The 72,089-nt window shown below is 37.1% G+C and overlaps 2 protein-coding genes across 2 annotated transcripts in view; one reads left to right on the top strand and one right to left on the bottom strand.

Moving 5' to 3' along the window:
- Positions 1–8,022, bottom strand: part of XIAP (X-linked inhibitor of apoptosis) — a 17,571-nt gene extending 9,549 nt beyond the window's left edge. The window contains exon 1 of the mRNA XM_057425217.1: positions 7,907–8,022. The gene's annotated coding sequence lies outside the window, so the exon portion shown is untranslated. The remainder of the gene's footprint in view (positions 1–7,906) is intronic.
- A 12,780-nt stretch (positions 8,023–20,802) lies between these two features.
- THOC2 (THO complex subunit 2) lies at positions 20,803–71,045 on the top strand. The gene is made up of 39 exons (XM_057425218.1): positions 20,803–20,963; positions 27,794–27,852; positions 30,072–30,163; positions 31,312–31,363; positions 32,865–32,935; positions 33,648–33,769; positions 34,475–34,608; positions 36,259–36,425; positions 37,027–37,119; positions 39,496–39,651; positions 41,447–41,619; positions 41,767–41,962; positions 44,309–44,350; positions 45,537–45,667; positions 45,756–45,857; positions 46,484–46,568; positions 47,767–47,860; positions 48,347–48,427; positions 48,703–48,799; positions 50,679–50,796; positions 51,563–51,742; positions 52,302–52,466; positions 53,122–53,397; positions 53,834–53,975; positions 55,750–55,907; positions 56,545–56,673; positions 57,173–57,304; positions 57,387–57,571; positions 58,279–58,463; positions 58,751–58,853; positions 59,226–59,662; positions 60,536–60,594; positions 62,115–62,150; positions 65,752–65,889; positions 66,248–66,317; positions 66,392–66,549; positions 67,197–67,273; positions 67,371–67,418; positions 70,193–71,045. The coding sequence occupies exons 1-38, from the start codon at positions 20,902–20,904 to the stop codon at positions 67,396–67,398; spliced, it is 4,785 nt and encodes a 1,594-aa protein (XP_057281201.1). The 5' UTR covers positions 20,803–20,901; the 3' UTR covers positions 67,399–67,418; positions 70,193–71,045.
- Positions 71,046–72,089: the final 1,044 nt, after the last annotated feature.

Here is a 72,089-nt window from a genome sequence, read left to right as displayed (position 1 = left end):
TTTTCTTTCTGAGTTCAGAAACAGTGAAAAAACAATTCAACCTATTTACATTTTTCTATAGTAACTTTTTTTTTTTAGTTTAAAATCAGAACAGATCTTCCACATCCCTCTTTGACCTGTTGCATACAAAATAACTGCGGCAAATCAGAGATTATCTACTCAGTCGCTTTAATTTGCCCTCCCTGTCCTTAGTGAAATTAGGGGTAAAGCCTGACAGATCTCAAGAACTTATTACACAGACAAAGATCACCCTTGGTTTGTGCTTTTTGGTTCCTTATGCCATATGGGGTGACCCCATATCACAGTGATGACTATGATATATGAATTTAAAAAACAGTTAGGAGACAGAATTATGCCTCCACTTCTAATGAACTACCTACCTGCATGTTCTAAGCACCATTTAAGTGCTCAGTTATCAGAACTCATCTTAAAATCTGCCATTCTTAAAAAGAAAAGAAGTCTGATACTGCTGTATCACATGCATAGAGAATAAAAAATAGACTAATACATACCAGGGGCATACATATATATATATATATATATATATATATACACACACACATAAATAAAAACTTAATTATAACATGAATCCACTACAGTAATGAATGCATTACAGTAATATTCTTTCTCAGTTTCATTGATTACTTCTAATTAACTGTGAATGCCAGGCAAAAATATTCTAACAGAACTACCTAAAACTCAGTGTCTGTACTACCCTCAACTGCAATGAAAATCGTAGGATAATGCCTTTCAGCCAGGTAGGACAGCAGTAGTTGAAGCAGATAAAAACCCAAATATCCCCATGTCCTGCACTGGAAGTTTTAAAAATTGAGGAAAATATAATTGGAAATAAGCATTAGGATAAAACTAAAATTAAAATCTTTAAGGTCCCTTCCAACCCAAGCGGTTCTATGATTCTGTGATAATGCATTCATCACTCACACACAGATTAGCAACTTTATTCCTTCAAACAGTTTTTTCTACAGTGCTGTGAATATTTCAATACTCCTTCTATTAACATGGTGAATGAAAAATAAATTAGGCCCTCAACATAGTGATAATCAAAATATTTGCCACATTTGGATTTTCTGGACGTAAGCAACCTATCTCCATCCTCACAATCAAAACAGCACGAAAAGCACATGCCAGAAGGGCAGTAAGTGCTGACAGACGGTCCAACTACCACTGATCAATGCTTTAATATGAAGTAACTGCTTAAAACTATCAATCACATTATTTATTCTTCATATTTTGGAGCAGAGAATTTTAACCATGATGGTAGAAGCCTCTCAAAACCACGTCTAAACACAGCAATGACAGCAGCAGAACAAACCCCTCACTGGTATCCACTAGCTTTAACAAAGCTCCGTCCACATGACAGCCCCTCTAAACATAGTTGGTTTACACCTCAGTATCATTTTATCTGAGAGAAAGAGACATTAGCATAGTTATTAAGCATTAAGGGAATTCCTCACCTGTGCAAGTACTGTTTTAAATACGTTAGTACTATAAATGCGACATCAATTATTTGTATTTCAAACTGTTAAGATCAACCGTTCAAAGAGTAAAATTAAAACTAACTTAGGAATAGCATTTCCACATAGGTATTTTAACATTTAACAGGTATTTAACTCCGGTTAGTTGGATGAACAACATCCTGCACCATAACAGCACTCAGACAAACATTAACTGCAGGAGAAAATTAACCAAAGGTAAATTTTTGAATGATTTATGGCTGAGAAACATAAACTCGTAAAAAGCAACCAACTACGACACGTACACAAGACTCTACAATACATACCAGCAGCAAACCCAAGCGCAGAGAGTATACTTTATGTATTCAGAAGTTAATTAAGCCTTCCTGCATTGATTTAATTAATCATGTATGAATTAAAAGTAGAAGGTCCAGAAATGTTAAAGTTCATCTTCACTTACAAAACCCAGGAGACTTTTTTTTTTAACCATTACTGAAGCATTAAATACCTTCTTATATATGCAGTGAGTAAACAAAGCCTGTTTTAGCCTGAAAGACTTCCAGAGTCTGAGCCAAGTTTAATCCTGCTTTTAAACATCTGAGGGTATTTCTCACAAGACACCTCCCACAACCAAGCTAAAGTGCAAATTTACTTAGTCTATTGATTGGGTTTCAGAAGAAAAAGACAAGAAATTATAGCAAAAAATGTTAACTCAAAATGCAAAATTGTACACTGGTTTTGCAAGACAAACACGTTCAGTTCAGCTTTAAAATATCAGCAGGTATGATTTTATGCAGAAATATGACATCATCACATTAACTAGATCTGAAATGCTTTAAAGGAAAAGCATAGAACCCGCTTTTCTCTTTCAAAGTATGTTTTATTAGAGATGATTATTTCCATCCTTAACCCTGAAGCAGATTTTAAGGAGTTATTTTTAATTCTTCCACGCAACAGGCACGGCAGTAACCTCCAAATCAAAAATGTACTTGCACAACCTCGTATTTCTGACCAAAGAGTACATAATCATGAAGCTTCTACTGCTTGACATGCTGACTACAGAGCAATGTTAGTGTTTATCGTAGGCTGAATTTTGAAATGTGAGTAGTGCACCAAGTAAGTATCAAACAGGACATACTGTACCAGCTGACACACACATTATGCACGTCACTTTTGCGCTGGCTCAGCTGCAATTAGATCAAGGAAGGTGTGTGCTGCTAACTGAAAGTGTACTTAAAAAGAATATAACCACAAGAAACACAGAATTTATTTGAACAGTGTTCACAAACCTCAGCATATTTATCTAATTATCAGTAGCCATTTAAAAAAAATCCTGCTTAGAGGTTTGGGAGTTAGGGGGGAGGTTGTAAAGAAGGTCTATATTTACACAATGACTCCTGATTCAGTGCCAAAGTTTACATAAATTCATCTCAGCTTCATTCACCTGTTTTTCAAACGGTCCTACTTAGCTTTCCATCAGGGTTTACCATCACAGAAGTCTGCTCAAGGTTACAGTAGGCTATTAGATCCTCCTAAAAGTCACATAGACTTTTACACTTTTCATGTTAGAAATAAATACAACCACGCCAATCAAAATATACCATTTTGAGAACTATTTTCATATTTTATTTTTTTTCAGGAAGAAGTCATACAGGCATGGAATACAGCAATAAACAAGGAGAAGAGATTAATGGAAGTGTTCTCAGTAGACAAGAGTGGGACAAATATGGATCTGCCAAGGGCAAAGAAAAAGAATCAGTTTTGTGAACTTGCAAGATAAATGTATTCATTTATCAGAACTTTAGCTGTATGTGTGAGAAAGAAGGAGTAAATACCAGCTGCTATAGCTGGCATGCTGACAGGACCATGTACGTGGTCCTACAGAGATGTCCAAAGTCAATCATAAAACATAATCAATTAGAGCCTTAATGAATATATAGATCAGTGTTAACCAAAGCAATTGAAGAGAAGGGCTAAAGGTCCGGAGAACACCATTTTAGCTGTACCACAGCCTGCCAGGTGTTTAGTACAAAGCAAAGTGTGGAAAGAGATGTTGGCGTTTTTAATTTGGATTCAGGAAAACCTATCTAAAGCAAATGCCTGGTTCTGACAGCTGCTGCCACTGAAATAGACTGCCTACAGATGACAGTACCTAAAAATAAGGTGCTGGGAGGGAACCAACCCCCCAGAAAATACCACCAAAACCTCCTCCAAAACCAACACACAAAAAAAGCTACCAAATCTCAGACACTGAGAACAAGATGGAAAGAGAGACTAAAGGTAAAAGTAGACATTAGGAGAAACAACACCAAGAGCACAAGACTCCAAATAACCCCCACCAAAACAAAACTATAAAAAAGGAAGGAGCAATCCTGGCGGTCTTAAGTTTCTCTGGCAGTTCCAGTAGGACAAATGTTTTATTTATGGCGTAACTTGGAATATAATGAAATATTTGTCATGAAAGACACTGTACTCCTGTAAATCGTTCAGAAGTCTGTGCATGATTTAGCTACCAATTTTTAATTACAAGGTCGCTTGAACTGTGCCACTTAAGCCTATTGAGATTCTCTAAGTATTCTTTCAGGCAAATCAGAAGGAAAGAATAATTTTTGTATTTATGGCTTCCCCCCACCTGTTTAGAAAATCAGGCTATTAGTTTTTCCATACATTTGCCATATCCCCTTCCAATAATTTGCTGAATTATTCTACTGTTACCCTCTTATAACAGGCCTCTTACATAACTCACTGCAGGAATACATTTGAAATTAGGTACAACACTACCATGGGGGAGGGCGATCAGTTTCCCAAAAGAGTCTTCATTTTCTCTTATGCACTTACATGTTAAGCATACAATTCAAGTGATACAAAAAAAAAAAAAAAAAAATCAATGCTTTTTTATAATTCTTTAACTTTAGAACATTTAATTCATTAATTGCTGTATTATTAACAGCAATTTGATTTAGCTTCAAGCTCTTCCTCAAGAACCTGAGACTAAACTTCCAGAACTCTTCCCTTTAACTGAAAACAGCTTGAAAGTTACATTTAACACAACGTGAAGCATACTTCTATCCATGAAAGTCTACCAATATGTTTGGGGGCTATGCAATCTATGCAGTTCCTACCCGCCTGAAAGCACAAATTACAAGCTACTTTCATCAACTATGACACAAATGAGCTAAACAAAGTAAGTAAATAAAGTTTAATTCTGTGGTTATAAAATGTCTCACTATAGACATGTAATCCCTAAAAGCTGAGTTATTGCTCTTTTGGTTAAGAAACAAAAAATTATCCGGACAGTGGGGATACATTAAGTAAAATAGCCAGTAGTAAAAAATGCATAGCAAAACCTGCAGTACTCTGGGATGCATCTCCTTTGCTAAGCATGAACTCTGCTCCAGCTTTTAGTGTTACACCCTTTTACGATTAATTTAAGCCTGTAATTGAAGAAAAAAGTGGGAAAAGAGGGCATCTTTCACCAAGGAGACATGAGTATATGGAATTTTGGGTACAGCAACATAATTAATGTCACAGCAAAACTGCTGAATCTTCAGGATTCTAAAGAAAACCTGTAGAATCACAGAGGTGCAGAGAGCCCATCACCTCCTGCCTCACCCACTGTCAATGGCATTCATTTCCACCCAGCTAAAGCTCCTGACCACGCAGTGCCACTTAGTTTACTATTCACATTCACTTAACTGCAGCTTGATGCACAAGCAGCATCACAATACTTTCCGCTGTCACTAGCAAGAATGTTTTGCCATTAAACAATGAGGTTTGTATATATGTATTTACACATATACGCACACAACTCATCTTGTAAACTTGGAAATCTCCCTTATCTATCTACATTGTAATTTTCTCAGGAAATCTGAATGACTTGGGCATTTATTCTAATATTGTACCCAAAGTGAAACATGAAAGCTGCACCTATTGAAAACACCCTGCTTGCTTTTCTATTTAACAAGCAGCTTCCCAAAACATAAAAGGGGAAGGACAGCAAACTGCAAGGTAAATGCAGCTTCATTCTGCCTTTTATGTGATAGAGTGCCATTCAATTCAAGCTTTGCAGCATTAAGCAACACCTGCTTCAGCCTTAACATACTTTCAACCTTCACACACATCTACTTGTTTTTCATGTTCAAAAACCTTGTTATTTCTGGGCTTTGACTTCCAAACATCATGTTCAAAATATTTTGGCTTAGACAGACCCCATGGTATGAAAAACAAAAAACAGCAAAGGACTGTAAGCTGTTAACTCCTGAAATAAACAAAAAAACAAATGCAACAGGTACTTACAATAGTTTTTCCCTAAGAATTTAGTATCCAATCAGACCAAGTTCAGTAAAGATTAATCAAAGCAGATACTAGTTTCATCTCTATTTCCCACCAATCCTTAGAACAAATCCCAGCATTTACATTCTTGTTGGTAGAAAAAGCAAAGGTTAAAAATCCTCTTTTTCACATAACTTTCAGCATTGTTTATGAAGGCAGAATGCCAAAATTGGGATTAAAAGAAACATTTAATTCTGACCCTTGGCCAAGAAATCCAAATGAAAGTACATTCTAAAGCTGAAGAGCTTAAAGGTCAGGGAATTCCTGAAATTCAGATGTTTTACTGAAACTAGCAAGGGAGAATAAGACTGGGGAAACTCCAGCAGATCCCAAGAGGGCGAAACAAAATCCTGTAGTTAAAAACTAGAGGGCAGCAAAAAGGAGGACTAACTGCAGACAGAATAAGATCCAATGATCCAGCTTTCTCTTCTCTCTCCCAGGAAATTCTGCATCTGGTTATTAATAGGATTTTCTGAAACTCTCCAGCTCCCTGCAGCCGTCTCACCCACCCTGGGAGGATGGCAGCAGACACAGCACAACTATCACAGGTACACAGAGGCCTGAAATGAAATCCATCTTCATACTTCAAAAACTAAGATATGAACACACATATTCTTCCTGTTCTGGTAACAAATGCAAGTCTGCCTCATATCAGTTGGAGCAGTCAAAAAATTCCACAAGCAAACAACCACCCTCAGCAGAACTCTTTCACTTTTGCTTATGGTTACAAACGGCAAGGTCAGAGGAGGTAGAGAACAATCATTAACTTGTTCCTTCGCCTTCTTGGCCAATGCTGTAGGTACCAAGTTTTCTATGGCAAGAAGTAGCTGGGTGTTTAAAGGGCTGCAAAGAAAACTGTAAAGCCATCAAGTAGATAGAAAAATGAAGCACTTAAGAAAATGAAAAACATCCAAGTAAAAGCTTAAGCAACAAATCCATCACAGAAAACCCTGATTTCTTAGAAGGAATACTTCACTGTCGTCTTCTCTGTTATGCGCCGATATATTTCTTGACAAACAAACAGCAGACTGAGTTAATATATATTCTACTGCCCTCTGTTAAGGTACTAAATTTTCAAGAAGTATTTGACACAAAAGTTGTTTTTCCCCCCAGTTGTTTGCTTTTTCTTCTAAATTGGTCTGTTGTGAGATCTTGCAGTTTCTAACTGTTCTTTTAAGAAACAAACTCTTCCTTAGCTATATGAAGCACTAAAATCACAGTGTTAAGATTGTAGCAATGAAGGGACAATGAAAGCAGTTCTGCAAAAGTACCTGAAAACAGTTCCGAGAACCAATTTATACTTTTTAGCAAACACAGGTCAATGACAATTGAACAGGACAGATATTATCAAGACTATAAATACTTCTTGCATGCATTTATAGGGCTTCCATCAGGAAGACAAGCATCAGAAAGGGTACTGCAGAAACACCAACTGTTAAAAGAGAAATACATCAGCGTAAGTACATAGCCATTCTGCACAAGAGAACTGCTTGAACTGAACTTTGAATTACAGCTGAAGAAATAAATCTGAGTGAAGTTATTCCTGCAGAATTCTTAATAACTCCTGAATTCTTACCGCAGAAAACCTGAGCAAAACTGCATTTTCATGAACAAGAAGCAGAAAGGGCATTCTAGAAAGTGAAGGATGTAGGCAAGGAAAAAGCAAGCAAGCATGGGCGAGAGGAAACGACAGTACTCAAATACACCAAAAGAAACAAAGACGACCACGAAACCGCGTACGAGCACAGCAAATCAACCTCTGACTTGGGAAAGGGCACACCGCACCCAACGCTGCGCTCGCAGCGACCCGGGCAGGGGGCGCGCCGGCTCCCACGGCAACGCCTCCCCCGCCTGGTGACACCCCGCACCTGGGAGAGGCTAAGGCCGGGGCAGCGGCGCGCCGGGGATCCCAGCACCATCCGGAGCAGGAGCAGGAGGGCCCCGGGCACCGCGGAGGGACCGAGGGCCCTGCCCAGCGCGGGGAGCCGCACCGAGCTGCGCGGGGCAGCGGGAGCCGCCCGAGCGGACAGCCGGGGATCCCGTCCCGCCCGCCGTTCCGAGGTACCGACCGCCACGGCCGCGCTCGCCTGACAACTCACCGCGCCACGTCCCGTCCCGTCCCGTCCCGTCCCGTCCTGCCGGCACCGGCCGCGGGAGCCGCTCGGAACCGGCGCACGCCGAGAAGATGGCGGCTCCCGGCAGCCTCCCCGGCCCCGCTAGGAGGCGAGCAGAGAGCAGCGCCCCCTGGCGGTGTGGGGGGCTCCGCGGCGGGTCCCGCTCGCGGGTGGAAAGCGGCGATCGGTGGCAGCAGCCGGGAAGTGCAGGGCGGCAGGAGCCATCCCGCGGTCCGCAGCCTCAGCCCTGGGACATTGCCTCGAAGGCCTCAGCTCGCAACGAGCCCTTCTTCTTCCTCACCATGACCCCCTGTTTCACACCATCTTCTTCAACCGGGTCTGGTCTGCAGCGTGCCAATCCCAGCGCTCTCCTGACTCTCACCCGTTGTCCCCGCAATTACGGCCTGTAAAGACTTAACAGGTGTTAAAACACGGGGCTGCGCAACGGGAAGGGAGCTCCTGGTGGCCTGGTCATGGGGGGTCTGCGGCTACGGGGCCCTGCAAAGTCACACAGACACTGCCACTGGCTATGGGACAGGACCATAGAATCATAGAATCCCAGACTGCTTTGGGTTGGAAGGGATCTTACAGTTCATCCAGTTCCAACCCCTGCCACGGGCAGGGACACCTTCCACTAGACCAGGTTGCTCCAAGCCCCATCCAACCTGGCCTTGAACACTGCCAGGGATGGGGCAGCCACAGCTTCTCTGGGCACCCTGTGCCAGTGCCTCAGCACCCTCATAGTAAATAATTTCTTATTAATACCTAATCTCAGTCTCCCCTCTGTCAATTTAAAGCCATTCCCCCTTGTCCACACTTGTACGTAATAAAGGTCCATACTAATAAAGTTGTAAGTTTGACCTAAATAAGGTGTGGTTCTTAAGAACAGCCATGGCTGAAAGATTGTGTGACAATGCTGGGGTTTATTCTGAAATTTATAGACTTCTCCTAACCAGCTGCATACAAGAATTGAGAAATCATCCACCAGACGTCAATCTTTTAAGTGCAGAAGATGTGTGATGCCTACCAGCTATGCTTCTCAGTACAGCTTGGGCTGTACTATACTTGTTTCTCAGCCTTTGCTCGTAAGTCATAGGGAATTAAAGCAAAGCAGCTAGTGCTACTTATTAACAGGTTTGCCAGCACTGGCCTTTTTTGGGTTTTGTTCAGATTGTGTTCTCACTAGCTGTTACAGATCTCATGTATTTGGACTAGGATTTTCCCAATCAGACAGAAACCTTGGCTACTTTCTTTGGTAGTTGTAGCCAAAATCATCTGATCATTTTCAAGACTAAGGTGGCTGTTATGCAACATTAAATGATCCATTAACCTTTTGATCTGTTTTTAGAAACTCAGGTGCCCCCCTGATTGACCCAACAAATTTTCATGTAGCCAACATACTTGGCTTTATGCAGGGGACCTGCTTCCTGCTACCCTCTAGAAAAGTCAGCTCCTTGCAGTAATGTTCTGACACTTTGGTGATTTTCCCATTGTGCATATGATTAGTAATGAAATTTTTCCAATTATACCTCTCTGAAGACTTGTGGCACGTAGTCTGGGACAATTTCAGGAGAATAAGTCTTTATAATGTGCCACAATGTTTGTAGATTCCAGGGCTTAGACTGAAAGCCCTTTCGGATAAGGATTGTTTCTCATTTTCTGTTGTCCAGCATCTACTAAGACCCCCAATTTGATCAAAAGCGTCTCTAGTTATTTTAAGTAACTATAGTAGCTTCCATTACTACAAGCAATGAAACAGTAACAAACTCCCTTTGGTCAATTTGAAAAAATTAATACTGAATATTCAGTGATCAACAACAATACTCAATAATTTAAGATGCAAATCCACCTGCTCTTCGTTCAAAATAGAATGACTTACAACCAACAACGTAACATTAACCGATGCAGCCTAATGGTGAGCTGAGCCTGTGAGAAATAAACAAAAGATTTGCCTGAACTAAAGAAAAAATAGCTCAAAAGGTCTCAAACTTTTGCAATACATTGAAACTAACGAAAAACTATCAGAAAAGATATTACTAAAGATAGGTTCTTGTTAATATTTATCATTTGATACTGCAAAGATGTGATTACGCACATTATTAACTTCAGGCAAAGTCACTTACTTGTAATTCAACTGAAGTTCTAATATTTACACTTGTTCTACAAAATAAATAAAATATATATATTTTACAGTGACTCTTAAAATTAACTGTATCTTTAGACTTGTTTCCATGCTTCTGGCATCTGACGTGGTTATGACAGCCCTCATTCCTTCGTGAGAATAAATAACTTTTCTAGCCCCTCAGTGGCAACACGTGGACCAGTTTCTCAAGGGTTTGGCACTTCTCTAAATTTGGAAATTTCAGGGTATCTGTATAGGGTAGAACCAAGAAATGGAGTAATTTCTGAACAAGAAAACGGCACTGAAAATGCAGACCATTTTTCAGGGAAATGCTAGAAAAATATTACTTAAGTATTTCAGGGATGTTCTTTAATGTGAACAGAGATGGCCTCCAGAAATGTGCCATGGAAACAAATCCCTTTAGACACACAAACTGTCTGAAATTTTACATAAATAGTCTAAATCTCTCTGTCTGTTCTGCAATGCATGCACATACCATTTTTCACTTGTATCCTCTACTTCCTTAAAAGAAAAAAAAATGTAAAGCTTGAGTATTACAGACAATATTTGTGCAAACCAGACAGAATTTCGTTGCCTAAAAATGCCAAGATCGTAACTGTACTATCTGAGAAATAGCTCTACTGCAGTAGGGGAAGTCACATCAATCTATACTCATTTAACATTAGTCCAGAATAAGATCATTTACTTAAGGATCTTTGGCAGAATAATATACAGTAAGAGGTTTGTACCTTAACACTGCAATATAATAAATGAATATTTAATCTTCTAAATCCTTGTCATGCCACATTATTAATACATTCATTAGCAATTCTTTTCACAAAGGTTCTTGCTCTGTTGAGGTTTTGATACTTTTCCAAATGAAGAAGATTTTTTGTAGAGGTCACAGGGTGTTTTTACAGTGACCCACTTACACATTTTGATGTCCAAATCCAAAACTTTGTTAAAACATTTCCAAACAGCTCTAGCACCAATACCTAGAAAAGCTAGAAGACAGGAAAACAGAAAAGAAAACCATCAGCAGTAAGGACAGTAATGCTCAGAAACCCTTTCTTTTCTAAGCAAGATAGTTCTTTGTTTTTTATTGAGTTTAACTGACTGAAAGTTCAGTTTGAATAAAGTTCTGAATCAGTCACTGGAACTGTAAGCTAAAGAGTACAAGCAATACCTTTGTGGATGTCTACAGAGTGAATGTAGACAAATGTTTGTATTTGCTGTATTCCCTCTTTCATTTGAAATGGAATGAACAAAATTGTCGAGTAGTCTGTATTAAAGCTGGTTGGAGGCCAAGGGACAAGGTGCACAAATCAAAATAAGAGGTTCTGAGTGGTTATAAGCAAAAGCTTTTCAACCATGAGGACAGTCAAGCAGTTCCCATCCTTGGAGGGCTTCATGACCAGAAACTGGATAAAGCCCCAGGTGACTTGATCAGACATTATGGCTGACCCTGTGTGAGGCTGGATTATATTATCTCCTAAGATCCTATGAGTCTATGATTCAAAACCATACAAATCATATAAAACTGAAAAAAAAAATCGTAAAAAAAATGCAATCTCTTTGAAATATTCTTTACACAATCCTGTTACAAATTTCAGTCAGTTTCAAGCTGTTTGAGACAAATAAACATAAACTGGATTTAGCAAACAGTTCTTTGACACAAATGGTTTAGTCAATAATGGGTCATAAGTCACAGAGGTCCATACAGGAAACTGTTTGTTGATATATTCCCTAAGAAATTAATGTCACTTCTTATTTCCTACTAATCTCATTGACTCATTAATCAGTCCATTACTATCAGGATAATGAACAGAGTGAAAAAAAATCTATGCAATCCAGAGCTGGGATTTCAGAGGTGCAGCAGAAAAAAGAAAATCAAATGCAGAGAAACAACGAAACAGTGCCTAATTAAGGATAATTTAGGTTAACCCTAGTTATGGATAATTTTTTCATGAATATGACGATGGAACACAGAAACCTGTAAGTAACAGATACCTGAAAGCTGTGTTTTTCCCTTGAGTAACAGCCATTGTTCTTGCTACCACTGAAAGAAGAGATGCATTTTGATGGGAATAGGAAAGCCTTGCACTTATAAGCTGGTCCACAGAAAATCAAACCTGATTCTGTCTCCCAAAAGAGTATGACACTCATTCCCTTTATCCACTATTACAGCACATTCTTAGCTTCCTTTCATTGCAAGCAGGTGATAAACATCATTCTCATTATATTTTAGTGAAGATAGTGGAAAAGTCTGAAGGGTAGTCAGAGATAATCAGATGTATCATCATTATACAGAAACAGGAAAAGTTGAAAAAAAAACATAATGAGCCTTTTCAATTTCAGCAATGAAATCTTAGGCAGGACAAACTTTCCTATAACTCCTAAACCCATTGCTGCTCAGACAATGCAATAAAATACCTTCTCATTAAAGTTTAAATCATCAAATTATGGTGGCAGTACTGAACACCGTAATATATGGCCTGTGGAAAAGTTAGCATTTAAGCATGTAAAAACCCAGTCTTATTTTGATGTCTTGTATATTCCTAGCTGAAACTACTGCTAAGTTCATTGAATGTGGTGCCAAATCAGGGACAAACACAGTGTTTACTTTCTTTCACAACTCACTGAGCAGATAAATGTCAAATGAAGAGGAAAATGGTAAACATGCAACTAGTGATTTATTTTCTGTTTGAACTGATTAATGCAAGAAATAATTATCTAGAGCTGGGACTCTGGACTTTGCAAGCATGTGGTATATGACCACAGAAAAGGTTTTCTATTTATAATTCCTTCGTGCTGGAATATTAATCCTGGTACACAGGTACTAAGTAAGTCAGTGATATAACAAGTAGAAAAATGCCCAATTCAAGGCAATGCTTGCCTATTCCTTAGGCAGAGGAGTGAAGAGGAATGCTATAATTAACAAACATGTCTCTTTTAAGTGATAACTTTGGTCATACATTTTCCCCACATCCCACTGGGATGTCTGGGAATTATACATGGGGAAACTCAAGATGATCATCCCTATCTAAGCTGGCAAACTTTTCTGTCATTCTTAAATGCTTTATATGGCTGCTTAAGTAGAAGATTAAAAAATATATTCTTCATGTGACAAAGGGCAGGTGTATTTAATCAAGTATATTCTGACTTTGGACTCAGAATCAAAGTACCGGAAGGAGAAGCAGCAGCAGAAGAGAGAACAATGGACAAAGTGCCACCAGACTGCTTTCCAGGTTAGGATCAAGAATGAGGAATCAGGACGGACAGTTTCAGAAACAGCTTCTTTGACTCCTAACAGTCTGCAAACCCCAAGTTTAGGGGGGGTTCAGGTCTTCTCCGACATGATTATCACTAGCCACAGACCCACTTTCATTTAAACATACCTAGTATCTGGGCTACACCACCAAAACAAGGGTGTGGACCATGCTGATAAGAGTTTGACTTACCAAATTTCAGTTTTACTTTCAATGTCAATGTGCTACCACCCTAAGCTCTCACAATAAACCAGCATGAGGTATCTACGGTGTTCAAGCCTTTTTTCTCACATATGCCACTGGGTAAGTGCCAGGGAACTGTAGTAACAGCCACACCAATCAGCCCCAGCAACCTGCAGTTAACACACACTGCCCCCACTGATCAGTGGTAACTGTTGTTTGGAAACTTTGCCCCTCTATGCTTCCTGCATCATCAGCACCCAGCCAACCCTCTGCAGATACTCCAGTTATCTGGAGCTTCTCTGGACACGTCCCAGAGGAGAAAAGCAGGAACACAAACCATAAGCACATGCAGAGCTGCTTGAACACCAGTATGTGTTGCCTGGCTCTCCTGACAGAGTTGCTACTTCAGACCCTTTGTATGAGTGACTGCAGGCTAAATATGGGCTAAAGTTAGCAAAGGGGTTTTGTCAGCAGAGTGCAGTAAATCAAATCCCATTTTCTGTGGAATGTATGTAATCCAAGAGGTGTAATGATACAGGCCCATCCCAAAGAATAACCAGCTATTAGACAACAGAGTTGAGGAGCTGTGAGTTCAGGAATACCTGCTCTACAAAGTTATACTCTGCCTTTCTTCATTAGCAGACACAGGTAATGCTGCAAGATTCTGCACTGCATTGCCAGTGATACTGTCACTGCTCAGCTTACAAAACGTGCAAAATTCCTAGTTTTTTCCATATTTGCACACTGTACATAAAGCACAGTGTGTTCTGCCACAGCTACTGATCTTAATTAATCTGGTACATTTTATAGGTCAAGATGATGACATGACGCTGAGATTAGCTATGAAAAAAACCCAAAAGTTGTAAGATCTTTTTGACAGTCACTATCTGAGAATGTTTTTTCTTCCAGTTGCCCAGCTGAATAGAAACAGCTGGTACTAGCTAATGTTTACTATTCTTACTTGCCTAAACAGCATTTACAAAATGGAAAACATCTGGAAAATATGGAAGCATGCCTTTTGTGTACCCTTTTTCCTCTTCATGAGAGTTTAGGAAATGTCCCAGACAAAGAACACGAACAGTCACCAAACAATGATTAAAAAGAACCTTAAAAAATCAGGAATTTAGAGTAATTAATTCCTACATGGATGTGATATAGCAGCCAAGTAGTAAAGCACACTTTATTCCAAACAGACATGCTTAAATGTCTATGCAAGAACAGTAAAGCATTCAGCTGCCTACCCCTCAGAGCAGATGACAAAGTTGTGCCTTGTCACACAAATTCATGGAGTGGGTTAATGTAGAGGAAATGAGCTGTTGGACATTTTCTTTCTGTTGCCTCTGTACATTTCCAGCTCTTCTGATTGGTGTCTGAAGTATTTATTTATAAAACCAAGAATAAATTTTTTTTTTTTTATAACATGAATTTAACACTGACTTTTTTTTCCCTAGCTATGTATTTGCTGGATAATATACTACACCCTTGAAAACCTTGTATTTGCCATTAAACTAAATAACTTCCTGCTGTTACCCAGCTGTTACTATAGTGCCTAACACAGGCATTTTCTTTAATGTAGCTGGGACAAAACAGATTGCACCTTTATTCAGGCAGGAAGCACAGCAGGGGTCACAGGACACAGTAGGCAATATTGTGCCTTTGCATTCATCACCATTTTTCCTTCTTTTCAGAATTTTATTCTATCCCAACATTTAGAAAGGTAAATGTCAACCTCTAGAACTAATGGAAGCAAAAAGCCATCCTAGCTTATAACAAGGGTCTCTTGACTAATTTATAGGAATCTTAGGATGCCCCTGACACTTTTTCTAGCACACAAAGGCCTCATCAAAAAGAAACTATAAAGTTCTATAAAGAACAAACTATAATGGCTGTTTTATAGAACTAAAATACAGATCTTGCTTTTTAACCTAGGCATCGCAATTCAGCTAACACCAGGTAGCAGTCAGAAAGATGTCTGCCACATAATCAAGACAAAATTAAATACTATTTCATCAGGAGTGAAGAGTACTCTGTGGCAATAATATATTAATCTGAAGATGAATTGGTACATACTTATTTTCAAAATAGTTTGCTTGCCTGTATTAACTTCATAAATGTATGACTATGTTTTAGAGGTTATGTATGATACGTCTTTATTAAGTAGAGTATATTTCAATAAATCCTATCACAAAATGTTTTCTATAGTGCTATAGAAATATTGTGGAAACAGACTCTTCTCAGAGTAAACACAGTTTAGGTTGCAGCAAGGAAAATTCCAGTTTGACCCAAAGGAAAAATGCTCCAGTGCTCAAACACTGGAACAGTAAAATCACCTCCTTGAATGTATTCCTGAGTCTGTGAGATAAGGTGCTGAGCAACCTGGCTGAATTTTTTAGGCCCTGCCTCAAGCAGAGCTTTGGATCAGATGGTCACCAAAAGTCCCTTCTAGCCTAAAAGTATTCTATGATTCTGTGACTGTAAAAAACGTAAAAAATACAAATGACTGATGCAAATATATGTAGTTTTATATGTAATAGCTAATAGAAAAAGTGTAATACCTTAATTATCTGCAAGAGAATTTTTTAAATATATCTGAAATGCATTTTGGCCAAGCACTGAATAACTTAAGTCCTTCATAAAGATTTATATCTCTTTCCCTGCTCTTTATCTCTCTTACACTGAGCCAGTAAAGTTGGAAAAATGACAAGCAAATTGAGTTTAGAACAAATATATCTCTAAAAAATATATCTATATATTTTATTCATAGTTATATTTTTATATATGCTTTTTATTCCTTTTTTGATATGCTGTAGTTCGAAATATAAAATTGGAACTATGTAGTCCTTCATTTGGTGGTAATTTCTGAGAAAAGGCTTTACTTCATGTGGACTTCCAAGAAAACCGCTTCCCTACCTATGCTTATTTAGTATTCTTAATTATTGTTACTAAAAACCTGAAAAGAATAACATGGAACAAAGAATTGCGGTGTGTTCAAAAGTGTAAATAATCCTGAGCTACAAATCAATATATATAAGTATAAAAAATACAGCATATTAGGACATGACCTTGCAAACTTTACTCATGTCTAGGCTGTGCAAGTCTTGGCAGGTAAAATTACTCACCACATAAATGTTCTTAAGAATAGGCTCTAAATGGATTGTAAATAACTTACAAAGTACCTTCCACACAAAAGAATTGCAGCATATCAGCGCCCACAGCTAATGCCTTGCATTTAATGGAAAAGTTGTAGCATTCATCACAAATTTGCTATATGATTTACTTAGTATAAATGAAATGTATAGACAACAAGTAATGCTGACTTGGTAAAATTGACAATGATTGACTGTACCTTAATTCCAGGCCTAATTATTTCATAATTATTTAAGTATTTAATAAGCCATTTAATTAATAGCCCAACCCTTACAATAAAAAATACTCTTACTGAGTCACTGTTGAAGGCTCTCTAAAATTCCTTTCAGTGACATTCACTTTGTGAAGATCACAAACCATCCTTTAATAAAACTTCGAGTGTGCATATTCTAACATTCAAATACCTAAATATATTTGTAGGCTTAAAGTTGCAGGTGAGAGCCTGTGAGATAAACATACTGAGACTGGGTAGTGTGTTGCTAACTAAAATGTGACTATTATGGAATACTACTTCTTTATTAGGGCTACAGGACACCCTACTCTTGTCACAGACCCAGACCACAGGCATTTGCTACAAAAATCCAGATTTTGAAACAATAAAAATTGGCATTGCACTGTATTGGCATGGTATGAATTCAACATTTGAAAACAAAACATAGAGGATCTTTAAAAAAGATTTCATAGCTCTGTCCAAGAGAGAAGGAAGACAGCATTTTTAGTGAAATTGCTGTCAATGAGGGATCTGATTCTGCATTTGCATTTGCAGAATCAGTCAGTATTTTGCAAGAAGGTGCAACACTGAACATTTGTCTCTTTTCTACAAGTCATCCGCTTTAAAACCAAATTCAGTGATGTAAGCCCATATTTCAGTTTACAATACATTAATTTGTCTCTGTTAGGTTGTCCCATTGTTGAATAACAAATCCAAGTAAAAGAGAAGTTGGGAGGTGCAATTTATAGTTATGACACTGCAGTCATGCCGTTTGCATTCACATATGAAGACACAGTGTGTTGCAATGGAAAGAAACTTGTTATACTGACCTGAAATGTGTTGTCCTGCACTTAAAACTCCTAAGCAATGGCCTTTGTATTGAAGTGATTATCTTCTAGCAAGAGGCATAGCAAGGAAAAGTACATGTTTCTCCCAGACTTGATAGCTATTATTTCATAATTATTTAAGTATTTAATAAGCCATTTAATTAATAGCCCAACCCTATTTTGCTATTTTTAGGCTGTGCTCAATTAGATTTTCAGATTGTTTCTGTCACATATATTTTGACATTGTACATATTAGCTCCCTTTATCTTCAGCTTGTTCCCGTCTGTTAGCAATATACTTCATACAAGAAGTGGTTTAGTTTCCTGGAGTAAACGTGGAACTAACCTTCTGGTCCTCCAATGAACTTTAATCTACTGTATTTCTCCATGAGTGTCTTATCTTCCTCATCATGAAGGCAAAATTTCACACATGCATATTCCCACTTGCCTACATAAATCTTTGATCCTAACATTTTGTTACATTCTTGCTTTTTTTTTTATGCACCCCTTGGCTTATCTTCTAAATACACATGTATTGTACTCTCTTGTAATACTTTCTTGTGATATTCCTTAGGCTTGCAGTTCTGTGCTTCTTATCATTCACACGTCTCTTAAATATATTCATTTCATGAAACTTTAAAGAATAACCAATCATAAATATATTAGGCACTTTAAAACTGAGCTTGTTATCACAGTGCGTACTATATGCCTGAAATGTAGTTTGTGCCTCATTTAAAAATCTAAGTACTGGAGACAGAGAATCTACCTCCTTTATTACTTGCTTTACTGCAGAGTTTAGGGGCTGTAATGGGTCCCTCTGTAGTAGGTGCTGTACATACAGATCAAGAACAGCATTCTGTAAAGTACAGGGCTTGCAGAGGGGCTGGCTGTGAGTAATAATTCAAACAACACTACAACACTATTCCCTTTCTCAGCAGGTATATGGATTTGCTGAAATTCTACAAACTTTGTGATGAGGGCTATTTTGAAAGTAGAACAACACTTCTACACAAAGGGCTTGGAAGCTGTATATTCCCATTAAAGGTGGAGAATATGGCATGCTCCAGAGAAACCATAGCAGCGTGAACACTGAAACAGGCACAGTGCAATTAAGCCTCATATTTTTTTACTTTTTTATTTCAAATTCCTAATTTTCTTCAGTTTCATCCTATTTGTAAAATGATTTACACTTCAATAGAGGAGGAAGCATGTGCATGACTGAGAAGGCAGATGAAATACTTTGGATGGGCAAGAGGAATTTCTAGAAAGACTAGAACATGTGCTGCTTGACCAAATCAAGTATTTCTTAACCCATATATCCTGATTAGCAGCTAAAGGAAATTAAAAGCAGCTAGGAGAGACTCACAGAGATGAATAACATGCAGTAAAACAGGCACATGTATTAGGGATGATAATCAGAAGAAGACATCCATATAGTTGTTTGCCATAAATGTTTATATCCATATTCAAGAGAATTTACCATCTGCAAAAATATCAAGCTTCAAACATCAGTGTATCATTGATACACTGAATTGCTGTTGGAGGCTGCAATACAATAAATAATGTGATATAATCAAAGAAAGGTTTACTTGCAGTTTTAGGTTTCTTATTTAATAAAAAATCACCTCACTGAGATGTTACATTAGTGTGACCATGTTAAAATTGACCAAGAAAGGCTAACATATAATTAGAGACAGTTTAGATTTGTCACAATAATTATCACTAACACATTTTTTTAGCTAATTTTAGTAAAAAAAAACCTTACTGAATTTACTAAATGTACTAATTTAATGAATTTAGCAGACAATTTATTAAAATAATACTAGCATGTCTGGTTTACTTTTCAAAGTAATATGTAAATTTCAATTGAGAAACTAAATTTATTTATTGGTAAAAATGCTGAGATAAAAGATGAAGAAAATCTGCTTTTTGTTTTGAAAGATCAAACCACTCTGCCTTGCACAGGGTTCACAACGGGTGCTGAGGTGGTTCATCATCACAGACGGGTCTCAGAATGTTAAAGTACTAGAGTTGTATATTTTGTACGTCCAGTTACTTACAACGGAACGTATGTGTCACCCCCTCGCCCTGCACCACTTCGCTTAACGCTTTCCAAATATGCAGAACTTGGATAACAAAATAACCCTGAAGGCCTAGTGAGGGCCAGGGGAGTTTAAGGGGCAAGATGTTCTGCAAATCACACCATTGCCTTTACTTCTTTTAAATTCCTATCTTTAAGTTGTGGTTTCGTGTATTAGCTCTGTTGGTCAGTTACTGCAACACTTGTGCTGCTCACACACCCGCATGAAGCTACGTGCTGCTTCCATGCTGCCATGCTTTGGGTCCCTATGAATTAGAGGACGTTGCTTATGCGGGAAGGCAACATCCGAACGAGTTGGTGTGTTTTCAGCTTTGTGTTATTCAAAGGCAGTGGATGAACAGAGGACGCACAGAGATCACAGCTTGTGATCCCGGCCAACTCAGACCTACACAGAGGCTCTTCAGCTGCAGGGTTCATGCAGCTCACATTTTTGGGGTGCTTTTTAGGGAACAGTGATGCAAAGTGACACATAGTTTTGGAGAAAGCACAGAGCTTTATCCCTATTATAAAATCCGGTTTTAGTTTTTAAAAGCTCTTGCTGCTTTCAAACAACAGCGATGGAATCTGGATCACAAGCTCAGGGGTCAAACAGTAATGGGTTGGTTTTTAACTGTTAACTGTCAATGAGCGTCCTTCTAATGGACTGAAATAAAACCCATGCTTCGTGTCACATATGCGTTAAACACATCTAAACACACTCAAGCTCCCTCAGCGTATTTCCTGAACCGTTTTTACAGGTGTAGAAACCTCTGCTCACAGCGTTTTTATCTACCTGAAGGGAGCTGCCTGACGTGACTGGGGAGGTTCCCCCGACCTCAGCAGCTTCATCCGCAGGTCGGGCTGCCCCCATCCGCGGCTCCCGGTGCCCCGAGGGGCTCCGCGGGACGTCGCACGACCAGAGCCGCTACCCGGGTGCTAACCGAGGCGGGCCCGCGCTGCTTAGGCGGGCTGTCCGCACGGCGGGCTTTAGACGGTTCCGAGGCGCATGCGCGGTGGAACGTCGCCCGTCGTCTCCCAGGGTACGGCGCGTTCGCGTCCCGTCGTGCCTCGCGAGCTGTTGCGTCCCCTCTGACCCGGGCTCACGGCTCCACCATCCGGGCTCTCGGCGCCACACGGGGAAGATGGCGGCGCTGCTCCCTGCCGAGTGGATAAAGAACTGGGAGAAAGGGGGCAAGAACGAGTTGTGAGTGTGGGGCCGTAGTGCGGGAGGGGTGATGGGGCTCCGCAGGCCGCTGACCTGCGGGAGCAAGGGGGAGCCTGGGCCTTCACTGGCCGAGGGAGGCTGGTGGGGGGGGGCGGCGAAGAGGTAGGATCGGGCGGGGAGGTCGTTGCCTGGGGCTGCGTCCTTGCTGTCGGGGCTGAGGGTCGAAACCCGGGTCGGGCGGAAGTCTTAGGCCCTCTCTTATACGGCTCGGCCTTCTTTGTCGGTTGCTAACGACCTCCGCCGAAGCTCGTCCCCCGTAGCTGGGCCTGCTGTCCTGGCGCCCGTTGATTGCGCCCCGATCGTCCCTTCCCGGCTCTGGGTCAGGTTTATCGGGCGTTGGACTCCTCTTTAGCTACCCACCCGGGGTAACATGGAGCGTGACTTGTTTTTATTTCGCTAGCTCCGCGATTCAGGCCTTTCTAGCAGAGGTCCCAGCCCCCGTTCTCACTTTTATACTTATTGTGTGAGTACTAGCACGTTATTCTTTCATTCTGGCAAGGTAGGATCCTAGTCGTACCTGTTTGCCCTGGAAGGTAATCTTTGTGCACTGAGGGGTCTGGTTATAGCTTCACAAATCAATCCAGGTGTGCTAAAAGCTTTCCCTTTTGGGGCCTTCTGTGTATCTGTTTTAAGCACTTTTAACTTAGCAGGTTCATTAACTGTGGTGTGTTTCAGTAGTACCTCTGTTCAGGGAGTTGTTCCATTCCATGTTCCTTTGTTGTAGTTAAAAACCCTACAGTTTCAAATATGGGTGGTTGGGGAATCATTTTGAGAAATGCTTCTTGGTGCTCATATTTTCTTATTTTATTTTGTTCACCTGTTTTAAAAGGTTGTGCAGCTGTGGTAGTGATCTTCCCTCTACATGAAGAAAGAAAGAGGTAGTGAGTAGAGAAGAGGCTGTAGAGGCTCCGTGCACAAAACACAGTTCTTCCCAGAACTTCCATTTTGTAGTGAAGGAGCCCCCCTTTACAGACATGCCCTTTTTGACTTTTCAGTTGTGCTAGAACCATTACATTAACATGTAAGGTTAACGTGTTTTAATGTGATACAAGGCCGATGAAAATCTCTTTTGTATCTGCGTTTGCAACAATAATAGAAGTGTTCAGGAGCCATCCTCCAAACCATGCTGAGGTTTGCATTGCTTTTTTTTAATCTCCTATTTAAGATTTCATGACAGTAACTGAATTTGCATCTGGCATGGCAATATTTATTCAATAAAAGACTTTTTATTGAATGTGAGTATTTAGGAATTTCTGTGTCAATAACAAATGAGGAAACATACAAATGTATACGGATACCTTACAGAAGTGCACAAATAACTATAATAAAACAGATTGTCTTATACATAACTTTATATACATGTAGATGCACGACTAGCTTTTCTGTAATGCCCATTAAGAAATTTTTAACTGAATTAGTCACATATGATTATGGTTTTTGTAACTTGCGCTGTTATGACCACTGAGATTGCATGGTGTATGCACGAGAACAGAAATATCATAGTTGATCATATAATGGCAGCTGCATAGTTTGCATTGAATTCTTGCGACTTTTAACTGTGTAACAGGCAAGTTACATTAGCTTTTGACCATGCTAGTATTTTACGTTTCTCCCCTCCTCTTAGAGCAGTTCTTAACTGTAATGGGAAGAAAGTTTTAATCTGCTGTGGGACCAGTAAAACAAAGCAGTAGGCTAAATTCCTGTGTCTGTGGCATTTATACTTCAATGGGAATACTGCTTAAATGCAGTTCCAAGCATGATTTGAAGTAGCTTGCAAAAGAGGCCATACATTTTAGAAGAAATGTGATTGTGCCTGGATAACAGTTGTCGGATTTTGCAGTGGTAACTTTAGAAGCATCTGGAATATGTACAGACTTCCTTCCTAGATGCAAAGCAGTGTATCTGCAGCCTAAATCTAGAGAACTTTGTAGGAAACTATTTTTTTGGGATAAATCTTCAGTGCATAGCTTTGTGTTTCTTTTTCCAAGATTTTCTGTCTGCTGTTTTACTGGTGGAAAGTAAAATTGCGATGCTCTCTTTACAAAAGGAAACTCATGAAATATTTGTAAATGTTACTTAAACTAAGAGTTGTACAATTGTAATTTTATTTTTTATTTTTCTTGAATTATTCATCTAATATAGATAGGCCCAGGATAATAAATTGTCTAGGCCACAACTGCGGTGTTTAGGGCTTGTGGTCCAAAGGTGGGACAATGTGTTAATTGGTAAATAAGTTAGAAAAGTTGTGAGGGAAAGGATACTGCGAAAGGACAAAACTGACATTTCTAGCAAATACAGAATTTACAGAAGTTTTACTCTATGTAAGCCTGGTTTGCTAAAGCCCCTGCATGAAGTCAGAGAACATACGCTCTTGTGTGGAGGGGGTTGTTTTGTTTTTAAACAAAGCAGTGGGCTTCTTCACAGGGAGACAAATACCAACTTTGTTGAAAAGTGAGGATTACAGGAAAAAAAAAAAACAAACCTCATAATTAGCAGAAAAAAAAGATTACGTCTTGCAGGGAAAAAAAAGGAAAAGATTTCCTGGAGTATGAAATGGCTTATGTGATCTCACTAGATCAGCCAGAGGTAGTATTTTAGCAGTTTCTAGTCACTTAAAATGCAGTTTTATGTTTTGGGGGAATGTGAAACTGTTTTGAAAGAAGTAAATGGTTTGATTTTATTTGGCAGTTCAGTCTCTACTGTGATTAATAATGGATGTTTAAGATGATCCCTGCATATTGGGGGTTTTTTTTGAGTGCTATGGTAGTGGTCTGCTTATGCTTGAAAGCAAACAGGATTTATAATGTTGCTGTAGTCAGTGGGAGATGTTGTTACTTGTGGGGGGAGAGGAGAAAAAGTTTGCTAGGATTTTTTAAAAGAAATCCAGTAAGGAAGTTGGTTTTAAATCTTTTACTGTGAAAAATAATGAACTTTATTTTTGCTGATATGGTCCGTTTGTTATGATATAACAGTAATATCCAAAACCCAGAAGGTAAGAATTTTGTACATGTCTTAAGGGTGTCATAATATTAATAAGGCAGCATCATTGAGCTTGGGTAACAGTGAGCATTGACTTAGTAGAAATTGTTCAGAGACCTTGTTAAAACTGTACATGCTGTGATTTTAATTAATTCAGCTACTGATGTGCAGTAATATCTAATACAAATACATAAATGTACATCATATTGTAGTTTCAAGTGTCCTTAGCTGCCAAAACTATAAATTGGTCAAGATGTGGTCATTTCTCATTTTTTATGTTTTCAGACCCATCTCTGTCTAAACACAATTTATTAAATTATGTGCATTTATTTTGCTACTGCAAAATATTGTGGTACCATGATATCACAGTAAAGATATTGTGTAGAGATTGTTGGAATCTGTGTGACTGCTTATTGTGCTAATCAGTCTAGACTCCTTTTATACCTATTTGCATGTACATATGCTGTCCTCTGTTGTGAAATTATGTTGTTATATATAGGGTCTTCCACAATAAGATGCTAGCCTATGACTGCAGCCCATATAGACATTTCTAGTATGCTCACAATGCCAAGCACTTACCGTTTGACTGATACCTTGTTCTGTGGTAGATTTAACATTGAGAACTCTTTAGTGGGGAAGTAGGACTAATAATGTTCTTTGCTGGCAGTTGATGTGGTATGTTATGCTTCAAAATAAACTGAAAAAGTTTAATATTCTGTGAATGTGAGTTTTTGGGACTCGATCTTTCAAGCAGTCTCTGCATGCTACTTTACTTGTACAAGGAATGTCACGGTGTTGAGTTAAAGGCCTGAGAGTCAGGAAATTAGAGTTTAGTTGTACTTTTGCCATCCTGGCTGCTAAATGAAATTGATTTGTACTTCACCTCAAGTAGGGAACTACACACGGTTGAATTATGCATATAGTTAAATGTTTGCAGGCACATGCCCTTTGTGATAATTACTGGCATATGCTATGTGTGTGGGAGTGTAATGGAGGATATAGGATATTGTGTATGAACAAGTAGGGTTAGGTTCAGTTGTTGGCTCTTTCTTGCAAAAACGTTGCTTCAGAATTTGTTATTGAAGCAAATCTCTCCTGTCTTAGTCCAAAAAAAATTAATTTTGAAACTTTGGTTGTCAGAAAGTATTCTCTATTTTTTTAATAATTATTTTTTTCTAGGTTATCATATTTTTTTTGAGTTGTATTTTACATGTATTACACACTTTATCTTTGGATGAAGTGATACAGGTTTTACTAGAGAAGGAGAGGACTCTGTCTGAAGCTTGCAGCAACAAACTCTACAAGATTAATGAAAGTTTCAAATGGGGTGACTGGGTCTGTTGAATTGAAAAGCGGACCTGATAAATTTCCATTGTTCTGGGTGCCACTTAAGGGGGAAAATATTGGTGTGGCTTTCTTTGTGAATTGATTAATCTTCCAAATACTGACATTTTTATTCTTGTGAACATGCAAGTATTATGACTTTAATTTATGATGTGTTTAATTAAGACTAGATGAAGTAATCTCATAGCTTGTTGGTACTCTAAGGGAGGACTTCTGCCTTGTCTTCATTCACCAGGGCGCTCTCTGCTCTGGTGCTTATCTGGCCTCCTGGTAAGCTTGCTTCAACGTGTGAAGTTGGTAGAACACTTGTTTTTGACCAGGTTTGTCAGTTTAGCTGATTTAATTGACATAAGGGTTAGAACAGGTCAGCCAAGAAGGGAAGAAGTGTTGGTGAATGTGTCCCGTTTCTGCAGCAAGAAGCCATTAATTAAATCAGCTCAGCTGTGCTGCCTGACAGCACCTTCAGAAAGGGTCATCCTCCTTTGGAGACAGCATACCTGTGTGAAAGAATCTAAGGAGAATTACTAATTTAGATCCAAAGAGTTATAGCAGCATCCTCTTTTTTTAATACCAATATTTTTCCATGTAGACTTCCACAAAATTAATATTTTGACCTCTCCCCCCACCCCCCTTTTTAATAATTCGGGGGGGGGGGGGGGGGGCTGTTAAGTACACATGCAAAGCAAGTTGTTTTTAGACTGATCTTAAATAGGGTTTCTTGTTACATTTATCAGCCAAATGTATGTCTTAAAGGTACGTGAAGTTGATAGTATTACTTTAGTATTGCTGGAAAGGGAATTGGAAGAGGTTAAAACTTATTTTGTATTAGGATGTAGTTAAGTGAACACTTCAGCTCAAGCAGACAGGGTTGTTACTCATGTAATCTAGCTAATGATAGCACGTCATGGTGCAGGGGTCAAAGCGTGCATCTGAGTAGATAAATTTTTGGAATCAGATATTTCACGTGACTGTTATTTGTATACAGACCTTGGAAATGAGTGCTTACAGGGTAACATCGTTATAGAGAAGTAATAATTAATATTTAATAAAATCTGACTTGGTTCAAACTGATGTGCTCTTTGGGGACAGTGGGGGGAAAAAATCAATTGCTTCTTTAAAATACTGTTCATGAAAAAGAAAACAGATTACCTATTTCCCTATTTTGCTGTCTCTTTTCTGGTTATTGCCAAACATGTTGTGTTTTCTTCAATAGCATTTAGAGCATCTTAGCCCTTCAGTTGCTTTTTGCTGAGCTTGCACGTTTCTGCTGATTCCACTATATGTGAAACTGCCCGTTTTCCAGTTGTCATTGTAGGGTGCTTATACCTTGTATTTGCTAATTATAATCCTTTGATTACTGGAACAGTCCTGCTGGAGAGGTAATAATATCTGGATAGGATGCAAATAGAATGAGTAATAGATTGCTACAGAATCTTTTCCTACTGCTTATTTTTCATGGTAAACCTTACTTGAGAGCATGCTTCAAAATCACTTCCACAGGAAATTGTAGTCTTGCCATCTTATGTAAATACAGTGCAGCTTTGAGAACTGTCTTCAGTTTCTACACAAATCTTTCTTGATGAAAAAGATATGGAACTTTTGGTTGAAGATTTTCAAATATGAAGAAAATTCTTAAGATATTCTTTGGTATTAGTTATAAATCTAGGTAAATTGCTGCTTTTTTAATATACTGTTGCTTTTAAATGTGAAGCTGCTTTTGAGTCTTCATTGGGGTGACAGTAACGGCAGAGGAGAGGGGAGAATCCTTATAACTTGGAAGTATGTCTTTCTAAGCTGTCAGTGTAGTGGAGAAGCCTCCTCTTTGAGCATTTATTTTATAACATACAGAACTATAATTTCATGAAACAGTCTGTATGGTATCCAGTGAACTAATTTGGTTGGGGGAGCCTCAGGGGTGACTAAAGGCAATGTAACATGGCAGGTCTTTGCTTCCTATATGGGTTACCTTAATGACTTAGTTTATCTTAGCTGTCCCTAGGTTAGATAAAATTCTGCCTTACCGTTGATAAAACATTGCATCAGGAGATCATGCACCTACTTAATGTTAAATGTTTTTACAGGCCAGAGTTTGAAAGTAATCATAGCCATGGTATTTCTGTGAGAAGCATTTCTTCGCTAGTTAGCAACAGTAGGCTAATGCTAGCACATCTGTGCTTCCTTTCATGTACTAGAATTGCCTTTCGTGTACTAGAATGTTCTTGTTTTGCTGTGTATGATATTAGGAAGATTTTTTTTTCTAAGTATATGATATGTATGTATGAGATCTGTTGGGAGTCTTGTATTTCTTTGCTCTAACTTCGGTGAATTAGTGTTTACTGTATGAAAATCAAAATGTGGTTGGTCATTTAAGCTGCCCAAATTGGAAGTTATTTTAGCCAGAACAACAAAAAGCGAGCCCCAGACATTTATGTGTGTAGGCTAATATCCAACTTTTAAAGTTTTTTTTTCTGTGTTTTTTATTGCAGCGTGCAGTTATGTCGTGCAGTCAGTGAAAACAAAAGCCATGATTCTATGGGTTTCAGAGGTAAGTTGGGTGGGTTTTTTTGGTTGCTTTTGATTAACTAAAAAGCCTGGAAGCGGTTGATGGTAGTACTATGTGGGTCTGCCTGAAGCATTACTGTATGGTGACTATTAGTGTATGCTACAGGTGAATGCTGCAAATTGCAAGGCAATACAAACATCCACAACTCATTTTGTCTTCAGATGCCCAGGTGAGAGATTTCTTAGGTGGTAGTAAGTAATGGTAAGATCCAGTATTTGGTCTGTGCTGTAGAAAATGGAATTCCATTTTGCAAGCTCAACATAAAACTGGATTTTATTCTGAAAGTTAAATATACGAATTCTAATGTATTCAGGTGTGATTATATGCTGCAGAAAGTAATTTTGATAACAGCACCTGAGTTACAGACTTTTTCTCCTTTTTTAGTGAAAATCACTGCTGTCATTAAGTTTGAATTTTCACTTTATGAAGTCTTTAGTGTTTAAAGAAAAATGTTTGCTTGGCAGATTCTGTTGGAAAAATCCTTCCATATGACTGAGACCACAGATGTTTAGATGTTTTTTTGGGTTCTTGCTAAAATAATCATAATGGACAATTATAATAGCAGAAAAGATAAAATGTTTCAATGTAAATTATAAGTAATACTGTTAAGTAGAAAGAATTTATTTTTCAGCAAAGCAAAGTCTTTGTTCCCAAAGTTTGTGAAGAAAGGTCACCAGTTGTTCTCTGTTCTAGAAAGAGATTGATAATTTCTATGTGCTGATTTCTTTCTTTCTTTGTCCTTGCTGTCAGGATCTAAAATATCCCATGGGAATGACTAGATAGATATGTGCAGTGGCTATATTGGAGGAATTAATAGACAGTAGAAATAGAATCATCATAGAATCATTTAGGTTGGAAAAGACCCTTAAGATCATTGAGTAGTTGAAGTGCTTCTGGTGATTGGATAAAAACCTGACAATACGGATAATCTGGAGTGAGGTGCAGAGATACTGACTGGTAAGAATTTCTTTGAGTCCATGTGACCTGGATCCAGTTCTGAAAACTGTGCTGGCAGTTGCATTTCTGCCCTTTTCCAGAAAAACGTTTACTGAAGTCCAGGGTACCACAAGTTTATGGAGACAGGTCAGATCTGGCCATGTACCTGTGTTAACAACTTCTCCACGATGTGGAGAACCACGTGGAGGTGGCATCTGAGGCTGCACTTATGGCTGGTTTGGATTCTTCATTAATTATTAAATTGGATACTGCACCACGGTAACCAACTCTTGAACTGGCCTTTAAAGCAGTAGAGCTGTGCATAGAATTGATGTCTAAACCAGTCCTGCTCTCGCAGTGTGTTCTTTTGGCAAAAGTACTGTAAAAATTAAAATTAACCTGTTTATTTAAAAGAAGCTTTTAATGAAGCTGCAGAGGTCTGCAGTTACCAAGTTATTAAGTACTTGGTTTAGGCCATTAAAATCTGTAACTTGTATACCCATTGTGTATGTTTATTCAGTGAACCACATGGTGCATGTGAAAGGTGAAATTATGAGATCTTATTATTTTTCATAAACTAAAAAGGATAGCAGAGCTGTGATGTATTATTTAAGAACAATTCCTTACAAGTTTACCATAGTTGGTTTTGCAGTCACTACGTTTAACATTGCATGCTTTTTCTCAAATGCAGTACCTCTGTTTCATATTTCAGCTTAATATAAGCTTCTGTAAATCAGCGTTCTTCAGTCATGGGAGACTTTCCTTAAAACAATTAAAATCCTTGTTAAGCATTTTTTCTCCAATTAAATATTACTTTCTCCTAGAGAAATGGTTTTTGAAAGCATATCTGTGATGAGAGATATGATTAGGAAAAAATACTGGAATGTTGTCTATGTATTAGATACACATAAAAAATACGTGTAATATATTATTTTTTTGAATTACAAGGTAAAGGTGTCTGTTAAGCAACTGCTAACACTCAAGTTATATGCAGGGCTAGTTTTTCATCCCATTTTACTGTTGTTCCATAAGCTCTCTAGGGACAGTGGATCATCTCTTACTGTCTGCTTGAATGATACCTTAGGTACTGACGCTCAAATTTAATCTATCAGCAGTAAGGAAGTAATCCCCTTCTCACTGGTAAGAAAAGCACATTCTCTCTACTTTCAGGGTGTCTGAAGTCTACAGCATTGTTGTAAACGTTGTGTTAAGTTAGACCAAGGATTGCCTAATACGTTCCTTAATCATCTGTTTTCTTTTAACAGATATCCAGCAAGCTCTGTATGAGCTTGCATACCATGTCGTCAGAGGAAACTTAAAGCATGATCAAGCTTCTAATGTTCTTGGTGATGTCATAGTAGGTATCTGTTTGTAATAATTGCTTACTTCCTAAATTTTTAATTTGTTATAAGAGTCTGAATGAAAATCCAGCAGGATAATACTCAACAGACTTGTTTTTCCATGTCTAAAAAGTGGGTTTTGTCCTTTCTTCATTTGTGTGCACTTGAAATAAATGTAGTCTGTCAGTTTTTTCCCTCCTTTTTGTGCTGAGGGTTAGATCCATTTTAGCAGAAATTAAAAATTAAGTAATCTTTCCAGGGCAGATAAAGTCTGAAGTCTTTAGCATGCTAAAAATAGATTTCATTTGCTTTTGCAGCATGTCTGTAATGCCACCTACTGGTTTTTTACATCTTGCAGTGTAACAATGCACATCTGCCATTTTACTGTTGAGATGTCAAAGACCTGTGACTGCCTTATTTTTTTGTGTTTGAAAAAGTTTTTTCTTACAATGCTTTGAATAAATAGAGAAGGTAAGGAAAAGAATATCTTCCTCTCAACTTCCAGGGTTACCAAATGTTGGTGTTCTTAAAAAAAAAGGGAAAAGAAATAAGAAAAACACCTTCTAAAAATTATTTATTCTTTGGAAGTTCAGAGATTGCTGTTTTGATGTGTATAGAACATTAAGAATATACATTTTGCAGTAATTGTTCTAAGATAAGCATTTTAGGTTTTTAAACTTCTTCACTGGGTTTGGGAGAAGTGAAGGCTGAAGGGCACGTTAGTGTGGGGGCAGCATTTGATAATGTTTGATCTTTAGTCATGGTAGGAAATCACAGTTTGTTTGGTGCCTGAGAAGATGTAGTTTGCTGTACAGGGAGGTGCTGCCCTTCAGACAGGGAGTTCCCTTGTGCTGGAGAAACAGGAAGTAACCTGAGGAGTTTGTCCCTGGCCACTAGATGCTCTTAGAAATCACATTAAAAGGTTATGTTACTTCATTACATACCAATAATTACTAAAGCACTTATGCTAGATATTACTCAATAATTCAGCCTCTTCATTATTAATTGATCTGAATTATTAATAATTAATATAATTACCAGTGATGTACATTATTAATCTGAACTTCTAGTATGATGAAGTTGTGTTTTATGTAATGAAATAAGAATTGTTTAAAAGTGATATTGGAATTTCTGTATCAATTAAGTGGGATCTTTCTTTTTTCAGGAATTTCGGGAAGACATGCCTTCCATCCTAGCTGATGTATTCTGCATATTAGGTGAGCTGGATTCCCTTCCTTTCAGCATTGAGACAGATATATGCTTTGTGCATTTGCTTGTTGAATTCTTCAGGAGATTTGATTAAATCCATAAAGCACGGCTTCTTTACAAGATATGTGTTGGCTCTTCCTCAGTGTATCTGTATCTTGGTTCTTAATGTTGTCTGTTCCTTCTGTGTTCTGTTACAGTTTCTAGAAGTTTACCTATTAAAGGCAGTGGAAGTTGATCTGCTAAGAATAGTTAAATGAGCTAGCTTGTAAGCATGTTGGATGTTGGTTTAATGGACTCAGTGACTTAGCATTGTTATTATTCTTATAAGTATTTAAAATGAAAGCTGACTTACTGGTAGGTAGATCTTCTATTCTCAGAATGGGTTCTGTAAATATTTTTATCTGTACTGTCACCACTGATGAAACAGAGCTTGTACTAATTGTTCAGAAATCTAAAGGCAAATGGTATAATTTGCCAAATAACTATCTGCCAACTGAACAGGCTTTAAAGGTGTTTACTTCTTATTCTGGTAATAACTTCTGGATTATGAGAATAATGTTGATCCAAAGCTGTTTTTCTCATGTTTTTAGCAATTTAATCCTGCATTTTTTCCCAGATCAGATTTTCAAATGCTTGCACTTTTTGTCTTGTTCTGTGTGTCTCTAACAAAATACAGCAAATCCCTTTGCCACTGCTCCTCACAGATCCCGGTTTGTTCCCTAGTCATGAGGAGCGTGGCTGTGCTGTACTGTGCTGTGGCTGCATGTGATATCAAAATTACGTTGACTTTGTTTCATAAATGTTCATTCCGTGTACTTGTATCATCTTTTGATAATAATTAGTTTTTGTAATGTGATATTCACTGCATTACACTTGTTTTTTAAGCTGTGTGTGTCTTTTGTGCTTTTTGTTTGTTTTTGTAATGACTGCATTCTTGAGTTCTTCACTCCTTTTGCAGCTCCTCAAGTCCTGTAATGATGTGCTTTTTTTAAACTGCTTTAGCTGGGTGTGCTTCCTTGGCCATTGTTTTATGGGCTAGCGTCCCATAGAAGTGGGTTTATGAATTTCATTCAGTAGCTGATGATGCAAAAGAAAAGAATGGAAATGCAGAATCATAGCTAGTAAAAGACTGCAGACCAGGCAGTAAATGGTTGTTACTGTGAAGACACAGCAATTCATCTTTCTCTTCTTTCATGCTTATTATTGGTTCTTAAATGCTTGCCCTTAACTTACTGTAACAGAGAGAAGGGCAGGAAAAGTAATTGTGGCATTCCTCTGGTTTCTGTTTTACCTTTTCATGAGACTTGTGGATGTGTGAGAATTGTCATCAAAGTATTAATATAGACTTCAAGGTAGATGAGTAGCCAGAAAGTGGCAAGAAGCTAGTATGTTGTGAACAAGCTATTTCACGCTGTTATCAGTAGTATTTATTGGAATAGTAATAACAAGACTAAACTCTTACAAGTTCTACAAGTAATGATGTCTTTTTTCCATCTTCTTTTATACTAGATATTGAAACTAGCTGTTTAGAAGAAAAAAGTAAGAGAGATCACTTTACCCAGCTGGTATTAGCCTGTTTGGTAAGTTGCATGTAGAAAGTCTTTTGGTAAAAGTATATGCCAAAATCCAACAAGAAAAACAAAGAAGTTTTGACATTTGCTCTTTTTTGAGGAAAAGACTGCTAGAAAGTAAATTCCCAAGTAATTTAAAAATGCATCTTCCAAGTGTTGTGGTAGAGTACTATAGTATAATTGTCTTTTGGATTCTTTGAAGAGTTATGAAAGAACTTAATTTTTTCCTTGTCAGTTCAACAGAAATTTTGCTTCTGAAGTATGTTTTGAATTTGACTTCTCCTTTATGCAGCCTCCTCTGTCTTTAGAAGTGGTGTTCCTAAGCGCATGGAGTGAGCTTGATTTTTATGAAAATTCAGCATATGAAAATATTTTCTCCCAAAATATGGGAGAGAATGGGTACAAGCTTTGTAAATATGCAGCTGTTGGTAATAGATGCTATGCAATAGATACTTTGTTACCAGCAGTTAGACCCTAGGGCTTGTTTCTTCAAGGTGCTCTTGTATGTAAAAATCTACCACTGTAACATTCTGATTTCAGTTGAATAGTTTCTCAATTTTGTCTGCTTCTGTGTTTGAAGCAAAATGCATGTATCATGATGGTGTATCATGACATTTGAACTTGGTGGTTGTAGTGAGAATACATATATAGCACGAGTAATAATCATGTGGTTTCTAGGTCTTTGTAATTGAGAAACTTGTATGTTTTTGATGTTTTTTAGTATCTTGTATCTGACACTGTCCTAAAGGAGCGTTTAGATCCAGAGACACTGGAGTCATTAGGACTTATCAAGCAGTCGCAGCAGTTCAATCAGAAATCAGTTAAAATAAAGACAAAACTATTGTAAGTTACGGGGCGAGGGTTGCTTGGGGAGTGGGTGAGGAGGGTCAAGGGTAATTACAGGAAATGTGTTTTGTTACACTTAAACTCATCATTGGCAGAAGAACCTTATTAGCCCTCTGCATTTTCAGACTCTTGAGAAATGTAAAATTTTTTTAAATGTCACCTATTGCTATTGTGATTCTGTATGCAGATTAAATATTTAATTTTATTTGTGATAAATGGGAACTTGTATGAGAAAATTAATCACTGCTGTTCTGTCAGTTAAGCATAGGCATTTGTTTTCATAAGTAAACAAATGTTATGTTGTGGCAACACAGGATATGTTTTTGTGGTGTATGTTAGTTTTCTGTGTGTGACAATGTTCTGATCTAAAGAACACCTCTTAAAACTAGACCAGGTCTTTAAGTGCTACAGAGCAGTTCTCCAGCATAGTGTCTAAGAACACGCTTTACAAGTATAAGCATGATTTTGCTTTTAAATCGTCTGCATTTGAAATAGAAGAGCTGAATTTGTTTGGAGACTACTGACTACCTCACAGGTATTCTTTGTACTGCATTCTATAATTTTTGCAATAGCTCATGTAAATCACAAGTTCTTAATGTGTTCAAAATTAGCATTTTGTGCAACAAATTTAATGTTAAGATCATAAATAAGCTTCACTAGGCATATGGTACATAATAGTGTTTAATTTCTGTTTATTTGCAGTTACAAGCAACAGAAGTTTAATTTATTGAGAGAGGAGAATGAAGGTTATGCAAAGCTGATTGCAGAGCTGGGGCAAGATTTATCTGGAAATATCACTAGTGAGCTAATCCTTGAAAATATCAAATCTTTAATAGGTAAGGAATTTGAGCAGTGGTTTTCTTACATGATCTTATGACTTTTTCTTACGGAAAATGACTTTAGACTACTTTTTGAGATAATCTGTGGATCAAATAGTATGTCACATGAACATGTAGTGTGACAGTAACATGTATTTATAGATCACCTTGGGCAGAATTATGACATTTGAAAGTTCCTGTTTCTGTGGCAAAGTTAATTTGGGGAATGTTGTGTAGTTATTTTAGATACTGATTTTATATACAGCCTCAAATGTGTATGTTGTGATTTTGGTTCAGTATTTTTTGTGGATGAGTTTGCCATCTCCTAGCAGGGAGATTGCAGTGTAACAAAGTAATGCTTTTTGCTGTTAAAAGTACTTGGCTCAGTGCACGAATATTCTTTCAGTCTTCAAGAAGTTGAATTGAGTATTCACTATAAAAAGAAATGAGAAGTAGAAATATAGACTAATCACAAACAAAATTAAATAAAGGAAGAACATTTACTAAGTTGAGACTTGGCAAGAATGTAACAAAGTGTGTAATACATTAAAACCAGGAAACACATGTTATGGCCCATGTTTTACCTTTCCTCTTTAAATAAAGAATTTTATACAATATATTGATGTTTTCATGAGATCCTATTTCATATGGTGCCAGTGCAGTAACATTCAAAGGCGGTGCTACTATTTAATAAAAGATAATTTCTCATCTGTCACAGAACTTTGCCTGAGACTGTAATAATACTATTTATTTTGGAAGAGAGCTAGAGAAGAGGATACTTTTTGCTAGTTACTACAGTAAAAAATACTCAGTTTGAGAAATTCTGTAGCAAAGCATTTTTCTGTATTCCGGAATTTTAGGAATCGCAAATATACTTCCCCTAAATTGTCAATTCTTTTAAAGTACTGAGTTGCAGTAGGTCCTGGTGTAGTCAAAATGGCTTTTGGGAAGGAAAGACCGATGCAGTTATATATCTGCATAGTGAATATGCCTGGAAAAAACTTCTCATGGCACAATGAAAAAAATAGTCTAGATGTGGATTCTTTTGATCTAAGTAATATTTCTGTCTTGAGGATGTCTCGTGGACTTCTGGTAGAAAAGTTTCTATAGTAAACTACAGGTATAATTACAACATTGGCTTACCTGATCTGTATCCTTGCCTTTGCTCTCCTCAGAATAAACAAACCATTCTCCCTAACACTAGCAATAACACTGAATTCACAGGACAGTATGACCTGGTGGATCAGGCTCTACCTCAAACTATAACAACTGCTGAGGTGTAAAATAATTTCTAGCTATCTGATGTGTACAACCGCATGAATATGTGTGGCAGCACAAGGTAAGAGGCAGAAACCTGTGCCTTTTGCTGGCACCGTGGTATTACTGAGGTTGAGTTTTTACTTTTTAAGTGTTTGCATTAAGGTGGCAATTTCTATTTCTGTAAACTGAATTGAACATCCTGTTTATTATCTTTGCTTAGCGCAATATTCAGTGTAAGTCAAAGTGGTTGATGCTATAGTTACAGATGGTCCAGATTATTTTAATGTGGATAATTCCAGGCTCAGTTTTAACTGAAAAGAATTAACTTTAATATATTTGTGGTTTAGTAACAGAATGAACATGAAATATAGCAATGTTAAGCTTTTATGCTCTGTTTTTCTCCCCTAGGATGTTTTAACCTCGATCCTAACAGAGTTTTGGATATTATCCTAGAGGTTTATGAGTGCAGGCCTGAGTATGATGACTTCTTTGTACCACTGATAGAATCTTACATGTACATGTGTGAACCTCAAACTCTATGCCATATCCTTGGGTTCAAATTCAAATTTTATCAGGTAATGTATCTCTGTTCCCAGTTTTTGGTTTTCATGGTTGGTTATATTCAGTGTTGAACTGCAGTCAGTGATAACATATTTTGGCTGCAGACTTTTTAACATGAAAATTATTTTCTAAGGTGCAAAATTCCAGTACTGAAAGCAATAATTTTATGGTTTGAGTGGAAGTCTATAATGTACTTTACAGGAGAATGCTTAGGATTCTCCAAGATAGCTTGTATAGTTATATAAGTACTGGCATTAATGAAGATATTGTACCTTATAAGCAAAAGGCTTGTCCCCAGAAATGAAAAGCGTGTTTGCAAGGGAGTCATGGCTGATACTTGTTAAAATATTCAAGAGGTTTTTTTATGTATGTTTAGGAATTGCATACAAGCACCATAAGATGTGAAGGTAGTTGAACATCTCTTTCTGAGCATTCTGATTGTGTATCACAATTAAGTCTAGTGCCTTTGGAGTAATAGCAGTTACATGATAACAAGGAAGACTATGAGTTAATGTATTTTTTAACTACACTTTGAGTAGTTTCTTTTCTGTTTCATGACCTGCAGTCATCTGACTGCTGTTTTTTTTCTTAACTTTGCAATCTTGTCCTTTTTAGGATCCAAGTGGTGAGACGCCTTCTTCCTTATACAGAGTTGCTGCTGTCCTCCTGCAACATAATCTCATAGATTTGGAAGACCTTTATGTTCATGTAAGTGACAGTGCTACTCTTTCAAATGTCAAAACTAAGAAAATTTTAAAAAGCCAGATAATTTACCCGATCCCTAAAGCTTCAGGTTCAGAGCATACTATGCAATATTTGTATATGTGCATGCTTAATATCCTTTAAAATTTTCAGCACTTTCTACTGTTGCATTCATATAAACACACACTGAAATATGAATGCTGATACACTTTCTTTGGATTATCTATGTAGCAACTTCCATTTTGTTTACCTCCTGCCTGAATAGGAGAGAAATGCGTGAGTAATGTTCCTTAAGAACCAGACTCTTTGGCTGTTTTGCTTTACAAGATCAATTTCTGAAGAAGTGGTAGGATACTCAGCTCCTAACTGTCTTGGTTTAGTTTAATAGTAGGATGTTTTAAAAAAAAGCCCTCTTATATTCCTGAATAGGCCTGTCACTCCCATTTACAAGAGTTTTGACCATTTGCTATTTGGAAGAGGAAAATGGAATTACTTGTTCAGACTTAATAAGAGGGAGATACCCTCTCCAGTCTGGCACTTACCAACCTAAGCAACATATTAATTTGGCAGATGGTAAAGAAAATGCTACAATTGTAAAAATAACTTTACAATACACGTGATTTTTTTAATTTCAGAATATCCATGGATACTTAAAGACTCTAACTCTTGACTGAAATCAGTGAAATGAGCTATGGAAAACTTGGAATGTAGTCATGCCATTAATTGCATGACAGTAGCATTAGTCACAATAAGACCTGTCAATAACTGTCTCTGGCTTCATAGGAGTACTTTGGCTAAGAACATGTTGGGTGGAGCAGGAGTAGGAGTACATGTCTGAGATAATCGATGTAGAGGGAGGAATGCGTGATGATAATGTTAGTTTGTTAAGGAATGTTCGTAATCTTACAAGACATGCTCAGACTTGGAATTAGAGTGGCCTGTGCAGTCTCAACTCAGACCTGTTATAGTTAGGAGCATGTTTTCTGACAGTCTTGGAGCTATAATGGTCCCTGCATAACTTATGCTGTTCACCTTTGTCATGTTGATTTTCGGTCAGTTTTTGTCTCTTTGCATGTTTTCAATGGCATTTTTTATCTCTTCAGTTCAGGCTTAATTTAACTTGCTATGCGGGTTTCAATAAAATTGTTAGCATGTAGGTGTTAAGTCTTAAATGGTATATATCGTGCAGCTCCTATGCAATAGCAGCTGCCAGCATTATCATTTGTATCAGCAATGTTCTCCCCACCTCTGCCCTGCCCTCCCTTCCCCTTGCAAGCCTGTAAGAATTGTTCTCTGTGTTTATATGCACACAGCCACATATAGTACATATTGTGTCCTGTGATTTGCCCCTTGAAATGACATACTAGGTATTTATTGGTGAACATCAGTAGGTTACCTATGTTTTCAAATGAGAAGAGCATAGCTCTTTAAACCTTTTACTTTTCTAAGAGGGATTCCTTCTTCCCTGAATTTCTGTGAAATTGGGGAATTCTACTATCCCTTCTCTGAAGAAGGTGATGCTTAGTCTTTCTACTGTCAGTTCGGGTGGCAAAAAAAAGTAGAAATTTTCCCTTGTTAAAATCAACGAAGGAGAAGATTACTGTATCAAAGAGGTCATAACTCTACAGTAAGTTTTGATTACTTGCAGTTAAAGTTTGAGTATGAATTTAGGAATCAAATCAATATTTAGTTTTGTCAGCAAAAGAGATTTCCTTCTGTTTCACAACTTGACCTTTTAATTTGTGAATATAGGGTTATATTCCTCATGCTGATCATTCTCAAGTACAAGACTGCTGAGGTTTTATCATACTAGGTATCTCTTAATGTAAGATGGCTTTTAAGAAACAAATGTTACATGTGTGTAACCCACATTGCTGATAAGTAGGAAATTTGGTAAGCTTTAAATAGCATTCCTTTAAAATAAAGGCGTAGTCAAAATGTGTGTTTAAGTAGGTTACCTGGTTTTCTTTGGTGATGATTTTTTTTTTTTTCCCTTTAGAAGAGGAAGTGAAAACTTATGTCTTTGAATATTCACTGTTTTAAGACACTGAATTTTGTAAATGTTACCATCACGTATGTGTGCAGTTGTCACTATCTAGCTACAACTGGATGATAAGTTGGAGAGGGGAAGGAGAGCTTACACAGGTAATGGTTGTGAGGAAGTAGAATGGTATTACTTCTCATGACTCCTTGATTTTTGGAATAGCCTTAATTATATACCACTTTGTTGCGATGATGGTGACAAGGGAAGGAATCTTCCAGGCAGTGAGTTTATTTTACTAGTAACAAGGAAAGCCAAACTTCGGCTTCAAGTGATCCGAAGTAGCAGAACTTAAATTTTCAGATACAATGTTTGGTTTGTTTTTTGCTTTTTTTTTTTAGCTTCTTCCTGGGGATAATGCCATTGTTGAGGAACACAAGCGAGAGATCATGGAAGCTAAGCAAATTGTCAGGAAGCTTACAATGGTCGTCTTATCCTCGGAAAAAACTGAGGAAAAGGAGAAGGAAAAAGAAAAAGAGGAGGAAAAAACCGAAAAGGTGCGTGTCTGTGAATGTTTCAGATAAATGTAAAAGTGTTTTCATAGCAATTATGTTTAGTTTTAAATAATTTAAAATATTTTTATTGGAAAGGAAACCAGACACGTTTTTTTTTTTTGGAAGGCTTGTGCCTGTCCTCTTCCATTATATTGAATATGCAGAAATGCATGGTTTGGGGTTTGTTCTGTATTTCTCTAGGTTTTAATGTTCTTGTTTCAATGGTTAATTATTTCCTCCCTTTTTGTTGTATTAGCTAAACTAAGTATCTCTTGGCACTGATACACTTCACAATCTTTAACAACTGTGTTTTCTAGGAGCCATAATACTATAATCCTAGTTGATTTCTTAAAAATAAGCACATTACTGAGAGTTTATTCCTTATTTCTCCCAGTCAAGAATTGGGACATGAAGAATTGCCAGGCTTAGGAATGCTGGTATGATTATGCTGCATTGTAGAAAAAGGTTTGAACTGAACATTTTAAATTGTAACTGTCAGCTGTGCTTTCCATTTAATCTGTATCTATGTATGTGTAAATGTATACCCTTTATTTAAGGCGCTACTGTGTCATGTGTTGTTCATGTTGCTCTAGGTCTGATTTGTTTCTGTGTGTCCAAGTCTTACTTTAAAACCAAAATTATTTAATCTCTTAGCAGCCTTTCTGTTGTCATCTTTTGTCATTTTCATTTGAGAGTCAAAGTACTGCTCAAAACATCTTATTTAGAATTAAGAACTAGGGAATCTTAAGCTGTAGGAGAAACTGCAACATTTTTCTGAAGGATTACAATGATAAGTAACAAAGTCTGGGCCTGTGAGATGGGAAAATGGAGAGCTGTGCTTAACAGAAACAATTTTTGAGACTCTTTACACGCTTACACAATGCATGCAGTTTCTTGAAAAACTTGTTTCTGTGTTAGTATTTTTGTATGTGATTCCCTGTGCAATTCATAGCAGTTAGAGTAACTAATGTGAAATCTGTTGACAGTCTTAAATTGAGCACTTTGTGTCCAGTTTTAATGTACAATTTTTGGTACAGTATCATGGAATAAATGCCCAGATAAAATAGTGTTTAATGATTATTGACTTTTATAAATTCATAAAGTGCTTATTTTGTGTGGTTAAAATTTATTGTTGTCTCATGACTCCAGTAGTTTAGTACAGGAAAATGCATTATCTACTTTTGCATTCTAAGGTGCATTTGACATAATCAAATAATAGGGAAATACCTGAGAAGTCGCAGAACTCAGCAGCGTGACTAGATTGGTCAGCAGTTCCAGACTGACTCTTTATGTGCCATACCTGCTTATGCTGTTGGAGAGCATGTTTCAGAAGAGCTTTTTCTTTTTCTTTCTTTCTTTTTTATATCTGGCTTTCCAAGACAAATTTGTGCTTTTAAATCCAGAACACAAAGGATTCCTAAATGCTTATATTGTACTTAAAATTCCGTGTGAAGAAATAAACTGCAATAGAATGACCTATGTTCTAATCATGTACTTCTCAAAATGTCACAGGCAACTTTATAAACTTCTGTTTTGAACTTTATTTTTAACTTTTTTCTTTGATCCAGATGTTGGATTTTATGTAGACTGGTTTATTATTGCTTTAGAAGTGTACTTATTGTCTGAATGCCTAGCTGAATTTTATTTTTTATATATATATATTTTACTATGTAGTTAAAATACTAGGGTGTTTTTTCTCTAGCTATGGATTACAGCTTTACAGCTGCATAATGCTTAAGGAGAAATATTGAGACTACTGTATGAGTATATGAAAAGCTCTTTCATTGTTATCTTTCAGCCTCCTGATAATCAAAAGCTTGGCTTATTGGAAGCTTTATTAAAAATTGGTGACTGGCAGCACGCACAAAGCATTATGGATCAGATGCCCCCGTTTTATGCTACTTCACACAAGCCTATTGCAATTGCCCTTTGTCAGCTTGTACATGTTACAGTTGAACCTCTGTACCGCAGGTAAAGTGAAAAGTAAAGTTCTGTTGCTGTGTAGGGGAAACGTATTTGTTTATAAGCCTGAATTCACTCGTAAGCCTAACTATATTGATACATTTCTAAAACTTTCACTTCTGTTTCATGTGACATGCTGCACATCTTATTTTTCAGAGTTGGTGTACCTAAAGGAGCTAAAGGGTCACCAATTTCCTCTTTGCCAAACAAGAGAGCACCAAAACAAGCAGACAGCTTTGAGGACCTGAGAAAGGAAGTGTTCAACATGCTTTGTTACCTTGGTCCTCATCTTTCCCATGATCCCATTTTATTCGCAAAAGTGGTGCGTCTTGGAAAAGCATTTATGAAGGAGGTTGGTATGACAGAACAGCTTGTTAAAACTTGAAAAATACCAATTCATCTGATGTTCAGAAATGCTCGAGTGTATATATTTAAATACTAAACCAGAAAATTTCTTTGACTAAGAACAAATTTGGAGAATCTTACTTTAATTACTGATTGTTTTTATGATCAATAAACATAAACCATTTTAATGAATAAACTAAGGCATTTAAGGTTTAGAACCAAGACTATTTAATAATAATTAATTTTTCATTATGGTCTTTATCTTTCAAAGCATTAACTGTATGTGGATATTTAAAGAAAACCAAACCCCAACAGACATCTGATAGTAATTGCATAGAAGCTTTTGTATCATTAGACTGACAGTGTAGCCAATGGGGGAGCAATAACCTAATATGCATCCAGTATTTAAAATAGTACTTGCTATTCCACCTGTTGGGTTACTTGAGAAGCAGGAGATGTTGCATCTCTTTAATTAGTGGGGTGTCACCCTGTTCTGCCAGTTAAAATGCTGCTGTTCTTGCACTTGTGTCAGGGACAAATCCGTGCATGCCAATAAGGATGAGTTCAGTGTGGAGATCTGAAACACCCTATAAAGCCTCAAGTTGCCAACTTTAGAAATAAAATGGCATTCTGAGATCTGTTGCTGTCTTTTGATAGTATTTTTGCCATGCATATGTTGAAGTGTTGATAGCAGGACCTATTTTCAAAGGCTGAAAGTTCAGTTTATATTCTGAACTCCCTTAGAATATACTCTGCAGCTCAGACTGAGGCTAATGGTTTCTTTTGCTGCTTTTCTGATGCACACATGTGCTCCCCAACTTAAAAATAACTTTGTTACCTAGCTTTTTACTTTAACTTAAAACTGGAAGTCAGGGAGGTTGGTTGATCTAAATGGTACTGGAGGGGGGATTTTCAGTTTTATATCTTTCTTTCTTGAATTTATGTTTTATTTCAGCTATAACTAGCAAATATAGAGGATTCAAAATTTATGTACCACTAGAGGGGAAGCTTTCATGTCCAACTGTATGTGATGTTACAGAGCAAAGAACATAAGTAGTTCTTGGGATTGAAGATCTTTTTGTTTAACTTCACAGATCTTGGCAAGAGAGTTTGCTCTCATCAGGTTCCAAGATGCCATGATAAGGGGGCAAAAGCTACACTAAGTTTGAGTTCCAAGTAGTCTTTGTAATTAAAACCACGATAACTTAAAGCATTTCCATCTTTCCATACTTCCGTATCTTTGTAGGAGGTGTAGTATCTCGGCATCTTCTCATCCAGAATGATAAGATTTCCCAGTGGGTAATAATCTGGATTTATAGCATGCTTATTTCTTGCTGGCCTGTGAGAAGATAGATATTTGAGTGATATGCTATGTTGCACTGACAGTGCGGCTAATTTGGAAATCATAAGGGAGTCATTGATTTTCTTGCTGTCAGCAGACTATTAAGACTACTTTGTCATTAAGTTCAAATACTGAAGGTTTGTGAGAAAGCCCTTGTTTCTGTGGATACATGCAATTTAGGAGTCTCGTGCAGTTTTACTGTATATATATATTAATATAATAGTTTAATGTTTTTCTGACAAGAATGAGCAACATTTTAGCTATTTGCTCTAGGTTGGAACTGTGAAGAAATTCGTCAGTGACAGAGTGGTTAAGGTAACCCAGGGAAAGTTATTTTTAATGCATTATTGCCATCAGCATGTTCTAGTTATGAAACTACATTTAACACGCAATAGAAATACTTATAACTGGAGATAATTTGACTGTAAGTTAACCTGTGCAGTAGTTTAAAAGTTAGACTACTAACATTGCAGCAGTGCAGCTTTCCTGTGCAAGTGTACCTTTAAAATAATTGTGCACTTATTGGTGTGATAGCTAAATATGCTTTTTATGGAGTGGAACAAGGAGAGAGAAAATAAAGTAATTTAGTAATGAAGGCTAAAAGCTTTAGAGGGTATTATTGTGAAAGAAAGATGGGGAAAATAATCTGTGGCTGTTGATTATTGGGTTGGAAGTCCTGGGGGGTTTGTTTTTAGGTAGAAGGTGAATGCTTAGGGCGCTTTTTTCCTCCCCTTCTCTTCAGCAAGAAAATTCAGTATTTCTTATATAAGTTTCCTTTATTTTGGTTATTACCTTATTTTGAACAAAAGTGTAAAAAGGCCCTATATATGTTCGCGGTGTATTTCATCCCTTATTTAAATTTCTGTTAAAAAAATCAATGCTGACAGATCTGCTAGATTTTTAGTAGGCACGTAGCCCTTCAGGTTTATGCTTTTGCTGAGGTAGCCTTGTTCTGAAACTGTAATTGCTCCATTAATTATGCTTCAATTAACATGATTGTTTTTGTTACAGTTTCAGTCTGATGGAAGCAAGCAAGAAGATAAAGAGAAAATGGTGAGTTTATTTTGGAGGAAGGTGCTTTTATGCGAGATTGTGACTGAGGTTGGTCACACCCAGGGTTTTCTTCTGTTTTGTTTTCCTGTCCTTTTTTCTATTTTTATTTTTTATTCCTGCGTTCCTCAAATCTTTTTTCTCTCAGTCCAGTGCATTCTACTTCTTATTTGCTCAGAATCCACTGGAGTACCTCCAGCTATGTATTCTCTAAATACGCTTTTCATGGTGGCACCTTGTATCTTAAAGAGTTTACTGGGGAAAAGCACAGAAAAGAGAAATGAGAAGTAGGAGAGGTGTTTAATAGTACAAAGGCTATTTTTAATTTCTTGGCTAATTTAGCTCTTTCTAAACTTCCTAATTTATTGACTTACCAAGATTGGTCACAATGAAACCCAGGTGTCCAGCTGAGAACGAACTTACAAAAACAAATTGGTATTTTTTTGTTTGTTTTTTAATCAAGAAGCAAGTTTTCAATGTGAAGTTCATGCAATTTTCATTATTACTTTCATTATTATTTATTTCTCCCATTTCTCACTTGTCATGAATCATTGCAGCCTTCCTGAGTCATTGCAGAGAAAATCAGTCTGAGTTTTTTTGTTAATGTTCTCCTCTGCCCCCACTGCTAGCATTATTCTAACATAGCTCCATGGGGAAGAAAAATGCTTAAGAAGGGGTGAGGATAGGATATTGAAAACATGGAAGTTGGTGCTGTGTCTTGGGAACATGAATAAAGCCTTCAGGCTTTAATCTCGAATTTTGAAAATGGAAGTAGTGGCAGAAATACCTTAATACATTGAAAGCAGTTGCCAAAATCTATTTTCTCCTGTTGCACTTTGTGCACATCCAAGGTACATAGATTTAAAATTATTTAATTGTTTTGAAAATGTGAGTGCAACTTGCTGAAAACTTCAGCAACTTTGCTTAAGTATCTTATATTGTCAAAATATTGACGGTATATATGGCTCATGAATTATCTAATGAAAGATTTATGATAGGAAATATTTAAGTCCTTTTTAGATTTTTTTGTTTGTTTGTTTGTTCTGCTTTGTTTTTGTTTAGGAAGTCTTAATCTTGTGGCAAACTTTTATCACTTAACACTTAATGTTAAGTTTCTTCATTATCTGCATAGCATTGCTTCTAATGCACTTACTTGATACTTACCTCGAGTTTTTTGTCTTTATCTCAGGAGATACTGTTTAGCTGTCTGCTGAGTATTACTGATCAAGTCTTACTGCCATCTCTTTCTCTGATGGACTGCAATGCATGCATGTCTGAAGAACTATGGGGAATGTTCAAAACTTTTCCGTATCAGTACCGGTGAGTATAGCAATTTGTTTCCATTCTTTGGAAGTGGTCTCCTGAATTGTCAGTCCTAAAAGTTGTTTTTCCTTTATAATCTTTCAAGGTACCGGCTTTATGGGCAATGGAAGAATGACACATACAATAGTCACCCACTTCTAGTGAAAGTTAAAGCTCAGACTATAGACCGAGCCAAATATATCATGAAGTAAGTTGACTAAGTACATAAATATTTATCAACTGTGATACAATGTATTGTATGTCACCAATTGAAGAAAAAAATCCTTGACAAATACATTCCCTTTCTAATGATTCGGTAATTTCACCGATAATCCTTGTTCGTGAAGTAGTTAATGTACTACTAATGGATAAAAATGTCAGATAAGTAAGGATACAGACTCAATTTGTCACCAGTAAGGATGCGTAAAACATGTCTCATTAAATTATTAAAAACCTTTTCCGTGGGTATGCTGTTTGAAAAGTTGCTTTGCTTATGGAAGTGTCAGAGTGCAATGTATTTTCTCTAGGTGTGGAGATTCTTAAGTCCAGAAAGTCTTGTTACTTTTATATGTGGTTTAGGTTCCACTGACAACTTCCGAATGCAAAGTGATCAAAGTTAACACTATAATACCATCCATAGTAGTATAGGGACAACTGCAGGATTATAGATTTTAGATTCCCAGGAGAGTAATATTTCTTTACTTGGATCTCTTAAACTCCTGCTAGTGAGTATTTATTCTCTGTGACTAATAAACGGTATTTCTTTACTGGAACTAACTTGTTGTTTTCTTCTTTTAGCTTGTCTGTTCCAATAAAATATGTTCCCTTTCACAGGCGTTTAACTAAGGAAAATGTGAAACCTTCTGGAAGACAAATTGGGAAGCTCAGCCACAGCAATCCTACAATTTTATTTGATTATGTATGTAGTTATATGTATTTGAATACTATTTCATCTTAAGAATTTATATTAAAGTACAGGAAGACACCTGCTGTCTTAGTGAGAGGGCAGTTCTAATTTCGTAATTTTTTCATTTTTGATGTAAAATTTAAAACATGCTAATTTGCTTAGTAGGGCACAGGCATGAGATGTTTTTTCAAGAGCTATTGTCATATTTAATAATCACTGCACATAAAATTACATTCATTTATAGGAATAGAGTATTTAGTCTGAGATAGCTGAGGTGGGTCTCAGAGGTACAGGGGTACAGGGGTACATCAGGTTATGAAGAGCGCAAGTTCAAATTAGGTTGCTCTGGGTGGTTGGAAATAACATGTGATGAAGGTACACCAGGGTTAGTTGGAAGAAAACGCAAAGCTTTGAAATCTGAAATACTCCTGTGAAGTTGCAGAGGATTTTTAAGATTGCTTGGTGCTACAGAATGCTGAGAGGTGTGAAAGTATGTTGGTGGATCTCCACCCTATGCACAAATGTGACTTGTGGTTATCAGTCTACCAGTTCTTAGATTTTACTTGAAGAAATTAATGCTGCAGCGCACATGTGCATGCATGTCATGTACCAAAGAGAACATTCTAAAATTAGATTAATAAGGAAGAAGTTCTTTGAGGTGCTGAAATGGGTTGCCCAAAGAAGTGGTAAATGCTCCATCCCTGGCAGTGTTCAAGGCCAGGTTGGACAGAATCTTGGGCAGCCTGTTCTAGTGTGAGGCATCCCTGCCTATGGCAGGGAGGTTGGAACTAGATCTTAAGGTCCTTTCCAACTCTAACTACTCTATGATTCTATGACTTAGGTTCTTTTTTATAATAGTCTTCTTACTGTATGTAGCAACGGAAGCATACTGCAAAGATTTAGGAGTCTTAAGAAATCTTAGAAAAAAGTGAGTGAAATGTTTTGCGATTTTATTCTCTGATAATTGAAAAGAAAAAATTATATAGAATTGTTTTTACATGTTAGAGACATGTTTCATTGGTATCTCTAAGGCACTAGATAAATTACTGATATTGCCTTTGAAAGTGGTTTAAGACCTTCAGAAAAATCATTTCAAAGCATGTTTTGTGTAGGTTCTGAATATTTAATAAGCATTGTTAAATGGTTTTGATTTGTGTGGATGATAAGGAATACTGCTCCTGTTCAGCTGAATGTCTTTTGTGACTTCCAGATCTTATCGCAAATACAAAAATACGATAACTTAATAACTCCGGTTGTTGATTCACTGAAATACCTCACTTCGCTGAACTATGATGTCTTGGCATGTATCCTTTTATGTAAATTGATACATGTAGTTACTGATAAAGTTGCAGTTGAAGCCAGATGAAATCTATTGTCTGTGAGTAAATATTATCTCCTGTTGTTTTCTATTCTTGCTGCTTTTTTGCTGGAAATTTTAATGACATTTGCAAATACCTGTTTGCTCTTAATGGGTTGCAAAACCCTCTATTCATTCTTTCATACTAAGCAAATTAAACTTTATTTTTAAGATTTTTAGGGTTTTTTTTTTTTTTTACTACTTCACTCTGTTATTGAAGGCACACTGATCCTGTAAAGAGTGAGGTAAATACTGCTAAGTTAATTTAATTTTATTTTTTATACCAAAACTGTGTTAGTGGATTCCCTATATCATGCTTGCTATACTTGCACATCATGTTCACATATTACAAATAGTTGAGCTTGAAAAACAGGTTTGTGTAAGTTTTGTGTTTACAAACTGAGGAAAAATGTTCTCTTTAACTCGACCAAAGACTGTATTATTGAAGCTCTGGCAAACCCTGAGAAGGAGAGAATGAAGCACGATGACACTACAATCTCAAGCTGGCTGCAGAGTTAGTATTTTTGTTTCATTTATTACATTTATGTTTAAAATACTTCACCTGCTCTGTGACCTACCATAGCATTGATCATTATGATCAGTACTTGGATCTGCCAGCTAACTTTTTAAACAAAGCAGAAAGCTGGCAAGTTTAATCAATAGGAAAAGATTTTTTTCTTTGTGTTGCAAAAATCCATGTACTACAGACATTCTGCATGTAGGTGGTTAATGCCTATGTAACGATAAGTATCTTGTGAGGTGCAATCACAACTGTTTTTGTTGCTTCAGGTCTGGCAAGTTTTTGTGGTGCAGTTTTCCGGAAATACCCAATTGAACTTGCTGGTCTACTTCAGTATGTAGCCAACCAATTGAAAGCTGGGAAAAGGCAAGTCTGGCACAACTGATATTTATAAACTTACTTTTTATAGTGTTTTGCTTGGATGTTTGCTGATAGATGGGCGCTTGATGTTGCAGTTACTCATGTAGTCGTTAAATTCCATAATACTAGGAAGGTTAAAAAATCTAAACGGCAGGAAGAATAATATCCTCTTTAGGGTACATTATATTTCCTCTAATTGCATAGCTGTGACATGTTATTTTTGAAGTACTGATTTTTTTAATCTGTAACTTATTATAATACAGTTATCTTAACAGCTAACCAGACAGGGGAAAACCCTGCCAGTATGTAATATTTTACAGAAATTATAGTATATTGTTTAAGAAATAAGTAGCCATGGTTATAAAAGGATGTGACCGATTTAGTTTATTCTTTCCTTGTAATGTCTTCTTTGCAGAGATGGCTCTTAACATTTTAACAGTGCTTTAAATAGTTTGTCCAGTTCATTTAATGGCAGTTGAATTGCTTCTTCATAGGTGAATGTTAATTATAACTAAAAAATATATATATATAAACAAAGTTTACAATTTGAATTTTCCTTTTGTCCTTCCATTCCCATCATTTAGTATTATTGTTTCATTTATGTACTTAATTTTAATGTGTTGTTTTTATCACATAGGTGAGTATCAACTTTTTTCTGTTGTGAATCTCGATATGCTTACTTGAAAGATAGCTCTCCAATGGAGATAATGCAGCATGGTATTTTAGGGTATTTGTTGAGAAATGTAGGTTTTTTTACCTTCCCTGCAACGTAGACAATCAGTCTCATGTGCTCCCCTGTCCCAAATTTGTTTTGTATTTTGATGATGGTACAATTACATTGAGCCACAGAGGAAGGGTAAGTAATGCTTCTTGTCTTTCCCTAGAATTAAGACTTCACGTATTTTGGGGGGAAAAAAAACAAACCCCAAACCAAAGGACCCTACTTATTTTAGTATTTGGGATTGTAAAACTAAAATGGATTTGCTGCTGTCACCAGTTTCATAGGACTGGAGTATTCAGTTATTTGAATTGGCTATTTCTTAGTTCCTAGCCAGAATGCATATTTGTGGTTGGAGCAGCAAAACAAAAAATCAACAGTATAAATTATTTAAATACAGCCCTTTGATTTAGAGGGCACAGGTCTGTACTTCCTGTAAGTAGGTCACACAAATTTCAGAAGTTACTGGAAAATACTGCTTTTGAATATTTTATAAGATCATGATTTGAATGATCATGGTGCAGTTTACTGTGTTCTGTTGAGGAGATGTCATTGCCCTTGTAGAATTCTGGGCAGGCAGTAAAGCCTGGTCTCTGGTCAGGATGGTTATTGAAGCGTTTTGTATATACTGTGTTTTAAGTAAAAAAAAAAAGTCATCCAAGTTCCAAATAACCTCTCCAGGCTGATTTTTTTTGTCAGTAAATTTCTAAGGCTGTATACTATTCTGGAATTTTAAAATAAAGTTTCAAATATTCCATGTTCATGAAATAACTGAATAGCTACAGTATGAAATGAAATAACTGGATAGATACAGTATGAAGCATGTAAAACAGCAAAAGGGAGCAATAAACTTTATGATTAATTTGTTGCTACTTAAAAGTTAATAGCACTACTCTCACAATTATTTTCAAAAACAATGAAATTGTTGTGAAGGGTTTCTGGGATCCAGCTTTTTGAATGCCTGCGTTGCTATTCAGTAGTAACTTTTTAGTTGCAATAAAGAAATCCTGGTGCGCTCTGCATACTAGTTTCGTATTCATAAACTAATTAAATGTTATTTGTTTTCATGCTCATCATAGTATTGCTTTATGCTGTATTGAATGTCATGGGTTCCATTTCTTAAACAAATGTTCTCGGTTTTACTCCACTTTTCTGTTTTCTGTGCAGCTTTGATTTGCTTATTTTAAAAGAGGTAGTGCAGAAAATGGCAGGGATAGAAATCACGGAAGAAATGACAATGGAGCAATTGGAAGCCATGACTGGTGGAGAACAACTAAAAGCTGAGGTATGTCCCTGGTAAATTTAATTAATTAATAGCTGTTGCTTCTTAATGGTGGTTCTATAGACTCTAATTCATGAACTCTGGCAGCATAGCTGACAAAAGTGTTATTGCTCTCATCAGAGAACCACTCTTTCTGAGGCTTACAAGCATGGCAGACAGACAGCCAAGACATTGTAAACCAGAGCATTTAATTGTTGTGCTTCACAACATATCAACAAAAGCAGCTTTCATTATCCAGTGTTACATGACAGATGCGTGAATTATAGGAGCCAGTGAGCTTGCACATTATGCAGTCTTGCTGTTTCAGCCCTGCTCTGGGTGGTAGCAGCTCCCTGTTGAGTGGATAAATATCTTAAACCATTTCAGCAGCTAGAACTGTTGCAGCCTTGGTGTCAAAGAGATAGTTGAATCTGACCTAGACTCAACTCTTCAGGGGGTTGAATAGGCATAAATTTATAGGCATAAAATCTGAAACTCCTGTACTGAACAGAGAAGAGATGTTGAGCAGACCTAGGTCTAAAATGCAGTGTCATGGTGCCTGAGCTGAAATATCTCTCAGTTTGCTGCGTGAAAGACTAATTAAGAGCATGCAAGACTAGTTAGTTTCTGATTCATATATATATATATATCCCTACACATTGCTGTACAGGACCCAGAGAGAGGGTGTTATTGGTGGACCGGGCACTCCAGCGATGTTAATTCATCAGTATGGTTTCCATTTTGTGATGTAGTGTTTCCAAACTTGAGTAACATTTTCTGTACTGTGCAGGGTGGATATTTTGGCCAGATCAGGAACACGAAAAAATCTTCTCAGAGATTGAAAGATGCATTATTGGACCATGATCTTGCCCTTCCACTGTGCCTGCTTATGGCTCAACAGAGAAATGGTGTGATCTTTCAAGAGGGAGGGGAAAAACATCTGAAGCTGGTGGGAAAACTGTATGATCAGGCAAGTAAAACCACTTGCATTTATGAGAACCCCTTTGGTAACTGCTACTGTTACAAAATACCAATATATAAGAATTTTCAGAATTAGTTGTAGTGATCTCATCTAAAATATATGGGTATATTAAATATATATTGACAAGTGACTTCTGAGTGAAAGATTAAAATGTCCTTTGTCATTAAAAGTTAAATTCTTATTTCTTAAGGCAGCTATTGTGTTTTTCTGACCTTTCTTTGTTAGAGGAACTTTTTTCTATTAAAAAGAAACAGCCTGAATTCCTGTGCTGCCTTAGGCAATAGGAACTAGTTTAATTTCATTCTGGTAGATTAGAATGCTCTTACAGTTCTGCTGGCTTTTTTAGGGCTTTTTTTTTTTTTTTTTTTTTGGCACAGATAGATTTTAGTCAGTGTTGAACGACAGAAGTACGTGGCATGGGATAATTTTTGCTGTACTGTGTGTTAACTTTTTTAATAAGAAGAAAAGAAAAAGGTCAAGCTCTCCCGATCTTCACTTCTGAACAAAATAAGACTGTTTGCTAACTTTTTCTGTCTTTCCCACGTAGTGCCATGACACCCTGGTACAGTTTGGTGGGTTTTTAGCATCCAATCTAAGCACAGAGGATTACATTAAGCGAGTGCCTTCTATTGATGTTCTCTGTAACGAGTTTCACACACCTCATGATGCTGCATTTTTCCTCTCAAGACCCATGTATGCACATCATATTTCAGTAAGTAGAATGCTTCTGTTTGCCTGTCATTAGCACTGCCATATTACATGCTATCAATATATGTGCTAGACTTCTGCTAATGTTTGCTAAATAAAAATTGCAGGGGCTTTATGAGTAGAAGTAGAAAGAGGAGCTGTGGGCTGGAGCAGGTTATCTTTTGTCTTCATAAAAAATGTGGCCTGTGTGTCAGCTTTGACACCACTGACAGAGGTTGTAGCTTATAAAGTCATCTCTTCTGATGATTTGGGTGATCAGCAGTTCTCTTCCTCCCCATTCCCTGAAAAGTGCAGATTCTGCAGATGTTTTCAATGTATTTTTGCTGTGGAGGAAAACATTGCGGCTGCCAAAAGGTGTGGTATCTCAGGAAGTGTCAGAAATGGATTTGTCCCTGCATCTAAAATGTTAAATATTGAGAGCAAATCTTACTTGGTGTAGTATGATGTGTTACTATAACACTAGGTAGCAACATCAGAAGAAGGTAAATCCATCCAATATGGATGAATACTTAAAAGTTCTGTAAGATGTTTTCAGTGCTTTGTGTTCATAAATGACTTTTCTTGTGTGTAAATATTTGTTATGTAGGTTTTTGTAATCTCATAAACCAAAATAATTTAACTTCTCAAATTTCTTATTTTTCATTTTTTTTTCTCCACAGTCAAAGTATGATGAACTAAAAAAAGCTGAGAAGGGCAATAAGCAGCAGCACAAAGTTCACAAATACATTACATCGTGTGAGCTGGTGATGGCTCCTGTTCATGATGCTGTGATTTCTCTGCACCTTCCCAAAGTATGGGATGACATCAGTCCTCAGTTTTACGCTACATTCTGGTCTTTGACAATGTATGACCTTGCTGTCCCACATAGTAGCTATGACAGAGAAGTCAATAAACTTAAAGTCCAGATGAAAGCCATAGATGACAATCAGGAAATGGTATGTTTATGTATTTTTATGGTCTAACCTTGAAAGACTCTTTTCTTATTTTTGTGAAATCTTATATTAAGGTCATTTTTATCTGGGAGGTTTTCTCACCTGATCCTGATTTGTTGCATTCACATGATTTGGATTTCCTCTTCCTTATAATTCCTGCATTAAAAATAACCAGTGACTTCACTAAGTGAAAATTACTGGAAAGTCTATGTTTCACAAAGAGTTTTTTGACACCTGTATTTAGCTGTGGTTTAGCTGTTCATTTTTGTCTTTGACAGTATTCATAAAATCAGTTGATTACGAAAGCAGAAGTTTATTTAGTGAATCTTTTTCTAAAGAAAGCTTTTTCAGGTGTTCTTTAGCATTATCAGGAATTTAATTGCTATGTCTATAGCAAGTGTTAGAATAATACTAAGTGAGCTGCATTGACATTTTGTAGCCTCCAAATAAAAAGAAGAAAGAAAAAGAACGTTGCACAGCTCTTCAGGACAAGCTTCTTGAAGAGGAGAAGAAGCAGTTGGAGCATGTGCAGAGGGTCCTACAGAGACTCAAACTAGAGAAGGATAACTGGCTTCTGGCAAGTAAGTGTTTGTAGGGGAAACACTCTGGATGTTTTTATAGTCCTTGGTGTCCCCAGAACTAAAAAGTCAGCTTTTACTAATACTCCTAATGTTTAAAATCTCTTTATATGTTGAGGTCTGTTAGCAGGGCAAACATTTAATTAGAATGTAATGTGTCTTTGCTGCAAATGTGGAGAAGTTGGTTTTTAGGGTGATGTTTTGTTTGTATCTTGCCATTGCAAGAAACGATGTCAAGACCTTTCAAATATTGTATTAATTTAGAAAAGAAATCAAAGATTGACCAATTCAGTGGAAAGTTATAACTGCAAGATAGCTTGTGCTTATTTACTGCAGTTAGAGTGCTGCTAAGTTAGGATAATTGCTACATTGCAAGAAATAGGCATATAAACAATCCATGAACAGTTTAACGGTCAAGTCCTATGATTAGGAGCAATATGCCAGTACCTCAGCAGTAACATAAACCCTGTTCCAATGACAAGTATTGTGCAAGCCTAACTACACCACAAAATGAAACAGCATGCAAATGTTTCGTGGGGCAGATGTGCAGAAGGCAGAACAAACATTTTTTTTTTTGTTTTTTTTCCTCTGATAAAGCCTCTGTAATGTTTCATATTGATTGTGAACTCTACTAGTATGGTTAATCTGAAATGTTTTTCTCTGGTCAGTTTTCTTCCTGGAGGAACTTTCAGTTTGTAGCTGGAAGTAGTTGTTCATCTGTCCCAAGGAGCCTAGCATAATCCAGTGGAAAAGCGTTTTATTGTCTGACTCATGTAAGATACACCCAAATGATCTAATGAAGAAACATTGACAGTTAAGAAAAGTTATTCCCAAGTATTTAATGCACTGCTATGGACAGCTAATTAGCTACATGAAATAACTGGCTGAAAAAATACTACCAGCCTAGGTCTAGACCTGACTGATAAATTTGTCTGCTCCCAGCAAAAAAACACCAGTTGCCCTCATGAGGGTTGTGACTGTTCTTCCTCTGAAGGCATCCATTTTCAGTCTTCAGTTCTGTGCTTTCATCCTTGTGTTTAATTTCTTCTTGCCTGCCTTTTTGTGCTGTGCATCCCTCCCAGCTTGTTTTTATGCTCCTTGTTAACTGGGCAAGAGCTCATGGTACCAGTTTGGGTATGTGGTTGATTGTTACGTTGGCCAGCCAGTGACTGGTCAGATAGAATGGGGTAACTTGAGCATACAGTGCAGTCTTTCACTCAGTGGTAGAATGAAGCCTTCACACAATATATCTGTATTGGGATGGTGGTTTAGTGAAGACTGTCTTTAAATTCCTGTAATTGTTTGGTTGAAAAAATGGTTGTTGAAGGATTGTATATGCATAGACAACATGTTCTTCCATTTCTAAGGGAACCAACCTGAAAGTCACCCCATCTAGAAAAGAGAAAAATGTTCTAGAGAAATAGCAGATGCTGCTGCTTCTGCTAATTTGCAGAATTTGAGCATTTGGAGTTGACCAAAGGTTTTTCTGAGCCTCTTCCCTCCCTCACACCCTATTGTGTAATAGAAGCATTTTCCCAGTAAGAAATGAAGATTTGCTGCAGCCACCCTCCTACCATGCCCCCATCCTCAGACACTTCAGCTTATTTTGACTTTTTCTGAGCAGTGCTAAAGATATGTCTGGAAAACAAGTGGCCTAATATACAAACTCAAGAATACAGATGTGTGACAATGAACTTGGAAAGAGAGCAGTTGAGTGTTAACCCATTTACTAACTGGTTTTTCTTTCTTGTTTCTTCCAACTTCTCTGTTTTTGAAGAGTCTACCAAAAATGAGACTATCACAAAATTTCTGCAGTTATGTATATTTCCTCGGTGCATTTTTTCGGCAATCGATGCAGTTTATTGTGCTCACTTTGTAGAACTGGTGCATCAGCAGAAAACACCCAACTTCTCCACACTTCTTTGCTATGACAGAGTAAGTACCTAGAGCCATGTGTATGTACTTAATTACTATTATGAGCATGCAGAGCTAGTGTCCTACCTGCCTCCCAAAAGGGTAAACAAAATCTTTTAATTCTAGACTCTGTGACAACCAAAAGTACTTCAGGTTCTACAAACCAAGTTTTCCTAGAGCTTCAGGGGTTTATTTGCAAGAAATTTTGGTTTTGGTTTATCTAATGAGACTAGAGTATCAGAGCAAAGGCATTAGCAGACACAGGACTTGCATTTGGGTTTTGCAGCCTTCCAGTGGTCTGCATTTCTTTGGCCTCATTTCACTCTCCCATTTTCAGTTGTGTATGTATTCCTACTCAAGTAGCCAGCCCACTTGACAAAAACAAGCAATTGCAGGAGCCCTTTTGATGAACCTGCACAGGCCAGGGTGCATCATCTTGGCTAGGTGTCTACTTCCACCTGCTCAAACAAGTTACTGATTTGAAAACAAAACACTTATATGCCAATGAAGACACAGACCAAGAATATTTTGAGATCTCCTTTATATTTAGAAGCCAGCTTAACAGCGGCTTAGATGAGAAATTTGCAATTCTTGTTGGTTCTTGTTCTTTTTGTAATTCAGTGAAGTCATTGTAACCTTTTACTGCTGCTGTTCACAGGTTTTCTCTGATATTATATATACAGTTGCAAGTTGCACTGAAAATGAAGCTAGTAGATATGGCAGGTTTTTGTGCTGTATGCTGGAGACTGTGACTAGGTGGCACAGTGACAGAGTCATATATGAAAAGGTACGTGAAGTTATTGAAACAAACTTGCTCATGAGAATGTAATGGCCGCTTGCATAATTCAGCCCAATAAAAATGGATTTAGTGAAATAGATGTAGAAACACCGAATTTTTTATTAGTGTAGTCTTAAAATTGAGTTTCTGTAATTCATGTAATTTTAATAGAATAGTTTTGTGTGGTGTCAGAAAATATATGGCTGAAAAAAAACTAATCTTACATTTCTGATAGCTTGTCTTGAAGATAATTCAGGGAGCGTATGGAAACTCATAATATTCTTTGCAAAAGCTATTTAAATGATGAGTAATCTTTTCTCTTGACCACAACTCGGGTTTCAACATAAATAAGCTTTTAAAAGAAGTCTGTAAGTCTTGTAAAGTGTAGTTGTGTCTTAGTCTTTAACAGAATCAGTGAAAAAGTGCTGTAGCTACCATATTAACTGTTGCAGAATTACTGTTTTCATGCTTCCTGAAAAATAAATATTCTTCCTTTTATGCAATTTAGGAATGTGGCAACTATCCAGGTTTCCTAACTATATTACGGGCAACTGGATTTGATGGTGGAAATAAAGCTGATCAATTGGATTATGAGAATTTTAGACATGTGGTACACAAATGGCACTACAAACTAACTAAGGTAAATAAATATGTCAAAAAACATAGATTTTTGGAAGCTTTAGTAACAATAAAAGCTTCATTAGAATTCATTTGCGTTCCAGGCTTCTGTGCACTGCCTTGAAACGGGGGAATACACACATATCAGAAATATCCTGATTGTGCTGACCAAAATCCTTCCATGGTATCCAAAAGTGCTGAATCTGGGCCAAGCCTTGGAAAGAAGAGTACACAAGATATGTCAGGAAGAGAAAGAGAAGAGACCTGATCTATATGCATTGGCTATGGGGTAACAACACCTTACTTTAAGAAAGTGGTTAAAAGTGGATCATGAAAGGCTTCTAAAGACTCGGAACTGTTACAGTCCTAACATTGATTTTTACCTTATCACAGAAGATTTCGCTATCCTGCATCTCAGTACTGGCAGTGTGAATGAAAACATTCATTTTGTGCTGGATGATCACTAATTTTCTTTACAAGACTCTAGTAAAACACTCACAAGAGCATAGTTTAGTTGTAGAGAAGTAGTATAGCAGCAAGTATATAGGAGGGAGAGTAAAATGAAGAAAGCCAAGGGCCACTGATGCAAGACTGCTTAGATTTTGGAAGTTTATATGATTCTAAAAATGCTTATTTATGCTTCACATCTTTGTGATGAATGCAGAATCATCCACGTATGCTTGAGGGACAATTCAGAGTTATAAGTTTTGACAGTAGGCTGTTTCTTCTGCATGTTTGGCAGGGGAGTGTGTGGTGGTGGTGAAGAGAGTGTGGAGGTAGGGCTGCTTCTGTGTCTAGTAGGTTTTTTGTTTGTTTTTGTTCTGTTTTGTTTGTGTTTCTTTTGAGCTCATCGATAAAGGGGGAAGAAACTGCATATCAGTTGGGAAAACCTGTGAAATAAATAACAGATGAACTGTTAGATTAGATCCTCATTTAAGATTCAACCCATGTTTTGCTTTATGTTTGTGCATATTTAACAATCTGTGCGACTTGCAGCTATTCTGGGCAGTTGAAAAGTAGGAAGCCTTTCATGATACCTGAAAATGAATTCCACCACAAAGACCCACCTGCCAGGAATGCTGTAGCTGCAACAGTACAAAATGGGCCAGGTGGTGCTGGGATGCCTACATCTCTCACAATAAATACAGTTAGACTGGAAGAAGGCACTGCTGAGGAGACTGGTAAACAAACCTATGATTACTGCTTATTTTTATTTTTTTAGTAGAATTCTGTTGACATCAAGGTTTAGCTTATTAAAGTGAAAAAATCTGAATGTGATGTTAAATTGGGTCAGTGTTGTGTTCTTAGTTTTTAGTTGGTTTTGGGAGTGGGTGTTCTGCATTTAATTACCTATTTTAACTGTTAGCTACATATGATCTTACATGAATATTCTTAGGTACTTGTTTTATTTTAATCTGTAGGATATATATTAACTTACTGAAATAAAACTATTATCTTTTTTAAATAGAGAAACTAAAGGAGAAGTCTCAGGGTGTGGTGAAGGTTGTTAATAAAGCTGTAAATGCTACACCGAAGGTGACTGCAAGCAATGGAAACAGTGCTTCTAATAGGTGAGAAAAGCTACTCTCTGGCATTCTCTGTTTTCTTCCTTCCAAACCATAGAATTATATTTAAAACTGACTTCCTTACTTTCAGGTTCTGAGAAATTCTTACCCTTTCTTCAAAGTTTATTAAATGAGAATTTCTTCCAAAATATACAGCTGTAATGATCTGGCACTGTTGTTAAATGCATTCCATTTTAGCTAAAGATAAAACAAATGAAAACATTTGCTTCTTGTTGTTCTGATAAAGAGACAGCAAATCTGAAATCTGACAGTGACTGCTTTAGGAGGCTCTGTCAAACCACCAGAAGTAAAATCTGTGCGGTAAAAATGGAGCTGTTTATTTATGCATTCTAATTGGCCTTTTTATTTGTGATGCAGCAAAATTGTTAAGGAGAAAGAGGATAAAGAAAAAAGTGGGAAGGAAAAAGATAAAGAAAAAAAAGACAAGACTCCATCTGCCACTCCAGAGATGAAGGCACTTGGGAAGGATGGGAAAGATAAACCTAAGGAAGAACGGGCAAATAAAGATGATAAAGCAAGAGAGATCAAGGAGAAAACGCCAAAATCGGACAAGGAGAAGGAAAAGGTCAAGAAAGAAGAAAAAGCTTCAAAAGAAGAAAAATCCAAGACAGTTGTTACCATCGTTGAGTCAAAGTCAACGTCAGAAAAGGAGAGAGAAAAGGAGCCATCCAGAGAAAGAGATGTAGCGAAGGAAATGAAATCCAAGGAAAATGCTAAAGGAGGAGAAAAGGTGCCAGTAGCTGGGTCCTTGAAGTCACCTGTTCCCCGATCAGAAACATCAGAATCTGAAAGGGGTAAGTTTGCATATTTAATTGGTACTCTTGTCTATTAAAATGGGAGGTGTCACTGGGAAATCATTGAATGTCTGAAAATGCTAGAGATGGCAAGAAAGAATTGCTACATGCTAGCTGTCATTTTGGCACTGGCTTTTAAGTACAGTTAGTGCCTAAAGTAGATAGTCGGGGTATCTGCAAAAGGTGAGCTATGTGAACATGTGAACTTCACATGTCCTCTGTGAATGCTCGTTTTCTTACAGACTGTAATTTTTTTAGTATAAGTCTTGAAGGGTCTTTAAATTAAAATGCATTTGTATAGCTGTGGCCTTGCAAGTTTTGCACAAATTTAACACAATCCCCTCAAAAGTGTAACCAAGAGTTTCTTCATAACCTTTAAATTGAAAGAAAATGGGCTGTGGAAGATGTAGGCTTTTACTGTGTCCTACTTCAGGACACAGTAAGCTTTATCAGTCCCTTCTTACATTAAGGATTAACAAATCCTTAACGTTGGTATTTCAAGTTCTTATAATCTGAGGCTGATGTTGAGTTTACTTGCACTGCTTAAGGCAAACTAAGTAAAGGAGGGTTGTGTTGCTTTTCACTGGGCTCACGTTTTCAGGGTCTCCACAGCAATTCTGACACAGATTTTCATAAAATAAAAGTTTAAGCATAATTTGCAGCAGTTGGTTCTCATGATACTTTCCTTGTAAACTTTCACAAAGAGGGTTAATACATGCTATTAACTCTAGGTAGCTTAAGAATAACAAAATTTACATAGTGATAAACCCTAAATTCTAGCCTAAATTATTTTGGTATTTCAGAAAGCCATATTATTAGATTATCCTCTTTCAGATGTGTTTTAACAGTGCTATTGTTCTTTTCTTTCCTCAGAACAAAAACGCCGCAAAGTTGATACACATTCTTCTCCATCACATTCCTCAACAGTAAAGGTTAGTATAGCCTGAGGAAGGCAGCACCCATGTTAGGCTCACAAGTTTGGGATGCCAATGTTCGACTTCCTTCAAGTTTTGTGCCAAGTATACACTGGAACCACTGGAGGTTTTATGTTGCATTAGAAAATGCATTCCTTTTCTTTATTGGCGGACTATTTTTTTTCTATAAAAATATTTTTAAATAACAAAATAATGCTTCAAGGACCTAGCACAAATTTTGTAAATAGTGTTTGGAAGTGGCAAGAGAATTTTTACACAGAAGTGCCTCATTGTTTTAAGCAGTCAGTTTTTTTGGAGTCAATGGTAGCTACAAGCAAATGAGTCTTTGCATCAGAGTGGAGCATATTTTTCTGCCCTTCTATTGAAGAATCTGTAGCGCTGAAGATTACTGGATGATACGGGATGTACGATACCTCTGAATTCATCAGGCTTCTTGATGAGCATCATACCGATATGTGCCTTCTAAGGAGGAGTCTTGAAAGGAGTTCCATTTTAAAGTCTCCTTGGTGATCAGTTCTCCTGTAGTTGTGTATATTCAGTGCGCATGCAGCTTCTGTTGTACCTTCCCTTCGAGGTTTGTTTATTTCCAATGGGTTCCCACCATGTTGAGCCCTGCGTTACGATAAAACCAGATGTGGCAACCAAGCCTACTACCCAGCAAAGAGAAATCCCAAGCACTCAAGCGCAGCACAAAACCATGGGCGTAGCCTACTTGAAGACTCAGGGTAGCCATTCCTTGCTCCATATCTCTTTTATTTCTAAACCATCTATGTTCATGGAATCTTTGAATTTGCAGTACGTTGAACGTTTAAAACTGTAAGTTAATACTACTTCATCAAGAGCACTGTGATGGATTATGTGGGCCTTTAAACTTCACCATCTTACCAACTTTAGAACAAGCTTTTCTTTTTTTTCCTGTTTTTACAGAGCATACATCTTTTTCTGTGTAAGATTTGCTTGAAAAATTTGGGCTAATTTTGGAAAACTCAAATATCTGTTACTAGTTTTGAGGAAGCAGGTGATAGTGATAACTACTCAAAACAATGACATTTTTCTTCCCTGTTTCGGATGGAAACTCATTCTAGAGGAACTTCTACCACATTTAACTGAAAGTGGAGAAGATACAGGTTTAAAAACGTTTTAAACCTGTTTCACCTGTGGCTCAGCTAAATTTAGAGTTAAGACTATTTTTTCTTTATATCTTGTTTTGGTGGGAGAGTTTTTTCACTGTTTTATGAAGAATTAGATACAAACACAGTTTGTAGTTTACTTAATTGGGTCTAGAGAATAGATATGACTGTCTTTTTTCTTTTGTTTTTCTTTCCTTTTTTTTCTCCTTCTTTCTTTTTAAAAGTTATTTCAGTTCCTAGCTTTGTTCAGTGTACAGTATTAACATGAGATTTATTCCAGAAGGAGTAGCTGCTTTTTGTTTCAAGGGTACGGCCATGCTTCCCAAAGTTCCTCTGGTTTCTGAAAACTATTCCAGCTCACGTGTCATCTCCATTCATTTTCTACAGGACAACCTCAACGAACTCAAGGACTCTTCAGCAAAGGTTTGAATCTTTTAGACACCACCAAAGTTTACTTTCGTGTTTTGTTGTGGAAAGAACTTAACTTTTGGTCTTGTGGCAAACCCCACCAGGAAATTTAAATTCCGTTCCTTTATATGCTAGTATAGTAACAGAGGGGAATTTTTTCAATCTGCTATATGGAACCTCTGTACAGGATAGAGGAGTAGTTATGTGGAAGCAACATAACGAAAATCCTCTGAATTTACCATTCTGTCAATGCTTTAAAGAGATTTTATGGGTCAATATCTCTTCTGGTCCTCTTATTTCCAACCAGAATCTCCCCAGAAGTAACCTGTATGCTTGTCTTTCCCATGTGACTCCTTGTAAAAAGAAGTCTTCATCTTCTGTGTAGCCACCCTTTAAATACTGGAACATGGTGATAAGGTTTTCCCTGAGCCTTCTTTTCTCAAGGCTGAACCCAGTTCTGTCAGCCTGTTTACATCTTTGTATAGCTGGGACCATGAAGACAGTATTCCAGGTGTGGATTGACAAATGCTGAGTAGAGTGGGATGAGAGCTGAATGACATACTGTGATTTAGACAGCTATTCTGTCGTGTTTTTTAAAGACTCAACCACTTGCATAGTAACACTCGCAAATACTCTGAAGTTGCTAATATACTAGGCTAATAGGAAATGGCTCAGATCTTCTAAAGTTTCTGTTAGCGATTTTTGATGATGCAGTCAGTATCAATGTGTAACTGAATAGCACAGATGTTTATCACTTGGCAAATGCTGACCCTTTGGACTTCCTGGGATAATTTAGGGTTTATCTAGGATTACTTATATTCCCTTAATTTAAAAACGCATAATGGATTATCACTTCCTATTCTACATTTACGCTGCTGTTTTCCTTGTAGCTCTGTTTCTATAAACAAAGTGTTCAGAACACTTTTAGTTCAAAATAGCCCTGATTTTATAGTGGACGCTTGCTGATGGTTGTATTGAATCTTTCCAGTACCAACCATATCTACTCATAAGGAGAATGTATAGGAAGTAGCCTTTGATTCTTACAGTTGATGAAATTACAGTGTCTATAGATTGAATCCATACATGTCAAAAAAAGATTTATGAATCGTTGCGATGATACCTTGTATATTTAAGATTTTTTTTGAAATCAGAAAGCTACAGTATTTGCTTTGAGCTCACATCTCTCTGAATTGTGGTATATGGTAGTCTGTATAATCTCACTTTTCCCTCACTTCTTTTATTAGTTAGGGTTCAACTGGTTAATTGAAACTTCACTCAAGTTTCCATTAGCTAAGCTAATTTTTTTATTCCTTCTACATATTAACCCATTGATGTGGTAATGGAGCAGACAGTGGAGCTATTTGTATTTAAATGATCAACAAACAGCTTCATTTTTCTAGTCAATTAAAAAAAGTTAAACTTTAGAATTGACTATAATGTGTTTCTGTAGACTTAACTGAAAGTGTACTGCAGTTGTGTGTCTTCAAGGATTTATTGGTTTAAGTGTTTGGGGGATGGAGAGTGTTCAAAACTTTCCTCTTCTAAGTACTGTTTTCTGTTCTTTCTCACTTAATGAACTAATTTTCATTCTCCAGTGCCATTCTAACAGACTTAAGGCACTGCTTGACAGTGTTCCCTATGCATGATGTAAGACAAGTCAAATGCTCTTTATACTTATTTGGGGAAAGGGTGGGTTATTCAGAAGCTTGGAAGATTTATGGGTTCAGCTTCTACTGAAAGTTAGTAGAAGTCTAGTGCTGTTGTCTCCTTACAGCCTTTCTTTATTCCTGACTTCATCCATTTTCTGGACCAAGACCATTGAAACGTTGGTTTACATTGCAGGTTATAAAATAAATGAAGCCAGACTTGAGTTTAGATTTGTGTTTATTCTTGTTTTGGCCTTTTCCTAAGTTACACAATACACAACAGTGCCCAGAATTTGATGTGGTTTCAGTTAGCAGTATTTCTAGAGCAGGTTGATAAAGCCTGATGAGCTAAACCCAGCCCTTTCCTGTGAAAGGGGATTGGAGAGATGCGGTTTTCCAAAACTGCATTGGGGTGGTAGAAGAGCGGTGGAATCAGTTATGAACAATTATGTGGACTTAAGAAACAGAATAGGAGAAAGCAGAGCTATGTGTTTGCTGTCTCACATGGAAAGCATCTGTGGGAGACAACTGAATGGGGCTGCATAGAAAAACGTATTTGCAAGTCACTGTTGAAAGTTGACAGCAAAAGGGGATCAAGGGTACATTTACCTGTGGAATGGCAACATAGAAAATGGAACAAGCAAAGAGGAGTGAAGGGAAAACAGGAGAAAGTAGTACTGAAGGTTCAGTCTGCTGTGTAGGAGGATAATAAAATCCAGTTCAGTAATAAAAGAAAGACCTAACATTGCCAGTGTGGTTTTTGACATAGGACCAGTAACATCAAATTTTGGTAAGTTAAACGTTTACCGGAACTGGAGAAGGGCAGGATTAATTTTGCTAAAAGAATAAAATAATTTGAAACAATATTTGTTTGGATCAAGTGATTACTAGATTGTTCTAAACTAATCTTCTACTTATCTCTTTCTTTGGTGTCCTTTTAAGTAAAATGTCTCTCCAAAAAGAAATATAGAGAATATTTAATTAAAAGCTACTGTGTTTTCCCCAGAATTAATAGCTTATTTAAGTGGGGAAATATTAAGGTGTATTGATCCAAGTTTGTGTGTTACTGTAACTTAAGGATATAAAATACCAAGGAAAGAGGAGTTTAATTTAAATGTGGCCTTATTGGTACTTTATGAAAAATATTTCTTGAATCTAGTTTATAATTGTATTTAAGGAGACAGAATTTAGTTACTGAATACATTAATACTTATACACAGTAGTGCCTGTATTACAGATATACACGCACACACAGAGTAGCGTTTAAACTTTGTCAATGTTATACTTTTACTGTGGCTTTTCTGTTCTTCTCCCCTGTGATCCCAGTTTATATTAAAATATATAAAGCTTTGTGGAACTCGTATGTTTTAGAGTTTATCAAAGTTGTTAGAAGAGAGAGTGGAGTAACAATCTAGGACACATTATAGAGCAAAACCAATTCTTTTCTATGTTCACCTGCTTTATCATTTGAAATTTGGGCTTAAGGTAGAGTTTTGTATTACATTAGATGAAAACCTGTATTATACATAGTATTTGTTTAAATTATTCATGGATTAAGTTTATTCTTTAAAAATTAACTAGAATCTGTTTAAGCAGCTGATTCCATTCACTCATTCCAGGCAAAACGACAAGTGTTAAGTCAGTCCAGGGATCTGCATACCCTGTTTCGATAGTGCTGCTATCTGATGTGTTTTGATGGATCAGACAATGCTGGTGAACAATGTTGTGTGTATTTAACATAAGTGTTTCAGTTAAGAGAAAGTGTTCTTGAATTTCCAGTGTTGAGAAAACTGTATATTAAATTATAGCTAACAAGTTTTAAAGTATCTCAAATCACTTTTGGTTTTGGTAGTAAAGTATTAATGTTTAATTTTGCTTTTGAGCTAGATCTGTTATATTAGAGTAAGACTTTTTATTTATACATCTAGGTATACATATTAATATTTGGTGATATTGCCTTAATTTAACAGCACTACATTAACCACACTACTCCAACACTGTCCAAGAGTAAGGAGAGAGAAGTGGACAAGAAAGATTTGGACAAGTCAAGGGAAAGATCCAGAGAGAGAGAGAAGAAAGATGACAAGGACAGGAAAGATCGAAAAAGGGTTGGTGACATTTTTATGAACTAGTTTAGAAAGTTGGTATATACTTGGGAAGCTTTCTGTTCAAAGTCCTTGCAGTAATAATTGGCTGTACAGTCTAGCCAAGCAAAAGTGATCCATATCAGGGGTGTTTCTCTTTTGTCCTTTTGCTTTTTCTAAGGTCAGTTTACAGTAATGTATTCAAATGCTTTTCCCTTCAAAACTGATCTCAAGAAACACACAGGATGTTTAGACAAGATGTAATAACTCAAATACATTTGAATACTCAAAAATCAGTTCTCCAAAATAGCATTATAAGCAAGCGCTACTTCGGGAGTATGTTTTAATCTGTTAACATCTGCATAATTGTATTTGGTGCCAGGATCATTCAAACAGTGACCGGGAGGTACCACAGGATTCAACTAAAAGACGCAAAGAGGAAAACGGAACAAGTACGTATTTAACATTTTGTGTATGTATTAGGCTTTTACTTGCTGTGAATTACAGCTGAGTCTTGTGTTTTTAGCTGGTTCTTCAAAACATAGTAAAAGTGAAAGTCCATCAGATTCCCCTCGCTTAAATGAAAAGGAGAAGGAGAAGAACAAATCAAAATCTTCAGGAAAAGAGAAAGGTGATTCAATTAAAGCAGAAAAGATGGAGAAGAGCTCCTCTGGTAGCAAAAAGGTAAAATAAGTATTCTCATTTTGTTGCTTTGATGCTGACATTGACAGAGCAAACTGATTCTTTTCTTCCTGTATTTTATTGCTGGTTTATGGCCTAAACTGAAAAAAGTACACTGTGAATGTGTAAGATGCTGCTTCTGGAAATTCTGGTATCTTGTGGCTCTAAATATTTCAGCACTCACTCCTGGTAGAATAAATGGGAGAAATGGTTCATTTTGGCAGCAGCGAAGAAAGTTCAGAATTTACACTTCAGGGTTTAAATAATCTAGAATATTGCAGACTTGCTTGGTGAGCAAATATGTGAAAGCAGAGTTAACTGACACATAAACTAGTCTGCTTATATTCAGATTCATGTGCATGTGTCAGCACAGCGTTCTTTTGTGGAAGCAGAAGTCATTTCTGTTTGTAGTTATTTGTAATACACCAAGCAGTAGTTCCCAGTTTTAACTCATTAGTGATAGTGGTTATCATACAACTGCAAGACAAAGTTAGAATAATCTCAGAAATCATAGAAGCTGATTACTGTCATTCTAACTGATAACTTTTTTAGCTGTGGCCAGTTATAACTTTAAATATTCATAATCCTTCTTATCAGACTGTACCTTGTATACTATAATAAATGATTTCCCGTGTATGAATTTTTCAAAGGAATCAAGACATGATAAAGAAAAAACAGAAAAGAAAGAAAAACGAGACAGTACTGGAGGAAAGGAAGAAAAGAAACAATATCCTTTTACACATTAACATTTCAGAACAATACAGAAAATGAGCTTCCTTTTATTATATGTAGGGAAATACATTTTTCCTTAACGCTGAATCTACTCATAAATCTTCAGACAAGCACAGATAATGAAGATTGTTCCAGTCAAGGTAAAAATTTTTATGGTTTGCTCTGACTTGGTGTCCCTCATGGGTCCTTTTGACTGGTAAAAAAATATACAAACAAAACAGCCTGTGTGTAAAAGGGCTGAAATCACCCAGGGTGGGTTTTAGGGTGGTTTTGTTGTTTGGGGGGGATTTTCTGGAGGTAGTTGTGGTTTTGTTTGCTTGGGGAGGGCAGGTTTTTGTGGTGGTTTTTTATTCTATCCCAGGGAAAAAAAAACCTTCCCCATCATCAGCATAGAGATTGTATAGATGCTCACCTCTTTGGCAAATGTGGTCGTGATAGCCGTCAGTCTTGCTAACCTGTTAAGAATATCTTGCCCTAATATGTTAGGAACTCAAGTTTTGTATTCTCTTTTTAATTTAAGGAAAGCACTAGCTTTTAGACCAAATTGCTATATAGTGTAGTAAACCAGTTCATTATCTCTGATTCATCTCTTATCTGATAGATTTAAGGAGGAAGAAGCCAAAGGAAAACTTTCACATAGAGGCATTGACTATTTGCAGAAAGAAAAGAGAAACTTCAGAGTATTTTGAGTAGCCCATATTTGGGCTAGAGTTTTTTAGAAAAATAAATTGTTCATTGAAGCTGACTGTTCTGATTTTTTTTTTTTCTTAAGAACTATGCAAAGATGAGGTAACTTACGTTTAGTTTTAGGGGTATGAGGGTGGGGATTTTTCTCCTGTTTGCAGCTAGCCATTTTGAGACTTGGAACATCTCATTTTCAGTTATTTGGGCAGGAAAAGAAAGTGTCCCAGTGAACTTAAAATAAGTTCACCTGACCTCCCCAGCTCGAGGCACACGCTGCTACCAATCTTTCTACATAAAGCAGTGGACGCTTTTTACATTTTAAGAAGTGTCTATATGTTGGGTAAACATGAAAATAACTGATAGTGCTTACCAAATAGCAAACAATATGGCTTCTTTCTGAACGTTCACAAATTGTCCAAGTGTTTATCATTCTTGTTTGTTCTCTATTTAGAATTGATGAATTGTTTGTTAAAAATTTGTGTGTAGGTTCTGTGAGAGCTCAAAGGAAGCACGAGCAGAAATGAAGTAGAAACAGTTTTTTATTCACTTACACATTTTCATGGTTTGAGATTATTTGCTTTCATAGAGTAATATATGAACAAAACAAGGCATGCAGAGTTTTTCTTTTTATCAGGCAAACTGACCCTGTTAGGGGGAAGGCAACATTTTTAAATCAGTAAATCATTCTTTGTTGTGGATTTTGAAGAAGAATTGATGAGCCTCCAAATTTGTCTTGTTTTCGCAACTGTCTTGGCTGGTCTGTAAAGTGATGCTACCTTTCATAGGTATGATTTGTTGTGAACCCCACTTGAAGATATTGGGGGAGGGCGAAAGTCTTATTACTGAGAGAATGGTCAAAAATTTAACAGTTTGCCCAGGGAGGTGGTGGAGCTGCTATCCTTAGGGTATTCAAAACCTAAGTTGGTAATCCACAGTCCTGAGCAACCTGCTCCAGTTAATTCTGCTTTTTGAGCAAGGTGTTGGAGTGGACAGTCTTCAGAGGTCCCTTCCAACCTCACTGGTTTTGAAATTCAGTTATATGTCTGCTGTCATGTTTGAGAATACTTCAGGTGATACTGTATGGCAAAGCTTACAGGAGAGATTTATTGGCTGTGGGCTCCTAATTAACATTGCTCCTTGTCGTGGCTGTACTTGCTTTAGACGTGTCAGAGAGAGACCATGATGCAGTCCCCGGTTCTTCTGTTTGCCTCTAACTAAAACAGCAGAGACTGAGTCTGAAAGGTGTAAAGGCTTTGCTGGTGGGAACTTCTCTCCAAGAAGCCTAAGCATTATAGGATGGCTTATACAATACTTACAGAGGTGTGTTTTGATGGAGGTCCAACAAAACAAACTAAGAAACCAAAATTTGAGTTCTGAACTCTTCCTGATCATCTGGAAATGTCTTCTGAAAAAATTCTCCACACATGGATTGTGGCCTCAAAGAGGAAAGGGAGGGAGAGTATTGGAAAAAGGGTCTGAAGAGGTTATTGTTGTCTGAACACTGTGGATGGATCCCCAGGTTTTTCCCCCATTTAAATGTTGCTTTGGGGGAGAAAAAGAAACAGTTTTGGTAGATGAAGTTCACAACTTCAGGACTTCCATCTTTCTTTCATAATGTGAAGTTTTATCTTGACTAGCAATTCAGCATAAATTGAGGATTGTAACAACTTAAAGCCCAGCTGTGTTGTTATAACTATATCATGACCTAAGCAACGTGGGTGTAGGTAAATGTCAGTTGCACAGTAAAATTCATATCCAGCTATGTAGTAGGCTAAGATGGGTCATATGGCCTAGAATAGTGACAACACCCCTAGAATAGTGACAGCACCCCATCATTCGCATAGTAAAAGATGAAGAAATGCTCTTTGTAGCAACATGGTTGTTGTTGTTGTGCTGTGCTCCAGTTTGTTTTATAACATTATTCCTAGTGTATTTCTTGCTTAATTTAGAGATAGTAATATTCTGAGGGGTTTGTACTTCTGGAAGAGTTTTTACCTCCACAAGTGACTACTTGAGTTTTATTTATATCTTTAAATTAGTGTTTCCCTCCTTCATTAATACAGTTCTTGCTGTGGACTGAATTGGTTATGGAATGAATGACTGATAAAACTAGTTTTATTTCCCCACCCCCGCTCATTCTTTGAATTGTGAATGGAATAAAACGCTAAGTTGTGAGATCAGTATTCATTTGAACAACATCTAATTCTAATTATGTGTGCTGTTGTTGCAGGTGAGATTGAAATGGGAAGATACCCAGCTGTGACCAGAAATGTATTTTCCAGAGTATAGATTGCACAGAAATTTGTGAATGAAGAGGACCCATCTGCATCTCCTTAAATTATTCAGTTCTCTGCTTTATTTCCCCATGCTGAGGATTTAATTGTTGAGTTGTACATTACTGTATTTTTAACTTGTTGCTTAGTTTCTTACACATTTATTTTCAGTACCTGGCTGAAAGTGTTACCTATTCCATATTTTAGCACAATGTGCTGCAAACAAACAGTTGCCATAGTGCAAATGAGGTTTCATGTGTACAGAGTTCCACTTTAGGTTGTCAAAAATACTGCCTGAGTTTAGTAATTCTTTCGATCTGAAATGCGTTCTTTTAGATGTTTGAAAACCGCAAATAAACAGTTATTGAACCTTTTTGGATTTACCTCATTTAAACTCAGTTTTTATTTATTACTTGGCCTGTTTTTAATATGACTAAAAAAAAAAAGTCAAGTGGGAGCACTGTTTTCATGCAATGCGTAGGGATTATTTGTATATTGTGTACAACGTTGACTTGTTTAAAGAAAAAAAGAATGAAGCCTGTCCCTTCCATCCTGACCTCAACCTGTGCTCAGTTGTCCCTTGCCACACCTTTTGTTTGTCATGTTTTTAGATCGATTGGAAATGCTCTCTTCAAACCAGAAGTAAATTAAGTTTCAATTACAGCTACAGGAGCTTTGTATTGCCGAACTTTAGTCTGAAAAGTTTCACAATGACATTTTTAAGAAAAAAAAGGAAAAAAAAAAGAATTTTTTTATCTGCTGAATTCTACCAGTGTAACCTTTTTTCTAAATAAACAATAGTTTTCTCAATGGGTCGTAAATCGTTCTGTGTGTGGTCGCTTTATTGCTCTGTGTATTGTTACAAACATTTGATACTATTTGGGATGCTGGGAGGGTGTTTTCTGTCTTATGAGCCCTCTGTACTTGCTTACTGATCAGACACAAAGAGTTAATTGCATAGTGTGGTGCTAGCTGTAAAATGACCTTGTGTTCCTTCTCCAGTGATTGCAGGAAGCTCAGTGTTCCTGCATTCCCACATTCAGTCAAGTTTATGCCTTTCTCTTGAAGCATTTGTCCCTCCTCCAAGACTCATTAAAGTATCTGGCACTTTTTTCCCACCATTTCCTGATTTAGTCTAATTGGACTGACCCCAGAGTGTCTTGAAAATGTCTTATTTTGACCAGTTTAATTTAATGCCTGACAACAAATGGACTCTGCTTGGCTTCTGACATGGCACAGTAGGTCACTTTGGTGAAGCTGCCATCTCAGATGTTCACCTAGGTAAGAAACCTTGAGGTCTTTGAAGGGGTCATGTTCCTGCCCCCCACCAAAGTTGTGGATTTCCTTCAGTAAAAATGATCACTGGCTTGTTCTAACTAGAAAATGTGAGTTGTGAAGGAATCCGGGGTTGTGTTCTTTGGAGAATGGAGATTCAGTGTCCTGTCTTGAGTCTCCATTTGCTGTTTAGTGATTAAGAAGGAATAAGTGGAAGCTGAGCTTTTTTGGCCTGGGTACAGCAGCTGAAATACCCAATGAGAATATATATTCACCAAGGAGCAGGAGCTGCTGTTACAGCTAGTTTCTTATCTTTTGGAGGTGCTGCATCCCTTGTGCTCTTCAGCCAGTTTTTGCTCCAGGGGCTGCAGGACTGACTGAAACTTTGAATGCATTTGCTCCTCTGCCCAGAGTTCTGCGAGACAGACAGACTAGCTCTCTGAAGACCCCAGCTAAGTCCTTTGTACCTGCAGTCAGCATGTGTGGTAGAAGGAGAAGTGGTGACCTGGAAGGGGAGAGAAAACTTTTACATATCAAAACTGAAATATTAGCAGAACTGTAAAACCTTGGTCTTCACGT

Source organism: Pezoporus wallicus, unplaced genomic scaffold (assembly GCF_028554395.1).
Source record: "Pezoporus wallicus isolate ANWC-B61680 ecotype Strahan unplaced genomic scaffold, APGP_CSIRO_Pwel_v1 scaffold_6445, whole genome shotgun sequence".
In the NCBI taxonomy this organism is placed as follows: Eukaryota; Metazoa; Chordata; class Aves; order Psittaciformes; family Psittacidae; genus Pezoporus; species Pezoporus wallicus.
This window is presented reverse-complemented; position numbering and strand designations above follow the sequence as displayed.

Coding starts and splice junctions, on each gene's coding strand:
- THOC2 (XM_057425218.1), top strand. CDS start 20,902: ATGGCGGCGCTGCTCCCTGCCGAGTGGATAAAGAACTGGGAGAAAGGG. Junction 20,964..27,793: donor AAAGGGGGCAAGAACGAGTT/GTGAGTGTGGGG, acceptor TTTTTATTGCAG/CGTGCAGTTATGTCGTGCAG. Junction 34,609..36,258: donor AAATATCAAATCTTTAATAG/GTAAGGAATTTG, acceptor TTTCTCCCCTAG/GATGTTTTAACCTCGATCCT.